A 71,419-nucleotide genomic window follows, 5' to 3' on the forward strand; every position below is an offset into this window, starting at 1 on the left:
AATTCATTCATGATGCTACTGAAAATTACTATGAGAGAGGAACATATGCTTTTACATATTGCAATAATATCAAGTTTCCTCTCTATGTGTTGAAATTTTTGAAGTCATGCTTGTTTTGCCTTCCTATGCTAGTTGATTCTTGTTCCCATAATTTGTTTGTTCACAAAATCCCTATGCATAGGAAGTGGGTTAGACTTAAATGTGCTAGCCATATGCTTCATGATGCTCCCATTATGTTTCAATTCTTATCTTTTATGTGAGCATCATTGAAATCATCATGCCTAGCTAAAAAGGCATTAAAGAAAAGCGCTTATTGGGAGACAACCCAATATTTATACCTACTGTTTTTGTGTGTTAACATGATTAAGCTACTGTAGTAATCATGTTTTATAGCTTTTGTTTCAATGAAGTGCCAAGTAAAGCCTTTGGGATAGTGTGGATGGTAGTTGACTTGATTCTGTGCAAAAACAGAAACATTTGCTTCCAGTAACAGAATTGTTTATAATCATCGAAACGTGATAAAATTTTGAATTTTTTACACATGATTTCTATGCAAATTGACTACATTGTCCTAATTATTCAGAATCTTTGGAGTAGCATAAGTATGGTCAATGTTCAGATTACCACATACTGTTCAGTTTTTGACACATTCTGTTTTCAATGCATAGTTTGCTTGTTTTATGGTTTCTATTGCTTATATTGCTGAATATAAATTGTGGAAATGATAAGGTACAGTAGGAATTGTGTGAGAAAAATTATGAATCTTGTCTTTGAGAGTACCCAAGTGAATGATTTGCTTTATTATACTAACACATCTCACAAAGTTCCGTTAAGTTTTGTGTGATTGAAGTTTTCAAGTTTTGGGTGAGATATCGATATGAGGAGAATAAGGAGTGGAAAGACACTAAGCTTGGGGATGCCCAAGGAACCCCAAGGTAATATTCAAGGAATATCCAAGAAGCTAAGCTTGGGGATGCCCCGGAAGGCATCCCCTCTTTCGTCTTCAACATTATCGGTAACCTCACTTGGAGCTATACTTTTATTCGTCACATGATACGTGTTTTGCTTGGAGCATCATTTTATTTTATTAGGATTTGCTTGCTGTTATTTAGTGTAACATTTTGCATCTTTTATTTCAATAAAAAGGTCAAGTATAGCCTTTACCATGCTTATTTTACAAGTCTATATGTTGTTGTTTTGAAAACAGAAAGTTTTCGATCATTGTCTGAATTCTTCTGGAAAGTCAGAATGTGATAAAATCTTGAAATTTTTACACAATGAGTAAAAACAGATTTTATACAGTATGGTAATTGTTCAGAATATTTGGAGTTAGAAAAGTATGAATATTCTTGCATTCTTTACAGACTGTTCTGTTTAGACAGATTACTGTTATGTTTGCATTGTTTGCACATGTTTGCTTGTTTAATGATTCTATTTGAGGATAAGAGTATTAAATTTGTAGAGTCATTTAGTATGCAATTTCAACTTATAATTTTGGTGATTTTTTACAATAGAGAATGATAAGGTTATTGCATTGATTTGTACTAACTTATCTCACGAGTTCTTGTTGAGTTTTGTGTGGATGAAGTTTTTAAGAATTAGGGAAACTGTGATATGAGAGGAATTAAGGAGACACAAGAGCACAAGCTTGGGGATGCCCAAGGCATCCCAAAATAATATTTTAAGAAGTCTCAAGCATCTAAGCTTGGGGATGCCCCGGTTGGCATCCCGCCTTTCTTCTTCAACAATTATTGGTCAGTTTTGGTTGAGCCTAACTTTTTGCTTCTTCACATGATATGTGCTATCCTTGGAATGTCATTTTATTTTGTTTTGCTTGTTGTTTGAATAAAGTACTTAAGATCTGAAATTCTTAAATGAGATAGAGTCTTCATAGAGCTACTTAATTATTTGACTACTCGTTGATCTTCACTTATATCTTTTTGGAGTAGTTTGTCAGTTGCTCTAGTGCTTCACTTATATCTTTTTAGAGCACGGTGGTGGTTTTATTTTATAGAAAGTGATGAACTCTCATGCGTCACTTATATTATTTTGAGAGTCTTTAAACAACATGGTAATTTGCTTAGGTTATGAATTTAGTCCTAATATGATGGTCATCCAAGAGGGATATAATAAAAACTTTCATATAAAGAGCATTGAATAATATGAGAAGTTTGATTCCTTGCATTTGTTTTGAGATATAAAGATGGTGATATTAGAGTCATGCTAGTGAGAAATTGTGGATTGTTATAAATACTTGTGTTAAAGTTTGTGATTCCCGTAGCATGCACGTATAATGAATCGTTATGTGATGAAGTCGGAGCATGATTTATTTTTTGATTGTCTTCCTTATGAGTGGCGGTCGGGGACGAGCGATGTTCTTTCCTACCAATCTATCCCCCTAGGAGCATGTGTGTTAGTACTTTGCTTTGATGGCTAATAGATTTTTGCAATAAGTATGTGAGTTCTTTATGACTAATGTTGAGTCCATGGATTATACGCACTCTCACCCTTCCACCATTGCTAGCCTCTCTAGTATCGTGCAACTTTCGTTAGTGCATTAAACCCACCATATACCCTTCCTCAAAACAGCCACCATACCTACCTATGGCATTTCCATAGCCATTCCGAGATATATTGACATGCAACTTCCACTGATGACACATACCATCATTGTCATATTGCTTTGCATGATCATGTAGTTGGCATAGTATTTGTGGCTTGGACACCGTTCATATTTTTTATACATGTCACTCTTGATCATTGCACATCCCGGTACACCATCGGAGGCATTCATATAGAGTCATATTTTGTTCTAGTATCGAGTTGTAATTCTTGAGTTGTAAGTAAATAAAAGTGTGATGATCATCATTATTAGAGCATTGTCCCATGTGAGGAAAGGATGATGGAAGCTATGATTCCCTCGCAAGTTGAGATGAGTCCCCGGACTTTATAAAAAATAAAAGAGGCCAAAGAAGCCCGAATAAAAAAGAGAGGCCAAAGAAGCCCAAACAAAAAATGAGATAAAAAGAGTGAAGGGACAATGTTACTATCCTTTTTCCACACTTGTGCTTCAAAGCAGCACCATGTTCTTCATGATAGAGAGTCTCCTATTTTATCACTTTCATATACTAGTGGGAATTTTTCATCATAGAACTTGGCTTGTATATTCCAATGATGGGCTTCCTCAAATTGCCCTAGGTCTTCGTGAGCAAGCAAGTTGGATGCACACCAACTTAGTTTTCTTTTGAGCTTTCATACACTTATAGCTCTAGTGCATCTGTTGCATGGAAATACCTACTCACTTTCTTCGATATCAATTGATGGGCATCTCCATAGCCCATTAATATGCCAAGTTGATGTGAGACTTTCTCCTTCTTTTTGTCTTCTCCACAACCACCATATTCTATTCCGCCCATAGTGCTATATCCATGGCTCACGCTCATGTATTGCGTGAAAGTTGAAAAAGCTTGAGAACATTAAAAGTATGAAACAATTGCTTGGCTTGTCATCGGGGTTGTGCATGATGAAATACTTTGTGTGATGAAGATGGAGCATAGCCAGACTATATGATTTTGTAGGGATAACTTTCTTTGGCCATGTTATTTCGAGAAGACATCATTGCTTTATTAGTATGCTTGAAGTATTATTGTTTTTATGTCAATATTAAACTTTTTTTGAATCTTATGGATCTGAACATTCATGCCACAATAAAGAAGATTACATTGATAAATATGTTAGGTAGCATTCTCACTTCATAAATTCCTTCTTTTATCATTTACCTACTCGAGGACGAGTAGGAATTAAGCTTGGGGATGCTGATACATTGTATCTATAATTTATGAAGTATTCATGCATGTTTCCAAAAAAATTATATGGTTTTGGTATGATTTCATTAGAACTAACCTGGACTGACGATGTTTTCAGCAGAACTACCGTGGTGTCATTTTTGTGCAGAAATAAAAGTTCTCGAAATGGGCTGAAAATTTATGGTGATTCTTTATGGACCAAACGAGACCCCCGAAGCACCGGAGCTGGGCCAGGAAGTGACCGAGGAGGCCACAAGCCTGGGGGGCGCGCCTCTCGAGCTTGTGGGGCCCTCGGGCACCCCCCTGACTTGTTTCAATGCCAAAAATTCTTATAAATACGGAAACTCCCAAAAAGAACCCTAGATCGGAAGTTCCGCCTCCGCAAGCCTCTATAGCCACGAAAAACCAATCAGGAGCCCGTTCCAGCACCCTGCCGGAGTGGGAAACCATCACCGGAGGCCATCTTCATCATCCCGGCGGTCTCCATGATGAGGAGGGAGTAGTTCACCCTCGGGGCTGAGGGTATGTACCAGTAGCTATGTGCTTGATCTCTCTCTCTCTTGTGTTCTTGATTTGGCATGATCTTGATGTACCGCGAGCTTTGTTACTATAGTTGGATCATATGGTGTTTCTCCCTCTCTATCTTCTTGTGATGAATTGAGTTTTACCTTTGAGGTTTCACTATTATCGGATTGAATACTTTTATGGATTTGAGAACACTTGATGTATGTCTTGCGTGGGATACCCGTGGTGAAAATGGGGTGTTCTATTGATTCACTTGATGTATGTTTTGGCACTCAACTCGCGGATTCCCGAGGTGGCATTGGGGTAATCTACGCATAGGGGTTGATGCACATTTTCATCCTTGTTTCTTCGGTAGAGATCTTGGGGCACTCTTTGAGGTTCTTTGTGTTGGATTGAATATTATGAATCTGAATTTGTTTGATGCATATCCTATAATTGACCCACGGATACCTGTGGTGACATTGGAGTATCTAGGTGACATTAGGGTTGATTGATGTGTATCATATGGTGTTATTTTAGTACAAACTCTAGGACTGTTTGTGACACTTATAGGAATAGCTCAAAAGATTGATCAGAAAGAATAACTTTGAGGTGGTTTCGTACCCTACAAGCAATTTCATCTTATGTTCTCCACGATAGGAACTTTGGAGTGACTCTTTGTCGCACGTTGAGGGATTGCCATATGATTTAATTATGTTATCATTGTTGAGATACTTTGCACTAGTGAAAGTATGAACCTTAGGCCTTGTTTTCAAGCATTGCAATACCGTTTTTACTCACTTTTGTTACTAGTTACCTTGCTGTTTTTATATTTTCAGATTACAAAAACCTATATCTACCATCCATATTACACTTGTATCACCGTCTATTCGCTGAACTAGTGCACCTATACAATTTACCATTGTATTGGGTGTATTGGGGACGCAAGAGACTCTTTGTTATTTGGCTGCAGGCTTGTTTGAGAGAGACCATCTTCATCCTACGCCTCCCGCCGATTGATAAACCTTAGGTCATCCACTTGAGGGAAATTTGCCACTGTCCTACAAAACTCTGCGCATGGAGGCCCAACACGAGTCTACAAGAACAAAGTTCGCGTAGTAGACATCAATCCCCAAGCTTATGACTTTGCATATCACTAGCATCATGGATATTCAAAGGATTCATACTAGCAACATTGCAATCCTGCTCATCATTCAAATATATCATGCCAAACATTTTATTGAATTTTTTTCTATCAATTGAGCATAATTTTTCGCTCCATCATTTTCAAGAAAGATATTATAAAGATGAATAATATGAGGCAACCTCAATTCCATTTTTGTTTGTAGTTTTCTTTTATAAACCAAACTAGTGATAAAACAAGAAACTAAAAGATTCAATTGCAAGATCTAAAGATATACCTTCAAGCACTCACCTCCCCGGCCACGGCGCCAAAAAAGAGCTTGATGTCTACTACACAACTTATTCTTGTACACTCGTGTTGGGCCTCCAAGCGTAGAGTTTTGTAGGACAGTAGCAAATTTCCCTCCAGTGGATGACCTAAGGTTTATCAGTCCGTGGGAGGCGTAGGATGAAGATGGTCTCTCTCAAACAACCCTCAACCAAATACAAGAAATCTCTTGTGTTCCCAACACACCCAATACAATGGCAAATTGTATAGGCGCGCTAGTTCTGCGAAGAGATGGTGTTAAAAGTGTTGTCTGGATGGTAGAAATATATTTTTCTAATCTGAATAAATAAAAACAGCAAGGTAACTAGTAACAAAAGTGAGCAAAAATGGTATTGCAATGCTTGAAAACAAGGCCTAGGGTTCATACTTTCACTGGTGCAAAATCTCCCAACAATGATAACATAATTGAATCATATAACAACCCCTCAACGTGCAACAAACAATCACTCCAAAGTTCCTATCGCAGAGAACATAAGATGAAATTGTTTGTAGGGTATGAAACCACTTCAAAGTTATTCCTTTTTATCAATCTTTTGAGCTATTCCTATAAGTGTCACAAACAGCCCTAGAATTCGTACTAAAATAACACCATATGACATGCATCAATCAACCCTAATGTCACCTAGATACTCCTATGTCACCACAAGTATTCGTGGGTTAATTATACGATGTGCATCACACAATTTCAGATTCATAATATTCAATCCAACACAAAGAACTTCAAAGAGTACCCCAAGATTTCTTATCGGAGAAAGGAATATGAAAACACGTATCAACCCCTATGCATAGATTACCCCAATGTCACCACAAGAATCCACAAGTTGATAACTGAAACATACATCAAGTGAATCAATAGAACATACCATTGTCACCATGGATATCCCATCGCAAGACATACATCAAGTGCTCTCACATCCAAAAGATTCAATCCGACATAACAAAACCTCAAAGGAAAAGATTCAATTCATCACAAGAAGGTAGAGAGGGAAGAACACCATAAGATCCAAATATATTAACAAAGCTCGCGGTACATCAAGATCGTGCCAAATCAAGAACATGAGAGAGAGAAAGAGAGATCAAACACATAGCTACTGGTACATACCCTTAGCCCCGATGGTGAACCACTCCCTCCTCATCATGGTGGCCATCCAGATGATGAAGATGGCCTCCGGTGATGATTTCCCCCTCTGGCAGGGTGCCGGAACGGGCTCCCTATTGAGTTTTCATGGATACAGAGGCTTGCGACGGCGAAACTTCTCATCTAGGGTTCTTTCTGGGGCTTTGGGTATTTATAAGAATTTTTGGCGTAGGTTTCACGTCAAGGGGGGCCACAAGGAAGCGACAAGCTCGCTCCAAGCACCCTAGGGGGTAGGACGCACCTAGCGAGCTTGTCATGCCCTCGTGGGTCTTTTGGTCCTCCCACGAAGCTTCGGGGGTCTCTTTTGGTTCACAAAAAATCACCGTAAATTTTCAGCCCATTCCGAGAATTTTTTTTGCACAAAAAACGACACCACGGTAGTTCCGCTGAACACAGCATCAGTCCAGGTTACTTCTAATAAAATCATACCAAAACCATATAAAATTGTTGTAAACGTGGCATGAATACTTCATAAATTATAGATACGTTGGAGACGTATCACTAACTTGAGGATAATAGATGTGGTGGTGATGGTGGTAGCGTCTATGGATATGAGATGGGAACTAGAGGCGACTAGGTTGGAAGATTGGTTCTGGTCCTCTGTTTCATGAATGATGCTCTCCCTGTTTGTATTCTGGCATTGACCCCTTTGTAGAAGTTGGTCAGGTGGACCATCTGATGCTGACGCCAGGTGGTATGAGCGGTCTTGTGAGCGGGCGCTCTTGTACCTTGCACCGTCTTGTGCTTTGTTGAGCCTGGTGAGCCTCCAACTGACTTGCATCTTCCACTACAGGAATGAGGAACTTTGCCGTCAGCCATGGCGGACGGCAAAGGCACACATCACGGACGGCAAAGGTCTTTGCCGTCAGCCAGCTGACGGCAACATGTCCGGCTAAACAGGCTACGGCAAAGGCTTCTTTGCCGTCTGCTGGCGGACGGCAAAGATACAAAGGTCTTTGTCATCCGCTAGCCGACGGCAAAGAGCCTGGACGGCGCACATGTCAGCTTAGGTCCATTAAGGGGTTAATGGCATGCATTGCCGTCGGCTGGCGGACGGCAAAGACCTTTGTATCTTTGACGTCCGCCAGCGGACGGCAAATAGCATTGAATCATTGCCGTCGGCCAGCGGACGGCCAAGCGTGCCACGTGGCAGCACCTGGGGGGTTGCCCTATTTGGTAGTTTTGCCGTCAGCTAGCTGACGGCAAATATTAAACTTTCTTTGTCGTCCGCTGGCTGACGGCAAAGCAACAAAATAGGCAGCCTACTGCCCCAGGTTGCACAGGTAGCTGACACGTGGCATGTTTGCCGTCCGCTAGCCGACGGCAAAGCTCTTTGCCGTCCGCCAGCCGACGGCAAAGCTCTTTGCCGTCCGCCAGCCGACGGCAAAGAGTCTATATAGCCCATGTTTTTTCTTGAAATCATTCAATTTGACAGAATTTCACATATATATACACATATGAAAATACTTTCAACAAGCATACCAACACATATACATACCAAATCATATCCCTGCCATATGGATATGATCATCCAACACATATACATAGCAAATGGTTTCATCCAACACATATACATAGCCAACATATCCAACAACAAGCATACAATGGTTTCATCCATACATACATATATAGGTAGCAAGTTTGACACTGTTCATCATACAAAATCAAAACAAGAAGGAAGCATAAAGAGAAGAGTAGACTCCATCAATGCAAGCTTCCTCATCTAAAGCAAATCTGCAAATTGGGAAAGAAGCAAGTTAGAAGAAGAAGAAGAAGAAGAAGAAGAAGAAGAAGACTATCTAGACAAAGAAGAAGAAGAAGAAGAAGAAGAGGAAGAAGAAAAGGAAGAAAAGGAAGAAGAAGAAGAAGAAGAAGAAGATGATGATGATGATGATTTTTTCTTCTCTTTCTTTTTCTCCTCTCCTCTATTTTATCTTCTTCTTCTAACTAAGGTAGGTAAAAATGCCATTTTATTGCTAAGCTAGGTAAAAATGCTCAGTGTAGGTCATTTTAGAGCTTACCCTTATCACAACAAATGCGATGAAGATCGCAACTAAGGTAACAATTGATCCAACGGCATAATGATACCAAGCCTCATTATCAATGGCATATTTTCTAATCTTCTTAAGCTTCAGGCGCATTGCATCCATCTTCAAGTGCATTGCATTCATCTTCATCTTGTGATCATCGACGACATCGGCAACATACAACTCCAATGTCATCGTCTCTTCTTCAATTCTTTTAATTTTTTCTTTCAAATACTCATTTTCTTTTTCAACTAAATTTAACTTCTTGACAAGAGGGTCGGTTTCAAATTCCGGTTCACATACCTCCTAGATTAAAATATCTCTATGTCAACTTGATGGTCATAATTGTCATAAATGAGAAATGCAACAAATAGTTATGAAAGAGAATTTACCACATCTGAATCATAAAGCGGACGAGGGCCGACGGGGACGGATATCAAGACCGTGGCACTATGTATAAGAAACAATCATACAAAGTAAGAAAAATATACAAGTAACTATATAAATCATACAAGTAACTATATAAATCAAGTACAACATAAAAAATTGAATACCTAGTCATAATCTGGTTCAATAAATGCTTCGGGATCAATAAATGCATCATCATCATCACTATCAGTAATGACGTGCTCATCATCATCATTAATAGATGCATCATCATCATGTTAAAGGCCACGTCTACTTAATCTGTCAAGCATTGACAGGTCATCCGCAGCAGTAACCTCTTCGTTCAGGCTCTTCTTGTTCCGGTTGAGGGGTGAAGTCGGGTTCACTGTCGCTGTCTACTTCAATGTTCTGGGGTGAAGTAGAGCGGTTCTTGAAACTTTTTTGGAAAGACCCGTTTCTTGGAAGAATTCTCCTTCATATGTGTCTGGGTTAATGTGAGGTGCATAATCATCTTCATTGGGGGGAGGTGGTCTAACACGTGGCGGCACTTCATAAATGATATCCCAACCTTTGAGATTAGGATCACTTTGACAGGCCCACGGTAGATAGAAAACTTGGGTTGCCTGTTGAGCCATAATATAGACATCGAGAACATCCAAATGGGTGCTTTGATTGATTTCCACTAGCCCTATATGTTCATGAGTCCTTCTAGTCTCCTTCGGCTGGAACCAATAACATTTGAAGACTACGACGTTTGGTGGGTTTGCACCATAGAATTGAAGTTCATAAATTGATTCAACTCTTCCATAATACTCGGTATCTCCTTCGCCGATAGCAGAGACACAACAATTCGTAGACTTTCGGTCGGCCATAGATAGCTCTTTGCCATAGGTACGAAAGCGATACCCGTTGATGTCGTATTTGTCAAATGAACGGACCTTATAGTCAAAACCATTAGCGACTTGTCTCAATTCGGCGTCCATAAGCTCTGAATTAGCCTACAAGTTTAATACGAAAGGGATTGTTGCATTAGCCACAAATTAGACAAAGAAATGAAATGGTCTAATGGAAATTACCGTTTGTTTGAACCAAGAGATGAAACCGGGATAGCCGCCTCCATGCTTTGCCAGGAGCTCATACTCTTCGACAGAATCCTTTTGGATCACCGCTCCATACGAGAATTTGGCGACGTATCGACTGTATCAAATTTATCCAGGAATAAGAGCAGTTCAAAGGAATTAGAAGTTGCGAAACAATGTACCAAGAACTTACTCGATGTACGGCCGCACTTCTGTTAGGTTGTTGAAGATATACAACGAAATGGTCTGCCATTCTTCGAAATCCAACGTTAAGAAATTAGAAGCACCGGCTGGTGCGAGATCCCCTTTGAATAGGCTGAGGCTGGATCGACCCTTTTTAGGTTTGTCAGCATTGTACCGAGGCTTCGGATTATGCAAATGACGATTTTTGGCTTCATAGTGTGCTGTCACGAAGTTTGCCAACTCCTCAGTAATGAATGCCTCGGCCATCGATGCTTCAATTCTATGTTTATTTTTACATTTTGCTCTAAGTGTCTTCTGCATTCTCTCAATTGCGTAGCACCAACGATTCTGCATAGCCCCCCCCCCAATCTTGCCACGGTTGGGAGATGCAAAATCAAGTGCTGCATTGGATTAAAGAACCCCGGCGGAAATATCATCTCTAACTTGCAGATCAACTCTGGCGCCAAATCTTCCATTTCTTCTACCAAGTCAGGCGATAGTTCTTTAGCACAAAGAACACGGAAGAAATAGCTCAGCTCTGCCAGTACTAGCCATTCATCCTCATGGATGAATCCACGCAACATCACCGGCATTACCCACTCAATCCATATGTGCCAATCATGAATCTTGAGACCAAATATCTTCAATTTATCAAGACTCGCTCCCCTCTTTAGATTCGCTGCATACCCATCAGGGAACATCAACTGCTATTGCACCCACAAGATAATTTCCCTCATAGCTGGCCTTCCAAGATTGAACCATGCCTTTCGCTTTGTCTAGTTCTTCTTTCCTTTCGATGGTTGCATGTTTTGTAACGGTCTATGACATAGCGCCTCCTGGTCGACTCTTGCCTTAGGATTATCCTTTGACTTCCCATCTATGCCAAACAATGTACCAAAAAGTGCCTCAGCGATATTCTTCTCAGTGTGCATCACGTCGATGTTGTGTGGGCAAAGGAGGTCTTTGAAGTAAGGCAGATCCCACAAGCATGTCTTGTGAGTCCAGGCGTGTTGCAAATTACACCCCTTGAAATACCCTGGACGCTCTGGATCTGGCTCGGGAGCGTTTAACTGATCCAGGATCTCTTGGCCTATCAACGGAGGTGGTGCAGAGTCTTTCACAACTCTACCTTTGATGAAGCTCTGCTTGTCTTTCCTGAACTTATGGCAAGGATGAAGGAACGGTCTATGCATGTCGAAGCAAGAAAACTTGCGACCGGCTGCATGTACACATTCATATTCTTCCTCGGATAGTTCGGCCCTGGAATTATCAACGCCAGGAAAATGTTCTTTCTTTGCATAATCTGTTCTGGGGGGAGATTAAGTGGAATGACAAATACAGGCCAACAACTGTATTGGGTTGCCGTCAGACCAAACACACTGAACCCATCCATGCTGATGGCGACTCGAGGATGCCTCGGATCTGCCGCTTTGTCGTCATGTAATGCATCGAAGCGCTTCCACGCTTCACCGTCTGATGTGTGCACCATCATCAGCTTCCCATCTGCATCTAGTTGGGTTCTTTTGCCCATTTTGTGCCATGTCATCTCTCTTGCCGTCTCTTCGACCATGAAAAGACGTTGAAGTCTTGGTAAGATTGGCATATACCGAAGAACATTAACAGGGATTTTGGTCTGCGTCTTCTCACCCATACCGTTGTCTACCACAACATACCTGGATGACTTACAAATGGGACAATAGTTCAAGTCCGCATACTGAAGCCTAAATAAGGCACATCCATTCTCACAGGCATGTATCTTCTCATAGGGCATCTTAAGAGCACGGAGGATTTTGTCTGACTGGTACAGGTTTGTAGGTAGTACGTGGCCTTTGGGTAGAAAACGTCCAAATACTGTTATCATCGCGTTGTAGCATTCTCTGCCCAAGTTGAATTGAGCCTTCAGAGCCATTATTTGTGAGATGGCATCCAGCTAACAAAGCTCAGTGTGCTCGTGGAGAGGACGTTTTGAAGACTCCAACATTTCATTGAAGGCCTTTGCAGATTCCTCCATCCCATCGTCCGAGTCCCGAGCATCATCAAAGTCTTGCACCATGTCTTGCATCCCGGTACCATGCTCGTCGGTGCGACGACGAAGCACCTCGGCTCTGGCACGTTGGGCAGACTCGCCATGAAATGTCCACACCGTATAATCTGGCATAAAACCCCAATTCTGCAGGTGTTTGCCCATTTCATCCTCTGTCCTCTTGTGCCAATTCTTGCACCCGGCACAAGGGCACCATGTTGTCCTCTGGCCATTTGCAAATGCGGCTCTCAGAAACCCCTTGGTTTTAGTTAACCATTCAGAGGTCATGTCTTTCTGACTAGTGTGATCGGTGTACATCCACGCACGATTAGTCATCTTGCCTAGCTACTGGACACATAAGAAACATATATATATATATATATATATATATATATATATATCAACATGTATATATTCATCAGTTAATTGAGTTTGTCACTTTTATTACGTCCATGCAACCTAGACGCTAATAGGTAAAGATAGGTCCTAATCCCACTCGAGTATGTGTAGGTTGGGTTCGTTTTCCCATGCTCTGCTCCGGATCCGACGCAATTCGACAGCACCTCCCTGATGTTCTCCTGATACACGTCTCGGCAATAAGCAGAGAGGATGTGTACCCGGAGAACAACAGGGAGGCACTGACAAAATTCTGCATCGGATCCGGAGCAAAGCATATGGGAAAACGAACCCAATCTACACATACTCGGGCTGTCCATGGATAACGTTGGACAATTCAAAAGAATCACGGTTATAAATATGCAAATGCATGCATATTTATAGATGTAACCCTTTCGAACGGGAGACGCATAGTGGTCACGCATACTGATGATTGAAGACACCTATAGCTAGCAAGTTTCATCGGCACGAAGACCGGAATAGAGAAAATCAAGGGGGGAGGAGATGTCATTTGTGCTAACCCACGAACGCAGGGGCGGAGCTCGTCGAACACTAGACCCTCGCAGTGATGAAAAAACTGCACATTTAAAACGAAAGATGAGTTTCATAGCAATATTGTTTTTTTCGTCAACCTAACTAAATATTTACAACAGGACGAGCGGGTTAGGGGTTCGTCGGCGTCGATGGAACCCTAAATAGCAAGTATCATCGGTGCAAGATACATGAGGCGCTCGGCGTTGAACACTAGATCCACGTCCCACAAGTGACGCTGGCGCCCGGCATCCCGCAACAATAGTTCTGGTGGCCGATGACGGTCGAACACCTTGGCAAATTTGTCTGGCAGCCTCTGCGATGAGGATTAAAGCCAAGTTTTAAAATTTCAAACATCCAAACCGACTTGAGTCAGTTTGGGTGTTTCAAGTTTCAACACTTAGCTTTCAATCGTCATCTCAGAGGTTGACAGACAAATTCATGATGGTGTTCGACCGCCATCGACGCCGAGAACTTTTGCTGCGGGACGCAGGACCCCTGTGTCACTTGTGGGACGTGGATGTTGTGTTCGACACCGACGGCCACATGTATCTCGCACTGACGATACTTGCTATTTAAGGTGCCATCGACACCGAGGAACCCCCTAACCCGCTCGTCCCCGGGTAAACTAAATTAGCATGCATTCAATAAGCAAAACTACATCATCTCTTGCGTCCATACATCGTCGAATATTATCACTAATACATCTCGAATAGTATCATACATATAGCATCGCTAATACAACTAGAACCGTAGCGAACGACGGGTATCGACGCGGGCGGTGGACACCCAAAGAGAAGGAACCATCACAGGATCATAGCTCCAGTGAGATCCCTGAAGAACCTGGCAGGTATTGTCGAACCTGCCCTCCAACACAACCATGTAGCGACGGACGTGCTCGTCCTCCTCGCTGACACAGTGACGTACCACCTCCGCGGTGTCCGAAAGCCTCGGCACCATCACTGGCCCACGCGACCACCACCAAACAAGGTTCGGGTCAACGACGGGCTGGCACCTCACCAACCTGCGCCCCCCGGAAGGTAGAACCTCCCAGTACCAGCCCAGCGGAGCCCAATCTCGAACATGGCCCCTCTGATCAAGCAGGCCTCCTCCGCCGAGTCGACGGCGAGGATGCGGGATAGGCATCGTCGACATCGAAGCGGGAATAAATGCTTGAACTAAAAAGATAACAACAAATTTCACATGTTCAAAATAAACCAAAAACTTAACCTAAAGTAAACTAAACTAAACCTAAACTAAACTAACTAAACTGAACAAAACTAAATCTAAACTAAAATAACTAAACTAAACCAGAAACTTGACCTAAACTAAACTAAACTAAACCTAAAGTAAACTAACTAAACTAAACTAAATTATACTAAACCTAATTAAACTAAATCTAAAAAATAGAAGAAAAAAAGAAAATGTCTCACCTTGGAGCGGCCGGTGCGGCGCGGCGGGGCGGCGAGGCGGCGCATCAGGGCGGGCTGGCGGGGCGGCCGGGGTGGGGCGGGCCGGCGCGGAGGAGCGCGGCGGCCGGGGTGGGGCCGGCGTGGCCTGTCGGGGCGGCCGGGACAGCGAGGAGGCCCGAGCACGGCGGAGCGGGGCGGCCGGGGCGGGGCCGGCGGAGCCGGCGTGGCCTGTCGGGGCGGCCGGGACAGCGAGGAGGCCCGAGCACGGCGGAGCGGGGCGGCCGGGGCGGGGCCGGCATGGCCTGTCGGGGCGGCCGGGGCAGCGAGGAGGCCCGGGCGCGGCGCGGCGGGGCGGGGCTGGGCGGGGCGGCCGGGGCGACGACGCTGCCCGGGGCTGCGCGGCGAGGGGGGCCGGGGCGGCGGCGCGGGGTTGGGACGAGGGGAGGGAGAGAGAGAGGGGCAGGGCGTGGCGTTTTGATACATATAGGGCACAGCTCTTTGTCGTCCGCTAGCTGACGGCAAAGAGCCTAGCTAACGGACGTTAGTTTGGCCACTTTCTTTGCCGTCTGCTAGCGGACGGCAAAGTTTCTTTGCCCTCAGCTAGCTGACGGCAAAGAAAGTGGCCGTTAGCTGCCCCCCAATATCGGCCCACCCTGCCTCTTTACCGTCCGCTAGCTAACGACAAAGGTTCTATGTCGTCAGCTAGCTGACGGCAGAGACGGGGCTGACAGCAAACACTTTCTTTGTCGTCAGCTGCTTCTTTGCCATCAGTTTTCTTCAAGCTGATGGCAAAGGCCCTCTTTGCCATCAGCTAGCTGACGGAAAAGTTCCTGATTCCAGTAGTGTTCTACCAAACTTCGTATTTCCTTGTCTCGGATGATATCCTTCCATGTTTAGGCCCTTTTCCTTGCCATAGGGATACTCAATGATTTAACTAGTGATCTCGGATAACATGATTTATTGTCTGTATTCATTTAGGTCATGTTTGGTAGCCTGCACCTTTTTTGCTTCTTTGCATCTGTGACTGAGTTGGGCCTCACTGAGTGAATACAAGCTAAAAACCATGTTTTGCATATGGTTTGTTTGCCTGCATCCCCCCAACCCAGCTCAGAAGAAACACACGCATGATTGTTTGTTAACAAGCACTTTCTCCTTACATGCAATATGTTGTTGTTCGGTTACATACACATGTATGATTAATATCACCATTTATTCACGTGAACTTACCTCACGTGAAAACGGGTGCTGAAGGAAAGAGAGAAAGATCTACTTAAGGTGGAAGCAGGTGTGGCATCCCTCGGATGCTCATCCAACGCTATGAAATCAACTGGGCATGAATCGTTTTCCTGGCGATTGACGCCCATGTGTGACATATTTGTACATTGAGTAGGGAGACATTGTTCTATTCTTCTACACCACGAAATAGAAAATGTAGAACATGAAAGTCATGTGAAACATTGAGATAAAGCTAGTGGTGAAAGGAAACTTCAAATAGCCAACTGTAGGCAAAGATTTTGCCAAATTTCATTGGTTCATAACATGAACTTATGAATACGTTAGTGTAGTCCATCGGGAGGCATAGTTCTACTCGTCTACGACCATCGAAACATGAAATGTACAACACGGAAATCATGTGAAACAGCGAGATGAAGCTAGTGGTAATAGGAGATTTCAAATGGTTTACTGTGTGCGAAGATTTTGCCAAAAATCATTGGTTCATAACATGTACACATGAACACATTAGTGTAGTCCAGTAATTCTACTCGTCTGTGACCATTGAAACACAACTTACAACACGAAACGTGTGAAAAACAAAATAAAGCTAGTGGTGAAAGGAAACTTCAAATGGTCGGCCATGTGCGAAAATATTGTCAAAGTTCATCGGTCCATAACATGCACACATAAACCCATTGGTGCAGTCTAGTAGGAGATCTACTCGTCTACGACCATCGAAGTAGAAAACGTACAATTTGGAAGTCGTGTGAAACAACGAGATAAGGCTAATGATCAAAGAAAATTTTAAACAGTCAACCATGTGCGAAGAATTCGCCAAAATTCATCTAAAGAAGCATCAAACATGCACACGAAAACGAAGATTTATAGTCCAGGAAATTAGGAACTGATTGCCTGAATGGAACCACCATATCGATGTGCATCTTTTTTGTGTAGAGCTTATTTCGAATTGAAACATCATTTTGTAGATTATAAGAGATTATGTTAAGGGAATTAAAGGAGGTGAGTGGAGTAGAACCCACCGATAGGTTGTACCGAGCTACGCACCCACACACGCTGAATTGCATCGCTCGGACCTAGCTTGATGGAACCAGTATTCAAGCGTTCCTCTAGAGCCAGGCCCAGAGGCACTTTGACATTCATGCAGTCCAAGATTCAGCTGCAACTCAGCCAATCAAATAGGGCAAAATTACATCCAATGGCCCTGGGTGAGCCTAATAAAAATACAAGGTACCAAACACGTTGCAAATAGGAAAAAAATGCTGGTGCCAGGTGTATCCTCTTTGGCGCTTCAGCGCCCGTCTGCAAACGGGCGCCTGAAGTCCCTCTGCACTGGGCCGGCCCAACACCCCTTTTCTTATTTGATTTTCTAAAATGCAAAAAAATGCCCCCGGAGAGAATCGAACCAATGACCTATCATTTCGAGGTTACATCTTTAACCGTCCTTTCTTCTTTCCTTTTTCCTTTTTTTTCTTTTAACTTTCTAAAATTTTCATTTTTTGTTGTTTCTTTTTCTCTTTCTTACTTATTCGATGAAAAACCTTCAAATTTATGAACTCTTTTTCAAATCGATGAACTTCTTTTCAAATTTGATGAACTTTTTTCTTCAAATCGATGAACTTTTTTCAAAATTGATGAATTTTTTTTCTAATTCGATGAACCTTTTTTCAACTCGATGATTTTTTTTTTCAAATTGGATATTTTTTTTTCAAATTCCATGAAAGTTTTTCTAATTCGATTAACTTTTTTCCAATTCAATGAAGTTTTTTTTTCAAATTCAATGAACTTTTTCATAATGTATTGAACTTTAAAAAAAAGAACTTCTTTTGAATTCAAGAACTTTTTGAATACACAACGTTTTTCAATATTGGTGAACATTTTTTTGCATGTTTTGTAAATGTCATTTGAAATCTGTGAACATGCTTTTCAAATAAGTGAAAAATCAAAATGAATAGTACGTCTACTACTTGTGTTCTTAATTGGTCCATACCGAGGCTAGTCACTAGCAGTGAGTTGGTCGACTGGTTCGCCTGACTATACCGAAGAGTAGCAGCGCGAGAACGATTCCTGGTTTAGAGCTTTTTTTCGACAGCATCTAGTTAACGACCGCTCCTTCGGGAGGCTCACAACAATCAGCGTCACTTGGCGCGCTCTCAACCACCCACCACGTGTCGCGCTCTGAGCGCTCCCTCCGGATTTTATTTTTTTATTTTTTCGCACTCGTTTTCGGCTTTTTAAACGGGTTTTTTCTAGGGGTTTTCGACATTTCGGTTTTCCACTGGTTTTTCTTAACTTTTGGAACAAAAAAATTTCGAAAAAAAATTATTTTGCGCAAAAAAAGTGTTTTCTTTTTTTGCGAGAGCCACGGTTTTGCTTTCGCGAGAGTCACGACCGTGACTCTCGGAAACGAAAAAAACGCGTTTTCTGTTTTTTTTCTTCCGCGAGAGGCACGGCCGTGCCTCTTGGAAACGAAAAAACGCATTTTCTGTTTTTTATTTCCGAGAGAGGTACAGTTGTGCTTTCACGAGAGGCACAGCCGTGCCTCTCGGAAACGAAAAAAATGCGTTTTCTGTTTTTTTTCGCGAGAGGCACGGTTTTGCTTCCGCGAGAGGCATGGCTGTGCGTTCACCAGAGGCACGGTCGTGCCTCCTCAGAAACGAAAAAAATACGTTTTCTCTTTTTTCCTTCCGTGAGAGGCACGGTTTTGCTTCCGCGAGAGGCACGGTTGTGATTCCGCGAGAGGCACGGGCGTGCCTCTTTCGGAAAGGGAAAAACCCCGTGCTCCCGGTTCTTTTTTTGTCCAGTTTTTTTCGTGAAAAAAAGTTCGTTAAAACCTATTAACATAGGATCTAGTTTTGAAGATCTCGATGCCAGGAATCCAACGGTGAAAACGGTTCGAGATTTGGATGCACAGTTTAAGAGATAAAATGTTTTGAATAAACAAATCTACGAAAGAAGGAAAAACTCCTAGATTGTGACAAGTGGCACACATGCAGCACGCCATTTGTCGCAACCTGGAAAGGTGGGAGTGATCTTTGCAACGAGTACTCCTTAACTAGTGGTTTCACTTTTTTGCGTTATTTTACGAGCACGTTGCGTGCTCGTGAGCCGGCCCACCCAGATGCTGCTGTGAGCGTCAGTTTCGTTCCGCGGCGCTGAAGGCGCGCAATAGCGAAATCACTAATTGAGGAGTACTTATTGCAAAGATCACTCCCACCTTCCCAGGTTGCGACAAGTGGCGCGTTTGTCACCTGGGAGTTTTTCCTTTTTTCGTAGATCCGTTTATTCAAAACATTTTATCTCTTAAACCGCGCTTCCAAATCTCGAACCATTTTCCGCATTGAATTCCTCGCGTCGAGATCTTCAAAACTAGATCTCATGTTGATTGGTTTCAACAAACTTTTTTTCATGAAAAAAACCAGACGAAAAAACCGACCGGGAGCACGGGTTTTTTCCCTTTCTGAAAGAGGCATGCCCGTGTCTCTCGCGAAATCACAACCGTGCCTCTCGCAGAAGGAAAAAAACAAAAAATGCTTTTTTCCGTTTCCGAGAGGCACGCCTGTGCCTCTCGCGGAAGCAAAACCGTGGCTCTCGTGGAAGGAAAAAACAGAAAACAAGTTTTTTTCATTTCCGCGAGGCATGGCCGTGACTCTCGCGAAAGCACAACCGTGTCTCTCGCAGAAGCAATATCGTGCCTCTCGCAGAAGGAAAAAAAATAGAAAACGCTTTTTTTTGTTTCCGAGAGGCACGGCCGTGACTCTCGCGAAAGCACAACCGTGCCTCTCGCGGAAGCAAAACCGTGCATCTTGTGGAAGGGAAAAAACAGAAAACGCATTTTTTTCCGTTTTCGAGAGGCACGGCCATGACTGACGAAAGCAAAACCGTGCATCTCGCGGAAGCAAACCCGTGACTCTCGTGAAAGAAAAAAATATGTTTTCTCGCGCAAAAGATATTTATTAAAAAAATTGATCCAAAAGCTAAGAAAGACCGGTGGAAAACCAAAACGTCGAGAAAACCCGGAAAAAACCCCGTTTAAAAAGCCAAAAATGTGTAAAAAAATAAAATCCAAAGGGAGCGCAACACGTGGCGGACGGCTGAGAGCGCGTCAAGTGACGCTGATCGTTGTGAGGCTCCCAAAAAAGCGCTCGTCAACTAGTTGCTCCCGTGCAATAGGAGCTCCCATGGGGGCCAACCTAAGAGAGAATCTCCTTTTTTTAGATAGTCTGCGAGGCCTTTTATTAATTGTGATCAATGTTTACATCCACAAAAGAAAGATTATCACGGTTGTCTAACCAAACATGGCGGCCAACCTCCAACTTTAAAACATGCCTCGCTAGCCTGTGAGCTTCGAATTCAAGCTCCTAAATTCATGAACAAAACTACAAACTTCAAAAGAAGAACTATGCTCTATTATTTCATGTAGAATTGCTCCATAACTTGCCGGGTTCCTATGTTTGATGTCATCCACCACTACCTTACAGTCCGATGCCACATGTAGTCTCTGCAAGCTTAAATCCTCAGAAAGGGCAAGAGCTTCACGGATTGATAAACCTAACAGAGAATCTCCTATATGATGTTGTTTGCGTCATATATGCACGCAATGCGCATGAGCGCCCTTAACTAGGCCGACCCATTTTCATAGCGAGTTATTTTTTGTTTTTTCTGTTTCTTTCCTTTTTCCTTTTCAAGTTTATTTACTTCTAGAAAAATGATCTTGTTTCAAATTTGTGTTCATAATTTCAAAAGGTGTTCGCATTTTTCAAAAAAAAACAGAATTTTTAAAAAGTTTATGTTTTTGAAAATTTTCTGAAGAATTGAAAAATCTTCCCTTTTTCAAAAAATGTCTGGGAATTTAATAAAAATGTTCTGTTTTTTAAAAATTGTTTACAGCTTCAAAAATGTTACCATTTTCAAATAAGTTCTCGCAATTTCAAAAAGTTTGAGTTTTCAACAATATCCAGATATTTTCAAAAAAAAATTGACATTTTCAAAAATTATTGGAATTTTGCATTTTGTTTCATTTTTTCAAAAAACAAATCCATGTTTTCCAAAATTTGTAAAAAAAAGGAAAAATCTTCAAGTTCTTCAGAAATTGTACAAAATTATAAAGAAAATGTATGACATTTTTAGTTATTTTTAAAAATTATATGTTTGAAATTGAAAAAATGCTCATAAATTCTAAAATTTGTTCATGTTTTCAGAAAATGTTCAATCTTTTTTAAAGAAATGTTCGTGTTTCAATAATGTTCGTCAAAAAATTGTTCCCAAATATTCAAAAGGGACCGTAGTTTAAAAAAAATCGCCAAGCTATGGAGTGTGTCGGTACCTTCGAAGATAATGGTGTTCGCATGGTGGCTGGCCCGTACATCCCTTCCTACGGGTGTTGTGCGTAAGCATAGAAATATGGCGGAAACCGCGGCCTGCTCCCTATGTCATGCGGACTACGATTCTTGGAGACACTCCCTTTTTGATTGCAAGATGGCTAGATGCGTCTAGGCTCTAGCGGATGGGGAATTGATAGAAGTCATCATCTCGAACCATCGGAGGACGTGAAAACATGGTTATTCTGGTTAGTGGACACGCTCCCCCTGACGGACCTCACTCGTGAAAGCATAGTTATTCTGGTCACGATGTGGGCGATTTGGTGGGCGAGGAGATGGGCCATACATGATGAGCAGTTCCAAAGTCCTATGAGCACACACTGTTTTATAACAAAATCCTTGGCAGACCTGGAGGAAGTCCTTGTTTGTAACACCTTTACTTCTAGGAATCTGCATGTAAGAGCATCTCCAGCCATTCGGCGCCCCCAGCGACTGAAATATCGCCTCTTGGGGGCTAGCCGGCGCAATTTTCACCATGGGGGCAGTCGGGTTCCCAATCGCCGCCCCAAGTTCGCCCCAGACGCCGTTATTTGCAATTAAAATTCGGCTAAATTTTGACGAAAATGACACGAATTAGGACCAAATTCAGGCTGTTTTCATTCATTTGTACAAATTTAAAAGACATAATTTAAAAACTAACAAAAATTACACCGCCGCCACCCCGAGCCTACTGCATGCCGAGGAGGCGGTAGAAGGCGGTGTAGTCGCTGTCGTCGTCGCCGCCGTCACCGTCGCCATCTTGGACGTCGCCGTCCTTGCTGCAGCCCTGTCATGGATCGCCGAGGCGGGCAGGGTTGGACGGCGCCGGCGCCTCCTCGTCGCTGTCGTCGAGGATGACATGCCGTCCTTGTCCCGGCTGCGACGCCATGCAGCTATCTCCTTGAGGGTGCGGCGCTGGTGCTCAATTTCCTCCCGGACGTAGTCGTCTCGTGCCCACTTCAGATCGGTCTCGAGGTCGGCGGCAATGTCGATGTGCTCCTGTTTGACGACGACAGGCGGCGTCGCCGGCTCCTTCTTCGGCCTGACTAGGCGAAGATGGGAGCGGGGAGGAGGAGAAGGTTGGCAGCAGCGACCCTTGTTTATGGCAAGGCTGCCACTGCGCCGGCACTCCGGCGTCTCTTGGGGCTCGGCCTTGACGGCGGCGAGTGGCGTCGGGGTGCTGGAGGAGTGGGAGCCGGAGGAAGACAACGAGGCACCCGCCATGCGCCTCGGCAGCCACGAGCTGCCGCTTCGGTGCAAGAAGGACGGCACCGGTACACCATCTGTGGCGAGTTGCCGCCCTCGATGTACTCGAGGACGGCGTGGAGGGTGCGCCCGGGGACGCCCCACCACTGGCGGCGGCCGTCGGAGTTGCGCCACCCCTATGGTGCCGGAGCACCGTTCGTCGACGCGAGCTGGTCGGCGTGGCGGCGCTCGAAGTACGCCGTCCACAGTTTGGTGCTATTGGGGGCGTACCTCACTTGCTGCCGCGCTTCCTCCGGCAGCGCCGACCAGATCCACGCGATCTCAGCGCGACGGCCAGCGCCGGTGGGCGGTGGGGGCATGGGGAATCCTCCAGCGCTGAGCCTCCACGAGCCCGACACGCGCATGTCGGGCGGCGCCAGGCAGTCCGCCTCATGGAGGAGGCGCGCCTCCCATTCGTGCAGGTGGCGGCGGCTGAAGCCGTTGGCCGCCGCACCATCATCGGGGAAACGCTCGGTCATCGAGACGGGGGGAGAGAGAGGGCGTCGGCGGTGAAGGAGAGAGGGGTTTTGGCGGCGAGAGAGAGGCTGCGGGGAGGCGAGTGTGCGGCCAGCGGCGAGGGAGGGTGGCTTTTATAGCGGCGAGTGGGCGACGAGCCGGCGGCAGCAGTGTGGACGCGTCGCGCGAGGGGGCGGCACTGCGCCGCCCGTGAATCAATAGCAGGCTGACCGGCGGCAGCCTTCGCGTTGATTCCCGCGGGAAACTGAGGCGATGAGGATGAAGGTTCTCGGCGTCGCCGACTGGGCGGGTCCACCGGTTTTCGCGACAAATTCGTTTCCCCCGGCGCGCCGAATTCGGCCTGGGTCTACCGGCGTCAATTTTGACCCTAATCGGCAAAATTTGAGCTCCTGGAGACGTGACTAGGACGATTTTTTCGAGCCGACGATAAAAAAGGGACCTGGGAGGGACTGTTGAGGGCCGAGTGGAAATGCTCTAAGAACTAAGGACATGCATGGAATGGCTAGGTATCGGCATGTAATACTGGAAATACGCATGTGAGAGGGGCACGTGACTCAAGTTCAAAGTGGCTGCCACCAAATAGATCTCTACTTCTAATGTCTTAGTTGGTAGTCTCTGTTTCGGGTTTATTTTCGTCCCACCTATCATAGTTTTTTTAATACCTGCTCCCACCTAACGCTGAGCCGCGTAGAACAAAAAAAAACCTCCTGCCGAGTCCCCCACCCGCCCCCACGCGCCTAACCTCCCGTCGCACCCAAGACAAATGAACAAAAAAATCTACGAAAATAAACCAGCAAAAAAAACCGGCGAAAATTAACCAGCGAAAAAAAACCCTAAACCAATCGCACGCGTCTCTACTCCCAGCGTCAAAGTCATACATGGAACAAACCCAAAGATTCCTAATATTAATATGGAAACAAACCCAAAGGTTCCTAATGTTAATATGGAAACAAACCCAAAAAATCAGCACCCTCGTAGCTTTCGTCCCACCCTCGCACCCTGATTACGTACTAAACATAATTAGCCTTCCTCCCACCCTCGTAAGTGCAAAAGTACTATACATGGAAAAAACCGTAGAATCCTAACAATAATTAGCCTAATTATTACATCCTAAACATCAGGCACAAGATAAGGAAAGCACCGACAAGATTGATAACGCCTTCAAACATCTCCACCATATTTGGTAGGAGTACGTATTTAAACAGCTTCTGTTACAGGATTGGTCATTCACGAACACCCCTGCCTCAAGTACTCACCATCAAGCACAGGCGATACATAGCTGGGAGATCACGCTGGAGATCACACATGGTCACCATGGAGGTCACATGAGTTCATCAACATGTCAACCTCGCTTTCATCACCTGGAGGTGAGTTCACCTTTTGACAAAGCCATCTATTTCTCCGATGTGGTGCCATCTTTCTTGTGAATCTTCATAGTCCTGATATATGCATTATCAATTTATTTAGTTCTCACAAAACGATTTTCATAATTTCTGCAATTCATAGGCCAGATAGGTTGTAATTACACAAGTCACATGCATATCCACCGCTGGTGGGCCGTGCTTCTCTCGTTCTTCCCAAGAACATCGAGGGTCTGTTCTCCAGGAACTTTCAACTTGGGCAATAAGAAATGCAACCTCACCAAGCAAACTTGTAGAAATTCATTAAAATTTAGATGTCCGGAGAAGACAATAATGTGTGCATGGAGGAGAAACTACGTTTTTTTAGCAACTAGAGGAGAAACTACGTATGTAGGTAATTATTATTTATTTTTCTTTGTTTATGAACCATGTTGTTGAAGTTTCAAAGGGACTTAATCACTATCCCTGCACCATTTATTACTACAGTATTGTATTTTGCCCAACCACGGTGCTGAAGGTTCAAAGGTCATTAATCATTATACATGCAACATTTTCTTATAAGATGTCGGAGGATAAGGGAAAAAGAGATGTGTATTTTCTAACAATGTGTAGACATAATGTCTTAATTGATGATTTGAAGGTGACCATCTTGTAATCTTAATTTTTGTTGTGGAACAGTCATATGGAATGTTCATATGTGAATCGTCCACCCAATTAGCTACAATGGTTCCTACAGCCAGTACCATGATAGCATTGGAGCCAGGGGAGCATGTGGGAACTTCAAATGGTATTTACCCTTTCACACGATGTTTTTACCATTGAAGTATGGTCATCTATAGATCTAGATTTATTAAGTCTAACAATGTGCTGGGTATATTGCTTCAAATGTGGGTCATGGATTTACCAAATTACACACTGGGCATGCAGAAAATCCTACAACACCTCAAGGAACACCAGTGGTGCTGAAGATATTGCTTCCAATGCAAGGCGAGATAGCCTAACACCCGAGCAAAGAGAAGAAATGAATGCGCGTCGAAGAGCATCTAGACAAAATAAAACTATTGAAGATAGGAATTCGAGCCAAAGCGCTGCCAGACAAAATCTGACAACAAAGGAGAGGCAAGAGATGAACGCCCATAGAAGGGCAGCGAGTAAAAATATACCAGTTGAGCAGAGGCAAGAGATGAACGCCCGTCGAAGAGCACGCAGGCAGAGCATACCACCAGATGAGAGGAAGGCATTGCGGGCTCAGCGAAACGCAGACCTCGCAGCTAAGCGGAAGACCCCATACGCTGAATGCATCGCAATGCCTTGCCCATATGCATATCTCTAATGAATCACCATGTTCTGTTACTGAAGTTTTCATGTGTCCAGCCTATATTTGCCAGTTACTTAATCATGCTTTGCAGAATTCAGTTGTAGATTGCTATTCTATTAGTCCTCTATGGAGGTGATTATGAAATGAAAGTTATACATATGTACTTGCACATAAAGTTATATAAACATTGAACCATTAATTAATTCCTAGGCATATGCATTTTTAGTTCAATTCGATTTCTGACTCATTAGCCACAAGTTATATTTGTGTACAGTATTGAATAATGACATGCAATTGTGCATGGTAATGATTTTAAAACTGGCACTCTAGAGAATTTTTTGTGCTTCCAAGTTGCAATTAAACCCTTTGGTTGCCAGTATGTCTAGCAGTCTGTCTGAAAGTTCTTGAGCTATGACTTATATGTGTTGCAAGTCAGTGCAGAACCTTAACTGTCGACATAATATTACTTCGTGCAGTTTTAAAGGACATGATAAACATAAACATGTAGAGAAGACATGCAAATTATTATCCTATACCTAAATCAATGGCCCATAGTTCTAAGCTAACTGTTCTGCACCGAATTCCAACTGTACAACTCAGCTCTGCAGCAACTGATCATTGGGAGCTCTAACTCTACTATGATGACCAAGAAAATCAAGTCTTCTCCATGAACCGGAGGCAACTTAATCAATTTGTTATGAATGATTTATAGCTTGGTCCGCTTTTCCTACCCATCATCACCGCACATGCTTACAGCAGATTGAACGACAAAAGGACCGGTCGCCCCAGAACAAGATTCCTCACATTCGCTCGTTAAGATACTCGATTTGTTATATAAAACCAAAGTTCTATCTATTGTACTGAAGCCAATTTAATCAATTCATAGTTGACACTGATTTTCTTGTTATTGGCCATGGATTGAACCGGATATCGATAAAGTTATCACTACGCACTGAATTCAATTTAATAAATTTTATAGTTGACAGACACCTAATTTTTTATTTTTATTATAACTTGTTATTGACCATGGATTGAATATAATAGTTGTCATATTATCTCTACGCCCACAAGCATAGTTCATGCTCCTCCCGAACTTGTTACTCTTCTGACCTTGGGCTCTTCATTGACATGACAACCTATCATGGACTATTTTCATATTTAACTAACATCCTTTAACAATACAAAATCTGAACTCTAAAGAGTCCATTGCAGTAGTTGAACTGCTAAATTTAAGCTTAGCTGATTAGGGACTAACTGATTCAATTTTGATGTAGATTCCAGGCATTAAAGTTTAGCTTCTGGAAATTGATGAAAAAAATGCCTAGCAAATACAAACCCAATTTATATTGATGACACTAATCCCGGTTTAGTTCCAGGAACACTTGAGCAGTCTGTTCTTATCAATTGTATAAGCTATCTTAACCTTCGCATTCCCCAATAGCTTTTAGTTAAATGCATCTGTACTTCCCCAATAGAAAAGAAAAAGAAAAAAGGAGACACAGAACATACAAAACAAAAACAAACGGATGCGAAAAAACACTTAAACAAGACTAACCGTGATGCAGTACGAGCAAAAGTCAAAACACCTCTGGTTTCCTGCCAGGTACTCTGCCAGAAATCACAAACTTGTTGATGCCAGTGAGTATCCAATCATACACAAGCGCACAGAAATCAAAACCACTTGTGCGCTTTGGATTAACAAGCAAGGTCAAAAACTCAATGTGAATCTGATCGCTGGAAGATGGAAAAAGGAAGCACGACATTGCGATCACCATGAAGCATATGAAAGTGCCTTCCTCGCTGTGAAAATCAGAAGATATGAGCATGTCTCCAAAGAAAGTAATGTTTGGCATTTCTCTCAAGCTGAACCGAGACAAAATGAAGTTCCTCCCACTATCCTTGTCTTGTGTCGCTAAATCACCACTGTCTAGCAGGCCCAACACACAAGGAACTGAATCCTTTGAGATAGGAATGATCTTCTCATCAGCAACAATGATTTGAGATGACACTGTGTCTACACATTCGACAATATAGCGGACAAATCGTGATGGGATACCAGTTTTCTCAAATTTCAGAAGAGGCTCAAACCCGTATTTTGAGATGACATCCTTCCGGCCACTGGACATACCCCTCAAGATATCTACGAAGTATTTTGTGGAAAAGACGCTGCACACATGCCTCCCTGCCCCCATAACCTTTTGCCTCTAATTTTGCTGAAAGACAATAATCATGAGTAGAATGTCAGGGGTAACTAACATAAAAAGAATGAAAGTGAAGAGAAAAAGAGGACCAAAAGAAGAATAGAGATAGACAGCTATGAGGACAAAAAAGTGTAATACCTCAGTTTTAAGGTCGACATTCTTCCAGAATTTTGGAAAATCTCGAGTGATTTGATTGCCTGTTAGATGACATGAAAAAGATGTTTATATAATTATATCATATAATTCCGTAGCGGAAAGAAAAAAAGAGAGAAAAGAAAGATGTGCATACCATAGGGCTAGAAAAAAATAGAAAAGAAGAGAAAGTGCATGAGAGAAAGAGATGGATACCTCCTTCCTAAAAAAACGAATAAAGCATCTTCTAATAACTTCTTCCTCCTAGATACAGATTCTTCATCACTATATGCAATGCTCTCATCACAACTCTCAGTGTTTGGGGGACTGTCATTAGGGTCGTAGTTGGGTTCATAGCATCCACTCGATGATCTCTGCCCCCAAGAATCCACAACCCTGTTGTTGAAAAAGTAAAACATGAAAGCAAACTGAAAAACTCCACATAGCTGACAAGAGAAAAGACTGAAAAACTCGGATGGGTGTTTCCCCCATTTTGCAGACACAAAGCTTCAACAGCCGCTGCCTCGGTGCAAAAAAATGTTAGATTGAGAGTGCCATTTTCATCGAGTATGCATGAGCAACTTTCCCCTGGGAAATTGCTTTTAAAAAGTCAGAAAATAAACGCTGGCAGGGTGCGCGCTGATCATTGTTACTCGGGAATTAATGACCTGGTAAAACTAGCTAACTATCCTACCCTATGTGTTAACTGAAGAAAGCGACACCTACTGGAACCTGAAAAAGACAGCTACTGAAGATGTTCCCTAAATCCTGGATTCTCTCTCCTCCCACCCCCACCCCATCACTAAAATGTTGTGTGATAGACACAATCTGCACCTTAATTTCGAAACCATAGTAGGAGAGGAACACTGAATAAACTTACACCTAACACAAACGGCTGAGAGAGAGATGCTTGGCTGTTCAGAAATCACGGAAACACTTGGAACAAAATCCAACACTAGGAACTACTACCAAAGATCTCAACAACTACTTACAAAGAAATAACAAAACTGAATGGCACATCTGCCCAACACACACACCTGCACACAAAAATGCCCATAATCTGAACACACACCCATACCCTAGCCCCAACCCACTTCGTGTGTGGATCCTAAGTACATACAAGTATACTCATATCAATTATTGTCACTAAAACGCCCATGATCTAAAGGACAAAGGGGAAACATGGTGAGGGCAAACCCCCTCCAAATTTTCGTATCCGCGAAATCGAGCTCGACAAAAATATCTGCTGAACTAATAACCCGGACGTTATTATGATTTCTCATCAAATTAGTCTGAAGGGCGATGAAAAAACAACCCCCACACATTAAGGGATCTGAGCGCGCGGTGCGCGGGGATGAACCCAGAGCTGCATGACTGAAATAACTAGAAATCAGAGCTCCAGAGAAGGGAAAGGGATAACTAGCCATACCTCCGGCTCGAACGGCGCCGACGAACGGTTCCGACATCACCGGCGAAACCTTGCTGGTGGCGGGACTGGCAAAATATCTCCGCCGCCCTCTTCTCAATACCTCCCTCTCTCCTCCCCCCTGCTCCTCCACGACAGCTAGGCTCCAACTTCCCAGGGTTGTGCTGCGGCAGCTTCCCGCGCTCCATGACCTCCAGCTAACCCCTTGCTGCTGCTCACCGACGGTGGTGACCCCCCTCCACCGCCTCCGCCTCTCTCTTCTCTTCTGATAGGGGATGGGCTGCCGACCACCATCCAAAAAAACAATTCAGAAAATCATGTGGGTGAAAACGGATCATTCCTAAAAAAAGGAGAAACGGATCCGGGTGTGGAGCAATACAACCCGAAAAGAAAAAAACTCAGACCCGACGCGAGCCAGACAGAGCCAAGGGGGACAGACGGGAGGAGCGAGCGCAATAAACCAAAGAGAAAAGGCTGGAAAAAAACCTTGACTTAGGCGGTATGAATCGAATCCTAAATTCTTTATTCATGAAAAAATTAGCTCTCGTATTTATCAATCCTGATCAATTTCGTCTTTAGACTAGATTGTCATGGTGGGAAAAAGGTTAACCCGGACGGGATCACGTGTCATCTACATCTTCTTCCTCACTCTCTGTATCGCACGCCCGTGCAAACCCAAGAATATGCGGATAACATTACTAACCTGCGCAGATAATAATTGTGTTACTTAGTAGTGGTTACCTCTTTTATGGGCATGGAGGAAGAGATTAGCATGCTTGACGTCGTGGATATTCATGTCGTATGTCTTCTCCCCACTTAAAGAGCACAGACATGTACGACGGTCTCGCTTAATCAGTAAGAGAAGTTATGATCCTACTACTAAGGATTACCTGTTTCTCAGCGCCCCAAACTGGCCTAGATCGGTAGAAGGTTAGGATTGACCGGAATCGATAAGTACGGAGTGCTAATTTCAGGGATTGTTCAGGGTTTAAGTCAAACGGGCTCTACAAGTTTAAGTCGGAACAAAATAGTGCTATGATTTGTACAGATCCGGCGGTCACGGAAAATGGCCTGAAGCGAATTTAAAAACAGGAGACTGAAAATTACAAAAACTGTTCTTTTATACATATGAATTCGACATACAAAATTTATAAGACCCATACTAGTATGATATAAAAATCAACGTCGACGGCGGCATCTCCAGAAGTGCGACCCACTGCTGTTTGCCGGGATAGGCATGGTCTCTTCCCTGGGGCATCTGTGGCTGTCTACAAAGGCCTAGTCGACCCGGTGACACTTGAAGCTCAGGCATGTGGCGAGGCTCTAGCCCTCGCCATGGATCTTCACGTCGACTCCATACGCATTGCGTCTGACTCACTTGAAGTGGTGGCGAACATTCAGACTTTTGCTTTGTGTCAATATGCCGCTATTCTTTGTGAAATAAATCACCGACGGGGATCGTTTCGAGCAACCAAGGTTTTTCACGAAAAACGGCAACACAATGTAGAAGCTCATTCTTTGGCTGAGTCTGCTACTTCACTTTCTTCCGGGCGCTATGTGTGGCTTTCTGTCTTTCCCGATATCAGTTGTATACTTATGAACATTGCTTAATAAAGGTCTACAGTTTTTTCTCAAAAAGAAGGGTACGTGTTGCTACATTATGCCTGAAAAAAACCTGCTACCGTGTACGTGATGTTACAGTACGCGCGAAAAAAAAACAGTACATCCCGTGTCATTACAGTACCGGGAGCAACTAGTTAACGAGCGCTTCTTCGTGAGCCTCGCAACGATCAGCGCCACTTGGCGTGCTCTCAGCCATTCGCCACGTGTCGCGTTTTGGACACTCCCTTCGGATTTTGCTTTTTTTTCGCACGCGTTTTCGGCTTTTTAAACGGGTTTTTTCCGGGTTTTTCGACGTTTTGGTTTTCCCCCGGTCTTTCTTAGCTTTTAGATAAAAAAAAAATTCCGCGAAAAAACGCGTTTCTTTTCCTTTCGCGAAAGTCACGGTTTTTCTTCCGCGAGAGGCACGGTTGTGCTTTAGCGAGAGTCACGGCCGTGCCTTTCGGAAATGAAAAAAAACGCGTTTTCTGGTTTTTTTTTTTCTTTCGCGAGAGTCACGATTTTGCTTCCGCGAGAGGCACGGTTGTGCTTTCGCGAGAGTCACGGACGTGCCTCTCGGAAAGGGAAAAACAAAACGTGTTTTCTATTTTATTTTTCTTTCGTGAGAGTCACGGTTTTGCTTCCGCGAGAGGCACGGTTGTGCTTACGCGAAAGTCACGGCCGTGTCTCTCGGAAAGGGAAAAAATACGCGTTTTCTGTTTTTTTCGCGAGAGTCATGGTTTTGCTTTCGCGAGAGGCACGGTTGTGCTTTCGCGAGAGTCACTACCGTGCCTCTCAGGAAAAAAAAACGCGTTTCTGTTTTTTTTTCTTCCACGAAAGTCATGGTTTTGCTTCCACGAGAGGCACGGTTGTGATTTCGCAAGAGGCACGGGCGTGCCTCTTTCAAAAAGGGAAAAAAACCGTGCTCCCGGTTCGGTTTTTTCGCACGGTTTTTTGTCCGGTTTTTTCGTGAAAAAAAATTCGTCAAACCTATCAACATGGGATCTAGTTTTGAAGATCTCGACGCGAGGAATTCAATGATGAAAACGGTTCGAGATTTGGACGCACGGTTTAAGAGATAAAACGTTTTGAATAAACGGATCTACGAAAAAAAGGAAAAACTTCCAGGTTGCGATAAGTGGCGCGCTGCATGTGCGCCACTTAGTCGCGATCAGGAAAAGTGGGGTGTTCGGTGTAAAGAGTACTCCTTACGATTTCGTACAGTACCACGCGCTGCTTGCTGTCCGCCAATGGGCCGGCCCAGTTGGGTCGCCCTATGCGCGTCCCGCTGCTCCAGGACGCACTGAGCGGGACCCCTCAAAAAAAAGAGCGGCACATAGGCACTGCCGCCTGGTCCAGCTGTGTGATGAACTGATGATCAGATGGCCCTTGGAATGCGTAGGGGGTCACTAGCGCATCGTTTTTCCTTTTTCATTTGACAAACCAACCACGCCTCGCGAGAATTTCCACGCCTCTCCCCAATCGCCGTCGCTTCCACCTTCGGCGCCGCGTATCTCACCCTCACGTGCACACCGCCTGCTCGACGCAATTCCCCACACGCCCGCGAGCACACCAACCTCCCCGATGGCAACCGCCACCGCCACCGCCGGGGCGTCCCCTTCCACCTCCTCGTCGCTCCTCCTCCGTCGACCCCTCCCTCCAAATTCCACGGCCGCGCGCTGCCTCGCGCCACCGCGGTGCCGCGCGCGCCTCCGCACCGCGCGCCAGGTCGCCATCAGCAGCGTGTCCCCATCCCCCGACGTGGCGGACGAGGAGGCCGCGGCGGCGCCCAAGCTCGGCAAGCGCGTGCGCGTCACGGCGCCGGTCCGCGTCTACCACGTCCCCAAGGCGCCGGACCTGAACCTCCGCGGCAGGGAAGGTGTGGTCAAGCAGTATGTCGGTGTCTGGAAGGGCAAGCGCATCACGGCCAATCGCCCTTTCCGGGTGGAGTTCCAGCTGAAGCTCGACGGACAGGACAAGCCTGTCCGGTTCTTCGCTCACCTCCGGGAGGACGAGTTCGAGTTCGTCAGAGACGAATAGGATCCCTCTGTTTGTCTGTAAAATAATGCGGCGGATGCAGCATATGTACATTAGAGAGGAGATTGGAGAGGGGGCGAGGAGATGTCAAGTAAGTTGATGTTTGTTTACTATCATGTCTCCTGTGCTCTTCCTCACTCTCCTGCTCAGTGCTCAACATCAAAATTTTCAGATGTGAGAGTTGTTCGAGATGATGACGATTATGAACGAAAGCAATTATACTGCTGAATCTGTTCTTGTGTTCAATACTTTTCTCTGTTTACTGTTTCAAGAAAAAATGTTGTTGGAGAGCAGTCAGTGTTAATGAGTTAACAATGGATACCATCTGTCTAATGGGTGGTAAGTATGTGCTTAATAGGAACAGAAGGTATCATACACTGGTATATTGAATTCAACATGTACCCCTGCCCTGAATCATCATATAAGGGAGTGCGTAGGCACTATGGAACATTGAGAATCATTCAAAGTATCATGAAAATCACTGAAATTGGATGGGTATGCTGCCAATTGAATATGCTAATTCTACTAAAACTGACCTTTACTTTGGGTTCAAGAGCCTTCACTGTGTTGATATCTTCTGATGAAGTTTAGCTTCTCACTACCCATGGGCAGGAAGAATTTTATGTGATTTGACTGGAAAATATGTCAAAATTTTCGGCATGCTGAACAAAATTAAATGCTTATTTGAATGTGTATTGTAGCTGTTAAAAATAAATAAATAGTGATCCCGGGCATTTTTTAGGTTAGCTTTCGAAACTCAAATTAGAAAAGCTGTCTGAACAGCGTTGGTGAGATATATTCAAATTATTTTCATACGGACCTTCAGGATCGTACCCCGAGCTAGCACAAACACAAAAGTAAAAGAGTTATTTCTTGATATATGTCAATCCTTACGGCAAACGATATTTTTCTTCAGCTTGGTGTTAATAATCTTCTAGAGATTTAAACCTTGTCCAGTTCACACATGAAAAGAATGTACATGCTGTTTTTGTTATGTACCCAGTTCGAATTTAAGGCGTTCATCTTATTTGAGCTTTTGTCCTTCCATCCATGGGTGGTATCTAGTGCAAACTAGTATGTAAATGCCAACTTTGAGTAGGTGATTGTTCAGACTTGGAGCGATGTGGGTTAGGAGTTGTTCGCAAAATGTAGCTTTTCAAATCCATCCACTCAAATCGCATCCGGGAGGGCATATGCAATGATTTAAGTTAACACTCGAGAGATCAGTTTGCAATATATGCACTCTCTAGTCCCTACCTATGCATTTCATCTTGGGTGCTTTATCCTAAGTAATTGTAGTTTTTCAATTGCTTCTCTTAGTATTCTCTTCAGTAAAAAATCATTGCTTCTATTTTACTTGTCTGCAACACTTGGCTCTGGTTCAAGTTAATGTTCTACTTGCTATATTATCTAAACTCAACATACTGGTAACATAAGGGTTCTGATGGTTCCCAGGCCTACCATGAGTGTGTTAATATTGGCCAAGCTCTTGACTAACATAAGGGTGCTGAAGTTTCTGTTCTGTTAAATAAGCCATAATATTTGAGTTTGAGTATCAAATAAGAATTTTGGTCTGGAGCCATCAAAGTTTGTGTATTGTTGCCTGGCTTCTTGTTCATGAACAAACAGTGTGATGTTGGAATCTATGAGTAGAAAATCTTTATTGTAATTTTATCCCGTAAATAGGGCCATGAAGCGACGAGTGCTGATTCTTCACTTTCTGCCTAGGATTTTAGAGTGTGACCAAATACCGATCACTTTTAAGAAAGGGGGACAGGCATACATTATGCCCTTGAACTATTGAAGTTATCTAATATATCCTTAACCCTATGTTGTCTACCTTGCACTGCTCAGCTGCCGATACTGAAACAATAACCCAGAGGCCCGAGTCCAACCTGGTATTGCCGCAAGTGGCAGTGATTTTGAGGCTGAACTTTCGACATGGTGCCTGTTGTACTGATTCCTTGCGATGGAGCGCAGAGCAAACTAAATTTAACTCCTCTTTTTCTCCATCTCTCTGCTGCTATCCCCTTTTCAGGTCAACTCCATCTCTTTGCTACTCAGAGAATTATAGTCTCAGCCGTCGACATATAATGTCTTTAATTGTTGCATCGAGCATTGAGGTTAATCGGGCCTTGTTTAATTGTGACAGATAGTCCTTGAAAGTTTGTCTGGGTTGTGCTTGTGCATTTGTGCTTCAGTTTTCGTTCCATCAGGCAATTAGACTCCCTCCCCCCACAATACACTAAACAAATTAGCATTGTGAAGTGGCACTTTGCTGCAACAATGTTGATAATGTTAATGCAAGAGTTTTTATAATTTCCTAATCCAGGCCAGATAAGTGTTAGCTTTCGATATGTTTCCCGAATGTTGTTCAATACCCATGCGCTCCTCTTTATGGTTTATCAATCGATTGGTTCAGTCAACCTATATTTTTCAATCTGGAAGCTAAATTTTCTTCCTGAAGCCTTGAAGGTACTGTGTTCCTCAAAAATTATGTCCTCTGTTTCGAACTGAAAACTAAATTATCTTCCTTAGGGCTTGTTCGGTTAATCCCCACCACAAGGGGATTGGAGAGGATTGGCAGGTATTGAGGTGGATTTTGACTTGTTGGGGATTTAATCCCTTCCAATCCCTTCCAATCCCTTGAAATCCCTTGGAACCGAATGAGGCGTTAAGTGTTTATGCCTTGAAAATTTGTGTTCAGTTTTATTTGTCCATCTTGACAAATGCTTGAATACTACTTCTACTTCAATGCCTGAGGTGCTAGGGCGTTCAGCAGTTTTGCAATTTTCGCTGGAATGGTACTTGCTCTTTTTGCTGGGGAATATTGTACTCCTGTGCAACGTTGTCTTGATTTGTTTCTTGATGCTTCTGTTGTAATTCCAGCTTGGGTAAAATATCGGAAGAGACTTGGAAAAATGTCTTCCTTTGCTTCATGTTGGGTTGTGTGAGTTGCCGTATGAATTTATAACCATTGTACTACACTCCAATTTTGTACTACCTGTTTAGATGCATATTCTTTCGCGGAGAAAAAAAAATCTACAACAGATCTCAACCGAAGTTATTGCTGTTTGATCCATTGGCCTTGCATTATTCGATTGTTTTTGGATGATTCAGTCTATCTTCTTGAAACTCTATGGACGTGTTTGGTAGTCTGCATTAGGCCCAGTCAGGCCCGCACGGGCAGTTTTTGGTCTGTTTGGTTGTTCGGGTTGCATCAAAAAGTTTGCCCGCACGAAACTTAAAGTCAGACCCGAGCGGTGCAACCCGAGGCGCGTGGGCGTGGGCGGTTGCACGCGTGGATGCGATGTCGAGATGTCGTGTTGTTTCCCGAAGTCGCGTCATAAGTTACCATCATCTTCCTTCCCTTACAGCTCCCTCTCCTCTCTTCCCCACTCACACCGGCGGCGGCGAGCACCGGAGTGACTGATTGCAAGACGATCCTAGGTGGCGGCAAGCACCGGATTGATCAGCGCAACGACATTGGCGGTAAGCCCTTACCCCGCGATTTGCTGCTTTTGAGTCGTGGTAGATTTGATTTGCGGACAGGATTGGAGCGTCTGGGAGGGGATTGAACACATCGGGGTGGGGGCTTGGTCTAGGGGAAACACAACCGATGAACCCTCAAATCCATTGGTTCTGCACCGATGGATTCTGGGGTTCTTACGGTCCTTTTTTTATTACATCGATGGTGGGGATTGGGGTAAAACTAGTTTACAAGCACCTAATCCTAGTCGCGGCGACCTTGGAGGAGCGGCGGTGGCGCGTGGGGGGGGGGGGTAGCCATCTTCTTTTCTTCCTCCACTGCTTTCACCGCACCAGCCGCAATCTCGTCCTAATCGTCTTCGTCAAGAACAATGGGTCTTGCATGATCGCCTGCCACTCACGCCCTAACCACCATCTCCATCGCATCGTGGCCGTCCTCCGGCGCCACTAACGTCCTAGTCCAGAACGCTGCGACACGCTAGTCTTGATGAGCCCTGTTGTCCCATACTTGGCTCATCTTGTCCTTTGTTCAGTATCGCCAGAGTCTGCCTGAGTTTATGGCCCAGTGCAGGATGTCCATTGACATAGCGCCCTTCACCGAGTCAGGAATCAGTGTCTTCAGTTCCTCTGTCGCAGGCTTCTTTACAACAACGTTTGCCTCTTTGTGCATGTCTTCGATGCTGCTGAAGTTGGAGCAAACTTCCATGGTGTTCTCGAACTTCGTGTGGTCAGCGAGTGAGCACCGAGGAAGAAGACCCTCCATCCAATGTCCCAGGGGAAGGGGTTGGGGTTTGGGTTCATGACGATGGAGAGGTGGTGAAACAGAGAGGTGGAAGAGGAGAGAAAGAGAGGCTTTGAGTGCGGTGGTGGGTAAATATATAGGAGCGTTAGGCTGATAGGACTGATGTTTGAACTTCGTGTTGTTCATAATGCAGATCGACAAGGAGGTTGTGCCTCCATTGGACAAGAGCAACGAGGTCGTGCCTCCATTGGAAAGGGCAAGGAGGTCGTGCCGCCATTGGACAAGGGCAAGGACCATTGGTGACACATACATACTCATCATGGGTGACATGGTTGCCAAAGGAACTAGCGAGGTGATCACTTGCTCCCTTTGCTCATCAGAGGGGTTGGGGTTGTCACCCGCGAGCATCGAACGACACATAGATACTATCGAACCTCGGCTAGAGAGTACTAGGTCTTCCACATCGGAACCGAAATCCTCAACTACAAGCTAAACTATTCATTTCTTTAAAAGGGGAATATATTAATATCGTGAATATATCAATTACACCCAGCCTCTGCACCAAAAAGAAGTCACAAAGACATACATGATGCACATAGCTCGAAAAGAAACCAAAAAAGAAAGGGAAAAAATGGCCTCGCCACAATGAACAACTCCTCTCAGCAGCAGCATCACAAACCTCCACCAAAGACAACACCTGAAAACATAAAATGTCTTCAAAAGCGACACCTTCAAGAAGGAAATAGTGCAGGCGGCGTCGCCCGATCTAAGATCATAGGTTTTCACCCTGGAGAAAAACCGAGCTATCAAAACAATACCTTCAACAAGGCAATTGTTCGGCACAACCAATGAAGGCCAAACCTTAGGTTTTCACCCTGAAAGTCACGACTCGGCACTCGAGGAGCACCACCAAAAATGAAATGGTCCTGTGCTGCCGCCCCCACTTGACACTGCTGCTACTGAAAGTTATCAAACACCTGGCGATGGCCCCCTCCGCCTTACTGATCCTCCGATCTTAGCCATCAAGACTTCCTCCGACGTTGTCTGTGCCATGGAAATCGAGATGCCGACATGTCTCATGGTGTCAACAAACAACAGAGCTTCGCGTCGCGCTCTCCTGGAGCCATGCAGGCTGATATGGACGTGCACAACCAAATATTATCCGATCCAGATATCCTTGGGCAAGATCTCCGACAGTAGTTCCAGAACACGTCGACGACCAGATTGAGGAGGACCCTTCATGCAGATCGTTGCCGTGATGCAACAAGAGCACAAGGACCGCCGCCACACCACTGCCTCCACCACGCCGACGCCATCGCCGCCACGGCAGAGGACACCAGCACTCGCTGCACATAGCACGTGACTCCAGGCGCCAGAAGACGGAACCGGCACCAGCCATCACACCACGCCGGCCCGCCCGCCACCTTCTCCACGTAGCCGCCGCCGTGTCCACGCACCGCCACGCCCAAGGCCCGACCATTCGAGACGCCTCCACAATGCCCTGTGGGAGCGCCATGCTCCCCGCCCGCTCGCCACGCCCCACACCGTAGTCACCAGGGGAGGAGGGAGAAGGGGCCCCCCCGCCGCCGCCAGCTGTGCTTAGCCCGGCGGCGCCCTCCGGCTGCGGCGAGGGGAGGGGGAGGCAGGGAGGAGGTGCGAGTGATGGTGGCTAGGGTTTCGCCCAGCCGCCCATGAGGGCGACTTGGGTGATCCGTTTTGATGGTCTATCGGCTAAACTATTCATGGTCTATAGGGCTACATGGTAGTGTCATATCCGCTAGACTTGGGCCTCTACATGGGTTGTGGCTGCTACCGAGTGGTGACCACCGAGGTGGTTGGAGGGAGAGGAGGGGACATACATGGAGGGTCTCACGGGGAGTAGGGAGGTTCTTTTCTTTCCGAAACAAAGTACAAAATGCAGATGCACACATACACTCGTACCCTACCCCTATGAGTCCTTAGAGAGACCAGGCTAGTATATCTTGAGATTGACGAAATCACCGCAAGACTCAGATAGTCGACGGGAACGTCGTCTCGTACTAAACGAACATCACCAAAAAATCTTGAAATAAATCCATGGAAGATAATAAGGAATAACATGAACCCGAATGGGTTGGTTCCACCACAAGGAAGCTAATCATGTGAGAGACACACACAGTTCACGAGACTAAGAAATCTCAGGCAATTCCTTTAGCGGTTGCCTTCTTTTTAAACGGCCTCGCTGACAGTGGAAGTTCTACAAGGAGGCTTCAATAGGCTTAAGCCTACCCTCCAAAATCCTATTTCAGCAAAAGATACCACATGAGAATTATATTGAGGTGCTTTACATCATGCAACAATTGCAATGCATTTGGCAATTAGGCTTAGTAGATTGATGTTTCGAGCCTACCCTCCATTATCATGCTAGATTCGCCACTGCTTGTTGATGTCTGGCGACTGGCGTTTGGAAATTTTCTACCCTTTCACTTGTGTGGCAAGGCAAAGATAAGAGTCGGGCAGGTTGTTGAGATCTTATCTTGGTTATTCATTTGCAGTTTTCCCTATTTTTTATGTATGACTTAACTTGTAAAAAAAATTTGTAAAAATTTATATAGTAGGATAGTTTTCTAGGGTATTTTATTTATATAAGAAGCTCCGGGTTCTCCCTAGAAAAAAGAGGAAAAGTGTCGTAGGGTTCCTCTCCTATTAGACCATTACTATCATTTCTCTGTTAGAAAACCTTTGCATCTCCCAATGTATAGATGCTTAGATAAGGTGTTAAGTGCATGGAAAAGTTCATCAAATAAACTCCTCAATGCATAGGTGCTTACCTTTTTTAGCTAAATTTTGTTTAGCAATCAAACTCTCTCATACATAGTGATTTTGTAGGTCCGCATGCTTGACACCGTTTTTTCTGGGTCACCAAAGTGCTCTCTCTCCTTAATTAATTGCTATATGTCAGGTCAGTTTTTCATCTACGTGTTATTCTTAGCACTTTGTACACCGTGAAGCACTCAAAATGGCTAGTCTCGTTCTTCCCAAGTGTGAATTAAGTGATCTCTTTTTTGACACCTTTTTTTTCAGAACCATAAAGACCAGCTATAGCTGTAACATACAGTCTTAAATGGTTAACACTTAGTAAGCCAACGGCAACGTTGAATTACCAATCGGTTTCACCCATGGTTTTTATGCTCACTAACTTTTATTTTGGTGTTTCTTTTTCAGAGATCGCCTCCATATAAATGCCAGCGGAGCATGCGTGCTGGTGAAATCAGATTTGCAGGAGAAGAACGAGAGCGATGGCCACGATCAAAGTTCCTCAAGTTGTCCCTTCTCCGGTTGAAGATGCTGAGGCGCTCATGAAGGCCTTCCAAGGTTATATTATCCCCGAAATTTACCTCGCTGTGTTGGTCTATCGATTTATTCTAGTGCACAGGTCCTGAATCCTGGTCATAACCTCGCAATATGTGTAGTGATGTTTGCAACATTTTTGTGGGTCAGGATGGGGCACTGACGAGCAGGCAGTGATCTACATACTAGCTCACCGGGACGCGGCGCAGAGGAAGCTGATCCGGCTGGCGTACGAAGAGAAATACGACGAGCGCCTCACCGACCGGCTCGAGTCAGAGCTCTCCGGCGATCTTCAGGTGACATGACATCTCCAGAGAACACTAACGTTCAGAGCTTCCAGTTTTATTTTCTGAATGAACCAGCGAGCGAGCTTGGTGATCGCAGACGGCGATGGGCTACTGGGTACTCGACCCCACGGAGAGGCAGGCCGTGATCGCCAACGCCGCCACGAAATGCATCGACGAGGAGTACCCCGTGATCGTGGAGATCGCCTGCGCCAACTCGCCCGCCGAGCTCCTGGAAGTGAAGCGGGCCTACCACGCCATCTACAAGCGCTCGCTGGAGGAAGACGTCGCCGCTGGCGCCACGGGAAACCTCCGCAATGTATGATGGCTATCGCTAGAGCACGCGCCAAAGGAAACCTCTGTTCTGCAGACTAATGTCGGTCTCTGTCCCTGCTGTGTTCAGCTCTTGGTCGCTCTGGTGAGCGCCTACAGGTACGACGGCGATGAGGTGAACGGCGGGCTAGCGAGGTCGGAGGCGAAGATCATTCAAGCGGACGTGAAAAACGGCGTCACGGCGGATCACGGGGAGCTCATCAGGGTCCTAGGCACCAGGAGCAGAGCCCAGCTCGGCGCCACGTTCAACTGCTTCAGAGATGAGCACGGCACCACCGTCACCAAGGTCCGGTCACCACCCATAACCAAATTTTGCTCAATTTCTCCAGGCTTTGGATCAATTTGTTAGGCGAAGATGCCGTCGATAATGCCATCTGTATCCATCGGCTAGGCCCTGCTGCATGCCCCCGACACGACGGGCTACGCGCGTGCGCTGCGGACCGCGGCGAGGTGCATCGCCGACACAGACAAGTACTTCGCCAAGGTCCTGAGGAACGCGATGCACAAGTCGGGGACCGACGAGGAGAGCCTGCTCCGGGTGGTGGTGATGCGCGCGGAGAAGGACCTCAGGGGCATCAAAGACGAGTTCCACAAGAGGGCGTCGGTTGCCCTGGAGCAAGCCATCGCCAAGGAAGCCTCCGGTGACTTCAAGACCTTCATCACGGCTCTTGTTGGGACTAGCCAATAAACCATATGCATCCAAAAAATAAGATCTCTGCTTTTTACTATCTTCCGTGTTGCAAGACTTAAGTATCTCAATTAATGAATAATGTCTAGGTAACTAGATATAATAGCTCGTGTGTTGCTACGGAAATTGGTTGCAATAAATTTTAATAATATCTGTTCAATTTGTCTAATTCACATCTAGATGTTTTTTAAGGATGTCAAATCTAAGCTCCCACAAATATATAATGCAGGAACAAGAAACAAAAAAAAACTAGGACAAAAAAAATAGACCACAAACAGAGTGGACATCATGTCACATCTAGATGTGTCCTAGACAAACCCATATTTGTTTGTATGGAACAAGAATATTTGGATTAACAACATGGAAAATAAAACTAGTAATACATATGATTATTGAATTTTGTTATCATCGTATATCTGTATTTTCAAAAATATAATCGTATAGTTGAAACAGCTGAGATTTTTTTCAATAAAATTTTGTCACTCATAAGGTGACACCAACCGCACCAGGGTAGCATCCTTCTCACTCACATTTTTTCGATAAAGAGCATTCTTATTGACTCATATCATAGCATCGAGGAATACAATCATAATGAGTGCATACCCGACCAATGCATGCCTAGAATACACACAGCCAACACAAACACAAGATCACACCGGCAAGGAGCAATGCCCATGAATGAAAAAAAAACTACCGAAGCAATGAAAACAGTGATAGCGGTGACCATCGGCACCAACCATATCATGACAACACAAGAACTACAAAAAAAATGTTCTCCAAAAGCGTCACCTCTAGAAAGGGAACGACACGGGTCATCGCTGGATCCAACTATCGAAGGTCAAATCATGGGTTTTCACCCTGAAGATCAAGCCTGAGCAAACTCCCAGAAATGCCTTCGCCAAGGTAATGACGCATAGAACGCCAGCATTGCCAGGTATAACACACTTGAGTCACACATAAGATTTTTCACCCCAAAACTTGAGACCGGGTACTCAGAGAAGCGCCACCCAATCAAAGTCATGTGTTGTCTCCTCCACTTGCCACAATCCCCCCGCAGTTGCACATGTGCAAGAGGTGCTCGCAACTTCACGACGAAGTTTTTGACAGAGAGGATCGACACCACCAAAATCCCGAGTTCGGGACACTCCGAAGGTGTCGCACCATCCACACAAGTGGCATTCTACTTGGAAGGTTGCAATAGCATACGAACGCAGGAAAAAAAATGATATAGTATATGATGTCCCCCAAGATTGTGCTCAATATTACAGTTATGGGGTGCTGGAGCATACATATGCAAAGGAACAATATGATGTTCGAAAATATTATCCCTGGGATAAAGTCCTGGAAAGTTATATTAAAGTAGGTTCTCAAGATTGTGAATCATCAAATTAAGAATAAGAATCTAACCTAACTTTTGGATTGGATAGATTTGAAGCTCTAATTGTAGTGGCATTGTTTTCTCAGTCCAGGCAAGTAGCATAATGTTACCAAGACAAGGAATGTAGTGGTGTCGAAGTCTTATTCCGCTTGCATCCACCGGCGGCACCATGAGCAAAGCTTGTTGCCGCCTTTGGGCCACCTCCTCAGCAGAGTAAACTTGTTGAAAGTCGGGAGCTTGTTGAAGAAACAACCAGGAAGTTGTCAATGTAGACCAAAAGACGCCGACGACCGTGATCTGCTGGCCGCCTCGGAGAGAGCCTATAGAACACCCCATGTCTAATTAGATGAAGTCGAGGAACACAAATGTCACACGCTCCCTGATGAGGCCGATGTTGGAAATATGCCCTAGAGGCAATAATATTTGTCTTATTATGTTTCCATATTCATAATGAAAGAGTTTATATTCTACGCTATAACTGCTATGATCCTGAATATGCGATTCAGTGGAAAACTCATATGCACATGTGGAATGCTAAACAGTTAAATAAAAGGTTCCTAGTCTTGTCTCTAGGACTAGCTCAAGCGTTGTTGGTGATCATGTTTTCTGGATCTTAAGATATCGTTAAGTGTAACGATAGTCCTAAAACAACATTGAGATTATGAAGTTGGAAGAACGATCATATTGAATTGACAAACTTGTTTGTTGTGAATTGGATTAATATCGTCTATATTCAATTGTAATAACACAGAGTGTTAACATGTGATCTTGCTCCTTAGACCATGAGAGTATCGTGGTCACTTCTTACCGTACGATGGGCTTTGGGGTTGCTCAAATGTCACCTGTAACACGGTGATCACAACGACAACTTACGAAATCATCAGAAAGTTTGACAAGTGGCCAGATAGCTCAAGAGTGGGATTTGCTCCTCCAACTATGGAGAGATATTCTTAGGGCCCTCTCGGTTGACGGCATCAACCATAGTCTGGCCAGACACGAGTAACTTTGTCACGGGGATGCTGGAACACAACAACGAGAAAGAAGAACAAAACCGGTAACGAGGATTTCGGTATAATGAGCATAGTGATGACTCGGGAGGATACCGATGCATCCTGGGTTTTGTGAAGTATCGTGAAGCAAAAGGAACATCACATGATAACCAAAGGTTCACTCAGATGTCATTCATGTACTCATAGGGACTAATATGGACGTCCAAGGTACGGTCCCGTTGTCGGTCATTGAACGAACGGTTTCGCCCATGTCTGTGAGTTACTGAACCTACGGGGTCACAAGCTTAAGGCAATCACGATCTTCTGAGTGTTAGTAGGACGGGAGTCATGAGAATATATTTGTGGAATTATTTCATGAATATTCAGAATAGTTCCGAGAGGATCCGAAAGCGTTTCGGGGTCACCGGAAGGGTTTCGATGCATATCGGGTAATACCGGGTATTCCCGATATATTATATATAGATGGAAAATGTTTCCAAAGATTTATATATATATATATATATATATATATATATATATATATATATATGTATAATGGTCTAGAAGTATTTAGAACATTTTATATTATACAGGCCTAAAAAGGCCAAGTGGTGGAAGGAATTATGGGCGACGAAGGCCCATAAGGAAGTGGCGCTCCCCTTGCCATATGGGGGGGTGAATTGGACTTGGAGAGGAGTAGGACTCCCCCCCTTTGGCCAGCGCCCCAAGGAGGGTATTTCCCTCCTTGGTGGCTGGCCCCTCCTCCTCCTCCTCCAACCTATATATACTATGGGTTTTTGCTCTATTTATATACAAGTTTTGGAGCCTCCTCTAGTTCATCTAATTCTAGTTCTAGTTGGTCTTAGTTGAAAAATTAGAGATAGGCTAATCCTCTTGTCTTCATAATTAGAAGTCTTGTGTGGTTCTAATATCCTCCCTCTAATTCTCCAGCAATGATTAGCTCTAGAGGGCCAAGCGCTGTCGGATCGTGAAGGTTGCACGCTTGCAACCAAGTAAAGAGGTCGTGTTTTCGGTCTTCAGTTCGAGGGACTGTTCGTGGGTGGTATGAGGGATCGTTCATCGACAGTTCGAGTGACTCCAAGTAGGATCTACACTGACACGTTCTTCTTCCGCTGCAACTTGGTGACGGTAACGATCGTGATCCCAACCCGTTATGCATCTTCATATTGATATTGGGTGATCGTAGGCGCGATTTTTTTGTTTCCTAGTACGTTTCCCAACAGCCGAGACTGGCCAGCCTTCATCGATCGAAACTAGAGTCAGAGGCCCAAGACCCCCATCCATGTGGTCCGCTTCACATGACAATGTGACCATGACAAATCTACAGAATGAAAACCATGACACGAAGAACCAAATGTGGGAATAAACCACCTTCCACGCACCTCTCAACGATACGATGAAGCATAGTGAGAACAGGGGTGCTACCTCTTGAGCACTGCGTTGGTTTTCCCTTGAAGAGTAAAGGGTGATGCAATAAAGTAGCGTAAGTATTTCCCTCAGTTTTTGAGAACCAAGGTATCAATCCAGTAGGAGACCACGCTCGAGTCCCACGCACCTACACAAACAAATAAGAACCTTGCAACCAACGCGATAAAGGGGTTGTCAATCCCTTTACGGTCACTTGCAAAAGGGAGATCTGATAGAGATGATAAGATAATATTTTTGGTATTTTTATGATAAAGACTAAAAGTAAAGAAAGCAAAATAAACGGCGAAAGAAATAGCTCGTTGACGGAAGATTAATATGATGGAAAATAGACCCGGGGGCCATAGGTTTCACTAGTGGCTTCTCTCAAGATAGCATAAGTATTACGCTGGGTAAATGAATTACTGTCGAGCAATTGATAGAATTGAGCATAGTTATGAGAATATCTAGGTATGATCATGTATATAGGCATCACGTCCGTGACAAGTAGACCGACTCCTGCCTGCATCTACTACTATTACTCCACACATCGACCGCTATCCAGCATGCATCTAGAGTATTAAGTTCATAAGAACAGAGTAATGCCTTAAGCAAGATGATATGATGTAGAGGGATAAACTCATGCAATATGATATAAACCCCATCTTTTTATCCTCGATGGCAACAATATAATACGTGTCGTTTCCCCTATTGTCACTGGGATCGAGCACCGCAAGATTGAACCCAAAGCTAAGCACTTCTCCCATTGCAAGAAAGATCAATCTAGTAAGCCAAACCAAACTGATAATTCGAAGAGACTTGCAAAGATAACCAATCATACATAAAAGAATTCAGAGGAGATTCAAATATTGTTCATAGATAATCTTGATCATAAACCCACAATTCATCGGATCTCGACAAACACACCGCAAAAAGAAGAGTTACATCGAATAGATCTCCAAGAGAATCAAGGAGAACTTTGTATTGAGATCCAAAGAGAGAGAAGAAGCCATCTAGCTAATAACTATGGACCCGAAGGTCTGAGGTAAACTACTCACACATCATCGGAGAGGCTATGGTGTTGATGTAGAAGCCCTCCATGATCCATGCCCCCTCCGGCGGAGCGCCGGAAAAAGGCCCATGATGGGATCTCACGGGTACAGAAGGTTGCGGCGGTGGAAATAGGGTTTTGGCTCCGTATATGATGTTTCCAGGGTATATGAGTATATATAGGCGAAGGAGGTCAGTCAGGAGAGCTACGAGGGGCCCACGAGGGTGGAGGGCACGCCCAGGGGGGTAGGCGCACCCCCCTGCCTCGTGGCTTCCTCGTTGATTGCTTGACGTCCACTGCAAGTCCTCTAGATCACGTTTTTTTTCCAAAAATCACGTTCCCGAAGGTTTCATTCCGTTTGGACTCCGTTTGATATCCTTTTCCTTTGAAACACCGAAATAGGCAAAAAATAGCAATTTGGGCTGGGCCTCCGGTTAATAGGTTAGTCCCAAAAAATAATATAAAAGTGTATAATAAAGCCCATTAAATGTCCAAAACAGAATATATAATAGCATGGAACAATCAAAAATTATAGATACGTTGGAGACGTATCAAGCATCCCCAAGCTTAATTCCTGCTCGTCCTCGAGTAGGTAAATGATAAAAACAGAATTTTTGATGTGGAATGCTACTTGCCATAATTTTCAATGTAATTCTCTTATTCGTGGCATGAATATTCAGATCCGAAAGATTCAAGATAAAAGTTTAATATTGACATAAAAGTAATAATACTTCAAGCATACTAACTAAGCAATTATGTCTTCTCAAAATAACATGGCCAAAGAAAGTTCATCCCTACAAAATCATATAGTTTGGTCATGCTCCATTTTCGTCACACAAGAATGCTCTCATCATGCAGAACCCCGATGACAAGCCAAGCAATTGTTTCATACTTTAGTAATCTCAAACTTTTTCAACTTTCACGCAATATATGAGCGTGAGCCATGGATATAGCACTATGGGTGGAATAGAATATGATGATGGGGGTTATGTGGAGAAGACAAAAAAGGAGAAAGTCTTACATTGACGCGGCTAATCAACGAGCTAGGGAGATGCCCATCGATTGATGTCAATGCAAGGAGTAGGGATTGCCATGCAACGGATGCACTAGAGCTATAAATGCATGAAAGCTCAACAAAAGAAACTAAGTGGGTGTGCATCCAACTTGCTTGCTCACGAAGACCTAGGGCATTTGAGGAAGCCCATTGTTGGAATATACAAGCCAAGTTCTATAATGAAAAATTCTCACTAGTATATGAAAGTGACAAAACAAGAGACTCTCTATCATAAAGATCATGGTGCTACTTTGAAGCACAAGTGTGGAAAAAAAGGATAGTAACATTGTCCCCTTTTTTATTTTTTTTTATTTTTTGGGCCTTTTTTATTTGGCCTTTCTCTCTCTTTTTTTTATTTGGGACAATGCTCTATGAATGATGATCATCACACTTATATTTATTTACAACTCAATGATTACAACTCGATACTAGAACAAAGTATGACTCTATATGAATGCCTCCGGCGGTGTACCGGGATGGGCAATGAATCAGGAGTGACATGTATGAAATAATATGCATGGTGGTTTTGCCACAAATACGATGTCAACTACATGATCATGCAAGGCAATATGACAATGATGAAACGTGTCATGATAAACGAAACGGTGGAAAGTTGCATGGCAATATATCTCGGAATGACTATGGAAATGCCATAATAGATAGGTATGGTGGCTATTTTGAGGAAGATATAAGGAGGTTTATGTGTGATAGAGCGTATCGTATCACGGGGTTTGGATGCACCGGCGAAGTTTGCACCAACTCTCAAGGTGAGAAAGGGCAATGCACGGTACCGAAGAGACTAGCAATGATGGAAGGGTGAGAGTGCGTATAATCCATGGACTCAACATTAGTCATAAAGAACTCACATACTTATTGCAAAAATCTACAAGTCATCAAAAACCAAGCACTACGCGCATGCTCCTAGGGGGATAGATTGGTAGGAAAAGACCACCGCTCGTCCCCGACCGCCGCTCATAAGGAGGACAATCAAAGAACACCTCATGTTTCAAATTTGTTACACAACATTTACCATACGTGCATGCTACGGGACTTGCAAGCTTCAACGCAAGTATTTCTCAAATTCACAACTACTAAACTAGCACAACTTTAATATTACTACCTCCATATCTCAAAACAATCATCAAGCATCAAACTTTTCTTAGTATTCAACGCACTTATAAGAAAGTTTTTACTAATCTTGGATGCCTATCATATTAGGACTAATTTCACAATTTAAGCAAATTACCATGCTGTTTTGTAGGACTCTCAAAATGATATAAGTGAAGCATGAGAGAACAATAGTTTCTATAAAACAAAACTACCACCGTGCTCTAAAAGATATAAGTGAAGCATGAGAGAACAATAGTTTCTATAAAACAAAACTACCACCGTGCTCTAAAAGATATAAGTGAAGCACTAGAGCAAAAACTATATAGCTCAAAAGATATAAGTGAAGCACATAGAGTATTCTAATAAATTCCGAATCATGTGCGTCTCTCTCAAAAGGTGTGTACAGCAAGGATGATTGTGGTAAACTAAAAGCAAAGACTCAAATCATACAAGACGCTCCAAGCAAAACACATATCATGTGGTGAATAAAAATATAGCTCCAAGTAAAGTTACCGATGGATGAAGACGAAAGAGGGGATGCCTTCCGGGGCATCCCCAAGCTTTGGCTTTTTGGTGTCCTTGTATTTACCTTGGGGTGCCTTGGGCATCCCCAAGCTTAGGCTCTTGCCACTCCTTGTTCCATAATCCATCAAATCCTTACCCAAAACTTGAAAACTTCACAACACAAAACTCAACAAAAAATCTCATGAGCTCCGTTAGCGAAAGAAAACAAAACACCACTTCAAGGTACTGTAATAAACTCATTCTTTATTTGTATTGGTGTTAAACCTACTGTATTCCAACTTCTCTATGGTTTATAAACTATTTTACTAACCATAGACTCATCAAAATAAGCAAACAACACACGAAAAACAGAATCTGTCAAAAACAGAACAGTCTGTAGTAATCTGTAACTAACGCAAACTTTTGGAACTCTAAAACTTCTACCAAAATAGGACGACCTAAATAATTTGTTTATTGATCTGCTGCAATTGGAATCAGTATTTTATCACGTTCTGGTGATTTTTAACAATTGTTTTCGTGAACAGAAAGTTTCTGGAATTTTCAGCAAGATCAAATAACTATCATCCAAGAAGATCCTATAGGTTTCACTTGGCACAAACACTAATTAAACATAAAAACACATCTGACAAGAGGTTAGATCAAAGATTTATTACTAAACAGGAGCAAAAGCAAAAAAAAACTAGAATAAAATTGGGTTGCCTCCCAACAAGCGCTATGGTTTAACGCCCCTAGCTAGGCATTGAGATTTCAATGACGCTCACATGAAAGACACGAATTGAAGCATAAATAGAGCATCATAAAACATGTGACAAACACATTTAAGTCTAACATACTTCCTATGCATAGGTTTTTTATAAGCAAAAAAATTATCAAGGCAAGCAAAAACTAGTATATGCAAGGAAGAAGACGATAGCAATCTCAACATGAAGAGAGGCAATTTATTAACATGAAAATTTATACAACCATATTTTCCTCTCTCATAATAATTACATGTGGGATCATAAGAAAATTCAACAAAATAGCTATCACATAAAATATTTTCAAGAGGATCCACATGCATGTGAAGTTGACACTCTTCCAAATTAGTGGGATTATCATTAACTAAAGTCATGACCTCTCCAAACCCACTTTTATCAAAAATACCATAAGATTGAAAATTCTCCAAATATGTGGGATCTAAAGTTGGCACTCTTCAAAACCCACTTTCAATATTATTGCAAACACTATTATCAATCTCATATTCATCATGGGCTTAAATAAATTTTCAAGATCATAAGAAGAATCACCCCAATCATGATCATTGCAACAAGTAGTAGACATAGAAAAACTAGCATCCCCAAGCTTAGGGTTTTGCATATTATTAGCACAATTGACATCAAGAGAATTTATAGTAAAATCATTGCAATCATGCTTTTCATCGAAGGAATCATCAAGTATGGGGGCAATAGCAACGATCTCATGTTTAACATAAGGAATATAGCAAATTCATCGTTATAAATATTGGCATCATGGCCACAAGAATAGCAAGCATCATGTTCATAAAGGGATATTTCAGTCAAATCATCGAAATCATAATTATCTATAGATTCATGCATATCATTATTTTCTTCCTCCATAGACTCCTGCAAAATACTAGCCTCTTCTTGGACAGCGGAGGAGTCCTCAATATATGGTTTAACATAGGCATTGGAAGCATAATTATCATAACAATATTTAAGTACGGCAAAATTTTCGGATTTGTAAAGAGTAGCATCATACGTTTCAATCAAAGAAGCAATTTCATAAGCACCCTTAAAAGCAACAAATTCTTCAATTTGTTGAACATCATAGTAATTATAAGCACCCTTAGCATACGAAGATACGATTCCATTATCACTAAACTCACATTGATAGGGAAGGTGTTTCTTAAGGTTTTCAGAGCAACAAGTAAAATCATAAATTTCACAAAGATTCCAAGCATAACACATCAATCTGTTTATTTGATCCCATAAGAGTCTCCCCCTTTCAGACAAACGGTGACGCATAAAATGAGCATGCTCATCTAAAGATTTCCCATCAACTAGACTAGTTGGGGTTTCAGCACGAGCGCATAAGGATCGAAGATGATCCAAGTAGAATACTTTAAGTGGATCCATATCAATAGATTTCTAGCAAGCAAAGATGCAAGCAAATAGAAGGCGCATGGAAACACAAACAAAGATACATACGGGAAGAAGGCGAACGAAAAAGGGCGAATAAAACGGCACGGGTGAAGTGGGGGAGAGGAAAACGAGAGGCAAATGGCAAATAATGTAATGCGAGGGATAAGAGTTTGTGATGGGTACTTGGTATGTCTTGACTTGTGCGTAGACTCCCCGGCAACGGTGCCAGAAATGGCTAGTTGTTGGGAGAACAAATCTTGACTTGACTTGGCGTAAGCCTCCCCGGCAACGGCGCCAGAAATCCTTCTTGCTATCTCTTAAGCATTGCGTTGGTTTTTCCTTGAAGAGGAAAGGGTGATGCAGTAAAGTAGCGTAAGTATTTCCCTCAGTTTTTGAGAACCAAGGTATCAATCCAGTAGGAGACCACGCTCGAGTCCCACACACCTACACAAACAAATAAGAACCTTGCAACCAACGCGATAAAGGGGTTGTCAATCCCTTCACGGCCACTTGCAAAAGTGAGATCTGATAGAGATGATAAGATAATATTTTTGGTATTTTTATGATAAAGACTAAAAGTAAAGAAAGCAAAATAAACGGCGAAAGAAATAGCTTGTTGATGGAAGATTAATGATGGAAAATAGACCCGGGGGCCATAGGTTTCACTAATGGCTTCTCTCAAGATAGCATAAGTATTACGGTGGGTAAACGAATTACTGTCGAGCAATTGATAGAATTGAGCATAGTTATGAGAATATCTAGGTATGATCATGTATATAGGCATCACGTTCGTGACAAGAAGACCGACTCCTGCCTGCATCTACTACTATTACTCCACACATCGACCGCTATCCAGCATGCATCTAGAGTATTAAGTTCATAAGAACAGAGTAATGCCTTAAGCAAGATGACATGATGTAGAGGGATAAACTCATGCAATATGATATAAACCCCATCTTTTTATCCTCGATGGCAACAATACAATACGTGTCGTTTCCCCTACTGTCACTGGGATCGAGCACCGCAAGATTGAACCCAAAGCTAAGCACTTCTCCCATTGCAAGAAAGATCAATCTAGTAGGCCAAATGAAACTGATAATTCGAAGAGACTTGCAAAGATAACCAATCATACATAAAACAATCCAGAGGAGATTCAAATATTGTTCATAGATAATCTTGATCATAAACCCACAATTCATCGGATCTCGACAAACACACCGCAAAAAAAGAGTTACATCGAATAGATCTCCAAGAGAATCGAGGAGAACTTTGTATTGAGATCCAACGAGAGAGAAGAAGCCAGCTAGCTAATAACTATGGACCCGAAGGTCTGAGGTAAACTACTCACACATCATCGGACGTAGAAGCCCTCCGTGATCAATGCCCCCTCCGGCGGAGCGCCGGAAAAAGGCCCCAAGATGGGATCTCACGGGTACAGAAGGTTGCGGCGGTGGAAATAGGGTTTTGGCTCCGTATATGATGTTTCTAGGGTATATGAGTATATATAGGCGAAGGAGGTCGGTTAGGAGAGCTACGAGGGGCCCACAAGGGTGGAGGGCGCGCCCAGGGGGTAGGCGCGCCCCCTGCCTCGTGGCTTCCTCGTTGATTGCTTGACGTCCACTCGAAGTCCTCTGGATCACGTTTGTTCCGAAGATCACGTTCCCGAAGGTTTCATTCCGTTTGGACTCCGTTTGATATCCTTTTCCTTCGAAACACTGAAATAGGCAAAAAACAGCAATTTGGGCTGGGCCTCCGGTTAATAGGTTAGTCCCAAAAATAATATAAAAGTGTATAATAAAGCCCATTAAACGTCCAAAACAGAATATATAATAGCATGGAACAATAAAAAATTATAGATACGTTGGAGACGTATCAAGGGGCGAGGCAGGGAGACATTATCCCATGTTGACATCGATTCCATTGTCTTGCCACTGCTCTCTTGGTGATGAGCTCTAGAATTTATTCCGAACCCTACCTCCACCAGACCGAAGTCTTGAGACGACCCCTCCCGTCACTGGAGCGACACGCGGAGGGAGAAGGGACTCTCAGTCTCGCGGGGAGCAGGGAGATAGGTCAACGCTTGTTCGCTAGGTCAAAAAGAGTGAAGGAAGAACACTTGATGGAGATGTGATCTGATCTATCTAGTGTATATGGTGCTTTTGTTGCATATATGAAAGTACCATAGAACGATTGCAATATTGTTCTTGCGGAAATAAGTGTATGGTGCTAGGTAAAATGAGAGATTGTGTTCCCACTTAATATGGGTGGGTTGGGGATCCTTTACCCTGGACAAGTTTTCTCGTCTTCTGAGATTGTGATGGTCGTAGTTAAAGTGGACGGTGCAGGAAAAAACTTGGGTGGGCTTTGAAACTGATGCAATAGTGAGGACATGCTTCTTTTCCGCTCCCCGGCCAAGGTCACCATTGGAAATAGGGAGAAGGCAAAATTTTGGGACTTCCCATGGCTTGGCGGTCAATGCACGGGGAATTCCCGCTCCGTTAGTCATGAGGCTTCCAAGAAAAAAATGGAATGACACAATCCTTGGGTAGACCAAATTGACAATACAATGACATGACGACCAAGCACATCAGCAAATTCTTCAATCTATGGACACTTCTTCAATATTTCAAGCTTCAAGAAGGGGTCGAGGACTCCATTCTTGGAAACTCATTACTGGTTGTGCTATTATGCTAAGTCGGCCTACAACACTCAATTCACAGGTATCACACCGAATATTCAAACCTAACATTTAGAAGGCTTGGGACCCCTGAAATGCAAGTTGCCGCTTGGCTAATCATCCAAAACCGGGTCTGAACAGCCAGCAGGGTTGACAAGATTGTGGGGTCTGTCAAACTTCGCAAGCGCGATCTAGAGACGACGGTCCACCTTCTTTTTTAAAAGCCGCTTCTCCATGCAGATTTAGAATATGATCAAACTTTGGCTTAACTAGCACGACCTCGACCCCGCTTCCTAGCAACGCTTTGACTCTGTCATTGAGTGGTGGGAGGCGGTCCGCAATGGCAACTTTTCAAAATCCACCGCTTCAATCCTCGTGCTTGTCTCTTAAGAAATTTGAAATGAACGCAATGCTATACTCTTGCAGAACACCTCCACGATGCCTAGCACTGTCTTCTCCAACATCAAGATTGAAGGAGGGGCACATCACCTTAGAATCATAATCCTGGAGAGTAATTCTTTTGTATTGGCTACAGCCGGTGTTTGTCTTTACTTAAACATGTTCTCCATAATCAATGAAATGTGGCAAAACTACCATTTTTTCAAAAAATAATAATTAACAACACCGGCCTAAAGGGTCCCAGCCATACATACTTGTCACTATTTTGGCAATTACCGATCTTGTTAACATGAAAATCAAGGTTAGAGATGCAAAAGGATGGGACGCGTGACAGCTGTGCCGACTGCTGAGGCCATTTCGTTGGTCCAGCTTTCCAGCTTTGGTTGTTCCGTGACAGTGCGGTAGGCCCCACGCTGCAGCAGCACTGATCAAATCCCTCATACTTTTGTCTATGCTGCGTGCTCTGAACTTTGGATTTCGTTGGTCGAAAATACGGCGTATTTTGAATCTCAAGCCGCCCTGCTCGCCAGTAGTACTACGAAGCTTTACCGTTGTGTACGAGATGGAGGTGACGTTTGCGTTGCGACGGTGGCATGCGCGGTCAAATGCTGAGCCAGGGTCAACGGATCAAGGGTGACGGACGCATATGGTCCATCCTATCCAGATGTGATTCGAAAACGAATGACGAGATTCAAATCGTACTCACCAGCTGCAGTTCAATTCTCCATGACACGTGAAGATGAGATTCTCTCCCCGTCGAGGCCAAAGAAGAATGACGACGCTGCAGCCGCTGCTGCAGCCAAACTCGAATCAGCATGACACATAGCTTTGGACGTGCTCCCAACACAACGGTCGATTCTTTGCGTTCAAAAAATACTCCACATATACAAATGTCCGGTCTCAATTTGAATCGAGACGCCTACAACCAGGGGGAGTGGGCGGAACCATTGGCCGTGCCCACAACGGCTTTCTCCTGTGCGCACCGTGCGCCGCTCGGGCCGCGCACAGTCCCCGACGCACGGAACGGCCCCAAAATTTTGAAATCCCCTCGAGCTCTCTCTCGCTCACAGACCCCACTGCCAGCAGCCACTAGTACAAAACACACTCTCCGAGGCGCACTTTACTGTAATCCACTCGCCCCAAAGCCGTGTCCTGTGTGCGCTCAAACGCCGGACACCACCTCAGCTCAACTCCGGCTCACCCCTACCCTCACCACCGCTCCACCCCCAAGCCCCAGGTGACCAAGTCCCGGATCCGTCACTGAGCCAATGGGTCTCTGCCTCAGCAAGAAGCAGCGGCGGCGGCAAGAGGAGCAGCCGCGCAATGCGGCCAAGAAGAGCGGCACCGGGAAGGAAGCCGCCCCGCTAGCCCCGGAGACGAAGAGGGCGCCGACGACGGCCAAGCCGGCGCCGTCCAGGAAGGCAACTGCGCCCAGGGCGGAGGAGCCGGCGGCGGACAAGCGGACGGTGTTCGTGGTCAAGGCTGCCGCCGCCGCCGCGGCTGCCGAGGTGGCGAGCGGCGGGGATAGCGACGGGGTGAAGAGGGCGCCCCCCGCTCCGGCCGCGCCGGTCGAGGAGGCAGCGAAGCCGGCGGTTGTTAGCAGGGTGCCCGTGCGGACCTCCAGCTGCACCAAGGAGGAGGTGGACGCGATTCTGATCCAGTGCGGCAGGCTCAGCCGGAGCTCCTCGGCGTCGGGGAAGGCGGCTGCGTCGGGCGAGAGCGGCGCGGGGCACCGGAGGTATTCTGGATCTAAGAGGAGCTACGACTTCGACCGGGAGAGGAGGGCTGGGGGCGTCGACGACGAGTGCGACTGGGACAGGCTGGGCGGCGGCGGCGCCGCGTCGAGGCCCTCGCCGCGCCGGAGGACGCCGGACCGTAAGCGGTCGGCGAGCCACGAGAGCCGAAGCGGTGCCGGGAGCGGGAGCAGGAGGGTGAGCCGCTCGCCCGGACGGCGCGGCGAGGGCGCACCCGCGGCGGCGAGCTCCGTGGGCGTCGAGCGGTTCGCGCGGCAGCCCGGGAAGTTGGTGTCGGTCCCGGCCCGAGAGAAAGGGCGCGCGCCGTCACCGGTGAAGGCTGCGCCGGCTGGGAAGAGGTATGCGTCGCCAACCCTGAGGTCCAACTCTCCCGCAAGGGCGGCGGCCGTCGCGAATGAGAACGCCGGGGTGCAGCCGACGCACGGGCCGTCGCTGAGCAGAAGCTCGTCGAGGAAGGCCGATCACTCGCCGTACCGTCGCAATCCCATGTCGGAGCTCGACGAGAACGCTCTGGCCAACATCCACCACACCACCAACACCGGCAAGCCCCAAAACCAAAAGGTACGGCAGTATTTGGAGAATTTTAGCCATCAATTTTGTCCACCAAATTGCTCAAATCCTCCAAATGACTTTCGTGCAGAAACCCATCGAGAGTGTCGCCGCCGTTTCACAGAGGTTGGGTGAGCGCTCCCAGATCACGAAGGACAAGCAGGAGACAGCGGAGGAGGCAGTGGCGTCGGACACCAAGGCACCGTCCGCGAGGATGAACGCGACGCACACGGTGAGCATTGTGGCCGACAGCGTCGTCAACAACACGAGGGCGGGGCCTGGGTGCCGGTCGTCGCGGCGGTCCTCGCGGGACTTCGACCACAGCGGCAGTTCTTTCGCCTTCATGGAGGATGCCGTTGCGCCAGACACCAGAGCCCCGTCTTCCAAGATCAACGCGACGCACTCGGTGAACATTGTGGCCGAGAGCGTCGCGAGCACAAAGGCGGGGCCGGTGGGCCGGTCGTCGAGGAGGTCGTCCCGAGACTTCGACCACGCCTTCCTGAATGAGGCCATGGCGTCGGAGACAAAAGCACCGTCGTCCAGGATGAACGCGACGCACACGGTGAGCATCGTGTCGGAGAGCGTTGCCAGCCAGAAGGCCGGGCCGGCAGGCCGGTCGTCGAGGCGGTCATCCCGCGACTTCGACCACAACGGCAACTCCTATGCCTCCCTGCTCCTCGAAGACATCCAGAGCTACCACCAGCAGAACGCCAGCGACACGGCCGCGGCGGCGCCGGCGTTCTCGCTCCCGGCGTGCGTGTCCAAAGCCTGCTCCATCCTTGAAGCGGTCGCGGACCTCAACTCCTCTCCATCGGAGAACAGGAGCTTCGACCTGGACCGGTCGGCCGACGACAAGGGCTCGGCCAACATGAGCTGTTACAGCGCCGGGAAGGCGGCGGGAGCGGGCACGCACGTCGTCGAGTCCGAGCTCGTTGTCAAGGACGACCTCATGGAGCCGAGCCTGCACAAGTACGTGTCCGTGCGGGACATCCGCGGCGAGGCCGAGCCGCAGGAGTCCGCCGGGAGCAACAGCTTCGCCGGCAACCCGTGGACGTGCTCGTGGGAGCCCAATTCCGTCGACTCCACCGAGCGGACGTGGACGGCCTCGCAGTCCAACAGCGACGATGCCGAGCAGCGCAGCGGCGGCACGGTCGGCACACCTGAACAGTCTTGGCAGAGCAAGCAGGAGTCCGGTGGCCGTCCGCGGTTGGGCTCTGCCGGCAGCGCTCAGCTCGGGCACGGTGGTGCTCATCGGGGCGGCGGCAGCGTCGCGCGATCCGATGCTCGGACTGCCTCGGCGAACTCTTCTAGCGCTTAGCAAAAATAACAATGCTGCTGTCATTTTTATGCGTTCTGGTTTTATAAACTTGTAATGGCAAGACGGGTTGCTGTTCTTTGATTCATTTGATCTTGGCGATGTACTTATCCTTGGTAATCTAATAACGAGCGCTTGAACTATGAATATGAAAAACTTGTGAAATGGATTACGCACCTTCTTGTTTCCTAGTTTTTTTTTTCATTTTTCTATGTTCAAAACCTCTTATATAATTGTTCGTCGTGTGATTGAACACTTCTAATTTGTTGAAACGAGTTATGGGGCCCATCAATTTAGATAGACCGACCATTACGAGATGAAACTCCAGTCAACCAAGAACAATTAGTTGATCCAGTAATTAATGTATAGCTGGTTTTTTAAAATGCATGCGTAGCGCTTTCATAGCTCAGTTGGTTAGAGCACCCGTTTAGTAAGCGGGAGGTCTTGAGTTCAACTCTCAATGAAAGCATTCATTTGTTTCAAATGTTTTTTACTAAAGTTAGCACAGATTTTGGCTTCCTAGACTTACTCAGAAATATTTTCCTATTTTTATTACTGTATCGTTTCTATTCTATAAAGACAACGCCTCTCACTTTTTTCATGAACTTCTAGGGTCCGTTTTGATTCACGTGAACGCACGAATAGCAAAACACTAACATTAGAGTGTCATCTTCCGTCAAATCCTACATGAATTTGCATTTAAGAGTGTTTAATAGCACGAGAAAAACAAAAGAATTTTAACAAGATGTCTTGAGTTCAACTCTCAATGAAAGCATTCATTTGTTTCAAATGTTTTTTACTAAAGTTAGCACAGATTTTGGCTTCCTAGACTTACTCAGAAATATTTTCCTATTTTTATTACTGTATCGTTTCTATTCTATAAAGACAACGCCTCTCACTTTTTTCATGAACTTCTAGGGTCCGTTTTGATTCACGTGAACGCACGAATAGCAAAACACTAACATTAGAGTGTCATCTTCCGTCAAATCCTACATGAATTTGCATTTAAGAGTGTTTAATAGCACGAGAAAAACAAAAGAATTTTAACAAGATGTCTTGAGTTCAACTCTCAATGAAAGCATTCATTTGTTTCAAATGTTTTTTACTAAAGTTAGCACAGATTTTGGCTTCCTAGACGTACTCAGAAATATTTTCCTATTTTTATTACTGTATCGTTTCTATTCTATAAAGACAACGCCTCTCACTTTTTTCATGAACTTCTAGGGTCCGTTTTGATTCACGTGAACGCACGAATAGCAAAACACTAACATTAGAGTGTCATCTTCCGTCAAATCCTACATGAATTTGCATTTAAGAGTGTTTAATAGCACGGGAAAAACAAAAGAATTTTAACAAGATGTCTTGAGTTCAACTCTCAATGAAAGCATTCATTTGTTTCAAATGTTTTTTACTAAAGTTAGCACAGATTTTGGCTTCCTAGACGTACTCAGAAATATTTTCCTATTTTTATTACTGTATCGTTTCTATTCTATAAAGACAACGCCTCTCACTTTTTTCATGAACTTCTAGGGTCCGTTTTGATTCACGTGAACGCACGAATAGCAAAACACTAACATTAGAGTGTCATCTTCCGTCAAATCCTACATGAATTTGCATTTAAGAGTGTTTAATAGCACGAGAAAAACAAAAGAATTTTAACAAGATGTCTGAGTGGATGGAAATTTTCCTCGAAAACAGAATGCAATGCCTTCCTAGACTTACTCAGAAATATTTTCCTATTTTTATTACTGTATCGTTTCTATTCTATAAAGACAACGCCTCTCACTTTTTTCATGAACTTCTAGGGTCCGTTTTGATTCACGTGAACGCACGAATAGCAAAACACTAACATTAGAGTGTCATCTTCCGTCAAATCCTACATGAATTTGCATTTAAGAGTGTTTAATAGCACGAGAAAAACAAAAGAATTTTAACAAGATGTCTGAGTGGATGGAAATTTTCCTCGAAAATAGAATGCAATGCCTTCCTTAGGGAAAAAACTTCTCTATTTTTATCGCTGCATTGTTTCTATTCTAGAAAGACAACGTCTCTCATCTTTTTCATGAACGTCCAGGGTCTCTTTGATTCACGTGACCTGCAGAACATATGAAGAGCAAACCCCAAGATTAGAGTGTCATCACGTGTCGAATCCTTCATGAATTTGCATTAAAGAGTGTTTAATATCACAACAAAAACAAAAGAATTGTAACGAAATTTTCCTCGAAAACATAATGCAATGCCTCACTGAGAATAAAAAACTCATAAATATTTCATCACGCGAATCAAATTATGTGCATATGAAGAAAAAAAAATGAAAGATTCAAATCCTCCAAAATTTTCCTTATTTTTTTTCTTTGAATCAAAGAAGCCCTAACTATGTTGAGCTCATATTTGTAACATGATGCTTTCTCGATGTTGCAATCTCGCTTTTTTCGAGATAACAACATGAATTATTGATCAGTTACAAAATGAGGAATACAAAGATTGTTTAGAGGGTTTATGAACCAAACATAGTGTCAAACCTTGAAAGAGTTTGCCACTCCAGCCAACCGATGGGCTTCTTCGTTCGCTTTTTGTCATCCATGCAGGAACCTAGGCATTGTGAATTGTCATCATTGAACTTCAATCTTTTTCATGATCATGCAATTAATAAGTCAGTCTGATGAGAATGGTTTAACTTTCAACGAGAGCATTTTAATTTCGTCAATCTCTTTTTGGACAAGGTTAGCACATATTTTGGCTTTGTAAACGTAGCAATACCGAGCAATATTTTCCTACTTTTCACTACATCATTTTTATTATATAAAGACATGATCTCTTCCTTTTTAGTGAACATCAGTTTGTTTGAGCGTTAATGAACTTCTAGAGCCTCTGTTGGTTCGAGTGTTCCTCAAAACACAAGAATGAAAAACAAAACAAGATTAGAGTCTCGTATCACATTGAATCCTATAATAATTTGCATAAAAAAGTGTTCGATATGGAAGGTAAAGAAAAAGAATTGCTACCAGAGGTTTGAGTGGATGAAAAAAATCCTCCAAAATATCGGTTGCATGTACTGTTGGGAAACGTAGTAGAACAAAAAAATCGCCCTACGATCAACCAGGAACACTATGAAGATGTGGTTTGGATCGGATCGTTACCAACTCCGAGTTGCAGCGGAAGAAGAGTCGGTGTAGATCGTACTTAAGTCCCTCAAACCGTATATGAACGATTCCTCGAACAGTCCCTCGAACGGAAGACCGAAAACACGACCTCTCCATAGATTGCAAGCGTACGGTCTTCACGATCCGTCATCGCTTCGCTGTCCAGAGCTAATCGTCGCCGGAGATTTACAGGGAAGATATTAGAACCACATTGGGCTTCTAGTTATGAGGATTATAGAAGATCTAGATCTATCTCTAACTGAAACAACTAGAACTAGAACTAGAGAACAAGAGGAGGCTCCAAAAATTGTGTGTCCAAAAGTGCCAAAACCTCTAGTATATATAGGTTGGAGAGAGAGGAGGGGGCGCCACAAGGGAAAAGGATCTCCTCTTGCGCCGTCCATGAGGAGGGGGAGTCCCCCTCCAATTTGGCATCCCCCTTCCTTCCCCATGAGGAAAAGGGGGCGCCACCCCTACTGGGCCCAAGTGGCCCAATATGCTTTCCACCACTTGGCCTTTTAAGGCCCGTTGATATTAAATTAAATATAAAATCCTCCTAACTATTACTAGAACCTTTTAATATTAATTTAACATCACTAGAAACATTTCCCACCTATATATTATTTATCATAATATCCGGTATTGCCCGATAAACCTCGAAACCCTTTCGGTGACCCCAAAACGCTTCCGGTTCCTCTCGAAACTATTTCAAATATTAATGAAACTATTTCACAAATATTTTCTCATTACTCCTGTCCTACTAACACTCAGCAGATCGTGATTACGTGAAAAAGTGACCATGTAAGTTTGGTAAAACATAGACATGAACAAAACCCCTTTTGTTCAATGACCGATAGCGGAACCGTGGACATCCATATTGATCCTATGAGTACACGAATGACATTTGAGTGAACCTTTGATTATCATGTGTTATTCCCTTTGCCTCGTGATACTTCACCAAACTCGAGGTGAGATATATTGGTATCCTATTTAGTCATGTGCATGCTCACTACACCGATCTCCTCATTACCGGTTTCTCGTTGACATGTTTCGGCATCCCTGTGAGCTAGTCACCTGTGTCTGGCCAGACGATAATGGATGCCGTCACACCGAGAGGGCCCCAAGAATATCTCTTCATCGTCGAAGAAGCACATTCCACTCTTGAGCTATCTAGTCCCTTGTCAAACTTTCCACTGAACGTGTAACTTGTTGTTATGATCACCGTGTTATAGATGATATTTTAGCAACCCCAGAGTTCATCGTACAGTAAGAAACGACTACAATACTCTCATGGAGGACCTACATCACACATTAACACTCCATGTTATAACAAATTGACTTCTGACGATTGTATCTCAAAGTATAACAAACAAGTTTGGATCGATTCAATACAATCGTTCTTCTAACGTCATATTCTCAAAGTTTTTTAGGACTATCGTTACACTTAATGATATCCTAAGATCCGGAAAACATGGTCACCAACAACATTTGAACTAGTCTTAGAGGCGAGACTAGGAATCTTATTATATCATTTAGCATTCCACACGTGCATACGAGTTTTCCACTAAATCGCACATTCCAGGATCATATCAGTTATAGCATAGAATATAAACTCTTAATTATGCATATGGAAATATAATAATACAATATTATTGCCTCTAGAGCATACTTCCAACAGACTCCCACTTGCACTAGAGTCAGTAATCTAGTCACATAGTTTCTTTAACACCTATATCTATCCGGTGTGGCTCATGCTTTGCTTGTGGTAGAGCCTTCATCATCGGGTCTGACACATTCAAATCCGTGTGATACTTGTGCTTGCTATGTCTGGTCTTCATGTGTGATTTTGGATCCTTTGCTTGATCAATGGTACCACTATATCACAATATAGTGCCATTTGAGTTCATTGCACTTGGGGTCACACTATCTTTACCAAGAAACTTCTTGATCCAGACTTGCTCCTTCGAAGCTTCTGAAGCCTCAATATATTCAGCTTCCGCTGTAGAATCCACAATAGTGTTCTTGCTTGAAACTATTCCAAACTATTATCCTAACATAGCCTGATAGTCATCTATATCAGTCATGAAGTTAGTGTTTGTGTAACCATTTACAACGAGCTCTTCATATCCTCCATAGACGAGGTGCAGATCCTTTGTCCATTTGAGGAACTTAAGAATATTTTTAATAGTTGTGCAGTGAACCACTCCGGAATCACTTTGGTACCTGCTGCTTGTCGGGAAACGTAGCAAAAAACAAAAAATCGCACCTACGCATGCCCAAGATCAATATAAAGATGCATAATGAGTTGGGATCACGATCGTTATCGTCACCGAGTTGCAGCGGAAGAAGAACATGTCGATGTAGATCGTACTTGGAGTCCCTCAAACCGTTGATGAACGATCCTGCGATCCGCCCACGAACAGTCCCTCAAACCGAAGTCCAAAAGCACAGCCTCTCTACTTGGTTGCAATCATGCAACCTTCACGATCCGATAGCGCTTCGCCGTCCAGAGCTAATCATCGTTCGAGATTTAAAGGGAGGGGATTAGAACTGCACCGGGCTTCTAATTATGAGGATTAGAGGAACTATACCTTGCTCTAATTAGTCAACTAGGACCAACTAGAACTAAAACTAAAAGAACTAGAGGAGGCTCCAAAGTTTGTATCTCTCATAGAGCAAACCCCCCTTGGGGAGGGAGAGGAGAGCCAACAAGGAGGGAAAGTCCCTCCTTGGGGCGTCGGCCTTGGGAGGAGGAGTTGGACTCCTCCCCCACTCCAATTCGCCCCGCCCCCCACACACACAAAAGGAAGGGGGCACTTCCTATTGGCCCAAGTTGGCCCAAGTTGGCCCAAAGCTCCTTCCCCGGTTTGGCCTTTTAAGGCCCGCTAGTATTAAATTTAATATAAAAACCTTCTAATAAATATTAGACCCTTTTATATATAATGTAATAGCCCCGGAAACATTTTCACCTATATATTATTTGTTGGTAATATCCGGTATTACCCGATACTCTCTGAAACCCTTCCAGTGACCCCGAAACGCTTCCGGATCCTCTCGAAACTATTTTCAATCTTTATGAAACAATTCCACAAATATATTCTTATCACTCCCGTCCTACTAACACTCAACAAATCATGATTGCCTTAAGCTTGTGACCCCGTAGTTTTGGTAACTCATAGACATGAATGGAACCCCTTCGTTCTATGATCGATAGCGGAACCGCGGACGTCCATATCGATCCCTATGAGCAAACCAATGATATTCAAGTGAACCTTTGGTTATCATGTAATGTTCCCTTTGCTTCGTGATACTTCACAAAACCCGGTATGTTTCGGTATCCTCCCGAGTCATCACATGCTCACTATACCGTTATCCTCGTTAGCGGTTTTGTTTTTCTTTCTCGTTGTCGTGTTTCGGCATCCCTGTGATGTAGTCACCTGTGTCTGGCCAGACGATGATGGATGTCGGCACATCGAGAGGGCCCTAAGAATATATCTCCATCGTCGGAGGAGCAAATCCCGCTTTCGAGCTATCTAGTCCCTTGTCAAACTTTTCGATGAGTCTGTAAGTTGTCGTTATGATCACTATGTTACAGATGATGTTTGAGCAACCCCAAAGTCCACCATACGGTAAGAAGTGACTACGATACTCTCATGGTCTAAGGAGCAAAATCATATGTTAACACTCCATGTTATTACAATTGATTACTGACGATATAAACTCAATTCATAACATACTAGTTTGGGTCGATTCAATATGATTGTTCTTCCAACACTATAATCTCAATGTTGTTTTAGGACTTCATGATATTCTAAGATCCGAAAAATGTGATCGCCGACAACACTTGAGCTAGTCCTAGAGGCAAGACTATGAACCTTTTATCTAACCGTTTACTATTCCACACGTGCATATGAGTTTTCCACTGAATCGTGGATTCTAGGATCGTAACAGTTATAGCATAGAACATAAACTCTTTAATTATGAACACATAAATATAATAATATAAATATTATTGCCTCTAAGGCATATTTCCAACACTGCTAAAACTTAGCGCATAAGAAACATCTCGTCTTGTACATATCATAGCTTACATGTTGGATCCAATTGCTGGGGCATATCGAACTTCACTCATCTACACACGCTCATCAACTGTCTTGGGGCATTGATTTCTACTAAGTGTCATGCCATGTGACATTGGGAGAAAACCTTTCTTTGCGTTCTCCATTTTAAACCTCTTTAAAACCTTGTCAATGTACGTGCTTTGGCTTAGCACAATTAGATTTCTTGATCTATCTCTATATATCTTAATGCCCAATATATAAGTTGCTTTGCCTAAGTCTTCCTACCGAGTGGTGAGCAACCCTCCCACTCGGGGGCTTAGCTGCAGTCCAGTACTCGCCTAAGTTTGAAAAATCCTACCGAGTGGTGAGCAACCCTCCCACTCGGGGGCTTAGCTGTGGTCCAATGCTCGCCTAAGTTTGAAAAATCCTACCGAGTGGTGAGCAACCCTCCCACTCGGGGGCTTAGCTGCAGTCTAGTACTCGCTTAAGTTCGAAGTCCATCCCTATCCGCAAGGACGACGAGGTGCGGGTCGACTGCAACTTTCTCCTTCGGAGCTGCGCCACAAGTACAACATGTGCTCCACCCTTACCCGCAAGGACGACGAGGTGCGGGTCGACTGGAGCATCAACCTCAGAGCTACATCTCAAGCACAAAGATTATTCCGTGTGAAGAACAAATTCCACTCGAAGACAAATACAAGCATATTCAGAGATAAATCAAGTTCAGATAAATCCTAAAGTCCAAGACCACGGATCAAAGTACTTGGGCATTCAGCCCGAAGGAGTTTAACGGTTACAAAATCACTCGGCATTCCGAGGCAAATTTAAGGCAGAGCATAAAAGTTTGTTCACTCCGCAGGAGGAGGGCTGGCAGGCTCGACGAATTCGTCCAGGTCGATCCCGTCAGCAATCCGAGTGGCGGCAACAATGAAAGTCTCCATGAAGGACTGGAAGTCGTGCCTCTTGGTGTTAGCAACTTTAATCGCCGCCAGCTTCTCTTCCCGAGCTTCTCGACAGTGGACGCGAACCAAAGATAGAGCCACATCAGCGCCGCACCGGGCAGAAGACTTCTTCCATTCTTGAATTCGACTGGGAGCTTCATTGAGCCGAGCCATCATAGACTCGAGGTCATTCTGAAGTGTTGCCATGGGTCAGAGAGTTGTGTCAATCCGCGACATCACGACTTTCAGTCGGGCGAGATAATCGACAACACCAGTGATGTAGGATTCCAGTCGGAGCACGTTCATGGTAGCTTCATCCTTCACTGGAGAGTTGATGGGGTCCAAGCTTGGTTCAATTCGCCCGGTCTCTTCCTCGAAGTCCCGGCAAAACTCTGCATACACAATTCAAGGGTAAGCCAATGATCATATGTCGAGTCAACAAGAACAAACCAGTCGGATCAAAGGAAACACCTTAAAGCATGACGAACAACTTCTTAGCAAGGCTTCCCAGATAATTCTCCATATCGTTCCTCCTGCGGGCAATACCTTCCATCTTCTCGTTCAGATTTTCCTTGTCCTTCTTCAGGCGAGTCGCTTCCTTATTGGCTTCGTCAAGGGCAGTTTTCAGCCTGGAGTTTTCTTCCTCCAATTTGCCGACTGAAGCCAACTTCTGTTCAGCGAGTGCGGTTTTCTCATCAGCTTTTTTCTGCGCGGCCGCCAGATCTTGATCCTTTTTCGCCAGAGCTTGGTTCAGTTTCTCTGAAAGAAATAATCTTGGATTCAGAAAAAGCAGAATGAAATCCGGTTTAGGGAAAACTCAGTCGACAGGTCTTCCTTACCAGCAGCGTCATCCTTGGCTTTCTGCAGTTCTGTCTTGGCCAGCTCCAGATCGAGGTTGAGCTGAATCTGCTGCTTCTCCAGGTCAGCAAAACGAGCTCCAAGATCACAAGATTTCTGCAACCAAAGAACAGGTCAGTCGACTGGTGAAAAGATTGGTTATTTCGGAGAGGTAAAAGGATAAACCCAACAAATTCTAAGACTACTGCCGAATCAAACATCCAACAGTAGTCTCGGGGACTACACCCAGTGGGTGCACTTAGCGTGCCCCCACTGGTTCAGTTTACACTCGACAAGGCCTGTCCAGCACGAGTGCAAAAAAAACAGAGTCTTCAGACCATCGTCGACTGCCAGCAGTCGACCACGGTCTCGAGGACTACACCCACTGGGTGCACTCAGCATGCCACCACTGGTTCAAACTTCCACTCGACATGGCCCGACCAGACCGAGTGAAGAAATTCAAATTCTGATGCTCAGACCATAGTCGACTGCCCGCAGTCAATTATGGTCTCGAGGACTACACCCAGTGGGTGCACTCAGCGTGCCCCCACTGGTCAAAAGATTCAATCAACAACAACATTATCAGATCAAAGTGCGAATCTGTTCAGTGACAAATCAAAACACCCAGTGGGTGTACAGATGCAAGGCGCAGACAGATGCAAAGATTCTTGGAAAGAAAGTTTTCAGGTTCCATATCCTAACAGAACAAGCCAGAGGAGTCAGTCGATGATCTACTAACCTGGACGTTGCTCTGGAGAGCGGAGCTGGCATCATAAGCAGCTTGGCTGGCTTCCCGCACCATCTTCATCTTCTCCATCATAATGCCCGCCTGGCGTATAGCCTCTTTTGCAGCACCCACTTGGTCCTCTGGGACGTGATGTGTAGCAAAAAGTGAAGGTGGATCGGTCGGAGTCTGTGCAGCTGACGAGGAAGGCCGAGCACTCGACAGCGGTATGGCGAAGGAGACGGAAGTCCGATTGGCATCGCCGGCGTCCTGAATTACCGGTTCCGCCACCGATGTCGATTGAAGCGTCTTGCCAGCGGACGTTTTCCTGTTTCTTCTCCCCAAGGGCCTCTGTGGCTCGTCCTCGTCGTCGTCGGGGAGGTCAATGATGTTGAGGGCTATAAAAAGATCAGTCGCCAAAGTTTCATCACCCGATTGGATATATCGCAGTTCAATCGACAAATCGAAGATAAAATCACGAGGATTGTACCCGGATTGGAGGTCACCGCATCTTCCATTTCCTCATCCTCGTTCTTATAAGCAGAGGTCCCAGAGGTAGCGGCACTGCCAGTTTCAAGATTCATTCGGTCAAACCAAGGGAAAAATAAACAGCACAGAACGTCGAGTAAAAGCGAAAGAAGAACACTCACGCAGAAGCAACGGGAACGTCAATCTTGATTCTCGGCAGTGCCTTCCGAGTCTTCTGCACTACAACCTTGGACTGCTTTGGAGCTTTTTCAGTTGGTGCCGGAGAGGACGTCCGAGGACGCTTTGACGACTGCCCGGTCTGAACGGTCGCCTTGTCACGGGCGCTCGCCGGGTCGTGAGTAAGTTTGGATCGCCTTTCCCTGCGGGGAGGAGAGTCGACCTCTTCTTCGTCACTCGGGTTGTCGCTCTCCTCGTCCCCCTCTCCGTCGGAATGCCACTCGTCGCTTTCACCTCCGCTTGCCTCCCCCTCCGGGTCCTGCTCCTGCTCTCCGTTGGGCATCAAATACATTTCAGTAAGGGCCTAGAAGAAAACAAGCAAGACAAAGTCAGTCGGTGAAGCATAAACAGTTGCATGTTAAATCAAGATGACACTCGGTAATTCGGAATCGGACCTTGTCTGGTTCGTAGGATTGGTCAAGTGGAGGGATTCTCCTGGCTCCTCTGGGGTTGTCCTTGTTGCCAGTGATACTCCTCAACCACTTCTCCACCGTATCCTCGTCGACTTCTTCTGGGTGCACCCGAGTGGAATCTTCAATGCCCGAATACATCCACATCAGATGGTCGCGGGCTTGAAGTGGCTGAATGCGTCGTTTGAGGAAGACTTCCAGCAGATCCATTCCAGTTACACCCTCACGGATGAGATAGACCACTCGCTCAACCAGCACTTTCACCTCTGCTTTCTCCCCTAAAGTCACTTTCAAGGCGGATGGCTTCTCTACGCGAGCCATAGAAAAAGGAGGAAGTCCAATCGACTGACCTGGAGTCGGCTGGTCTTTGCAGTAAAACCAGGTCGACTGCCACCCTCGTACTGACTCGGGAAGAATTATGGCTAGGAAAGAGCTCTTACCCCTCATCTGAATCCCAAGACCCCCACACATCTGGATCACTTGAGTCCTCTCGTCACTCGGGTTGGCCTTTTTGACCGACTGGGAGCGACACGTGAAAATGTGCTTGAAGAGACCCCAGTGTGGTCGACAACCCAAGACGTTTTCGCACAGAGACACGAAAGCAGCAAGATATATGATGGTGTTGGGGGAAAAGTGATGAAGTTGTGCTCCAAAGAAATTCAAGAAAGCCCGAAAAAAGGATGCGGAGGCAGAGAAAATCCACGGTCGACGTGAGTGGCGAGGAGGACGCACTCACCCTCCCGCGGTCGAGGTTCGGTCTCATCCTCCGGGAGCCGCGCCGATCCGTGAGGAATCAGCCCCTCCTCCGCCAGATCGTCGAGGTCATCCTGACTGATCGTCGACCGGATCCAGTCGCCCTGGATCCAGCCGCGCGGCAAACCGGACCGCGACGAGGATCCGCCCCGGCTGGACTTTTTCCCCTTCGCCTTCGCCGTCGCCTTCTTCGCGCGCTCCAGAGCCACTGTCTTTTCTTTTCCCATCACCGCGGACGGAGCTCGAGCGGAGTGGCGGCGCTGGAGGAGGAGCAGGCGCAGTGGGGAAAACTGAGAAGAGAGAAGAAGAATGAGGACGCACTGTTCAACAACCCCGGTCCGGCGCCTTATATGGGGTTGCTTCCGAGTGACTGACCTGTAGGCCCGGGCAATCTTATCAAATCCCGCAACAGTTGCGCGCGTGATATGTGGCAAAAAAGGCGGCGCGGGAATCGAGGCGGCCTTGCCTTATCTAGCCCGATTACTGCGGCCTCCTCCGCCCCGCGCGCTTCCCGAAATTCGAATCCCGCGAGATCCGCGGGCAGCAGAACAACTTGTCAGACGGAAGATCTCCACCACATTAGCACTCGGACCTCTTCCAGCGAAAGTTCACTCAACAAAACCAGGAATGGATAGAGGCGACTGAAAAAGAAGTTGGTGTCACCACCTCGGTTCGTTGATCCAAAACAAGACACACCCGAAGCGCGAAAAATGAGTCGGAAGTATTTTCAACTCCTTCTCCACTCAAACCCTGATCCATTCGGGGGCTAATGACGAGGACATGTACCTAGGGTAGGGTCGCAGGCCTGACCTAAATACCCTCCCCAAGGACATCACTCTAAAGCCAGAAGCATTCAAGGGGTACCATCACCCACTCGACCAGAAACATTTCCACTCGGAGGAATCAAGATCACTCGACCGTAACAAGAAACACTCGACGGACAGAAGACCTAAAGTCACTCTACACAGCAACGGTCGAGCATTAACTCCTAGACTTAATAGCCATTTATAACACTTTATTACGGACGTTACCAGTAACGCCCCCCTCTTGATGCACCTTAAATCCCTTGTAACGTGGGTTGGCCGGGGTCCTGGCGCACTCTATATAAGCCACCCCCTCCACATGCACAAGCGTTCGCACCCCCTGTAACACACACGCATATAATCCAGTCGACCGCCTCCGGGCTCCGAGACGTAGGGCTGTTACTTCCTCCGAGAAGGGCATGAACTCATAAAACTCGTGCGTACAACTTCTCCATAGCTAGGA

The 71,419-nt window shown here is 44.8% G+C and overlaps 3 protein-coding genes, 1 long non-coding RNA gene and 1 other non-coding gene across 9 annotated transcripts; 4 read left to right on the forward strand and 1 right to left on the reverse strand.

The window, feature by feature from the left end:
- Positions 1 to 24,336: 24,336 nt before the first annotated feature.
- LOC123053933 (uncharacterized) lies at positions 24,337 to 30,104 on the reverse strand. Of its 5 annotated transcripts, XR_006425974.1 has the most exons (6): positions 29,714 to 30,045; positions 28,501 to 28,680; positions 28,291 to 28,349; positions 27,507 to 28,164; positions 24,799 to 24,922; positions 24,337 to 24,711 (listed from the first exon to the last, which is right to left on the reverse strand). It is a non-coding gene; the product is annotated as an uncharacterized lncRNA (long non-coding RNA). The 5 variants fall into 5 exon arrangements; XR_006425972.1 differs by having other exon boundaries at positions 24,799 to 28,164; positions 29,714 to 30,104; XR_006425970.1 differs by lacking the exon at positions 24,799 to 24,922 and having other exon boundaries at positions 29,714 to 30,038.
- A 2,583-nt stretch (positions 30,105 to 32,687) lies between these two features.
- On the forward strand, positions 32,688 to 33,575 carry LOC123049619 (ferredoxin-thioredoxin reductase, variable chain-like). Its single transcript, XM_044472517.1, has one exon. The coding sequence runs from the start codon at positions 32,894 to 32,896 to the stop codon at positions 33,347 to 33,349; it is 456 nt and encodes a 151-aa protein (XP_044328452.1). The 5' UTR covers positions 32,688 to 32,893; the 3' UTR covers positions 33,350 to 33,575.
- Positions 33,576 to 40,855: 7,280 nt separating this feature from the next.
- LOC123049620 (annexin-like protein RJ4) lies at positions 40,856 to 42,446 on the forward strand. Its single transcript, XM_044472518.1, has 5 exons — positions 40,856 to 40,931; positions 41,058 to 41,203; positions 41,292 to 41,510; positions 41,595 to 41,810; positions 41,916 to 42,446. The coding sequence occupies exons 1-5, from the start codon at positions 40,856 to 40,858 to the stop codon at positions 42,210 to 42,212; spliced, it is 954 nt and encodes a 317-aa protein (XP_044328453.1). The 3' UTR covers positions 42,213 to 42,446.
- A 13,496-nt stretch (positions 42,447 to 55,942) lies between these two features.
- On the forward strand, positions 55,943 to 58,722 carry LOC123053934 (uncharacterized protein At1g65710). Its single transcript, XM_044477561.1, has 2 exons — positions 55,943 to 57,276; positions 57,356 to 58,722. Exons 1-2 carry the CDS (start codon positions 56,230 to 56,232, stop codon positions 58,580 to 58,582), a joined length of 2,274 nt encoding a protein of 757 aa, XP_044333496.1. The 5' UTR covers positions 55,943 to 56,229; the 3' UTR covers positions 58,583 to 58,722.
- Positions 58,723 to 58,974: 252 nt separating this feature from the next.
- Positions 58,975 to 59,048, forward strand: TRNAT-AGU (transfer RNA threonine (anticodon AGU)). Its single transcript has one exon. It is a non-coding gene; the product is annotated as a tRNA-Thr (tRNA).
- Positions 59,049 to 71,419: the final 12,371 nt, after the last annotated feature.

Source organism: Triticum aestivum, chromosome 2D (genome assembly GCF_018294505.1).
Source record: "Triticum aestivum cultivar Chinese Spring chromosome 2D, IWGSC CS RefSeq v2.1, whole genome shotgun sequence".
In the NCBI taxonomy this organism is placed as follows: domain Eukaryota; kingdom Viridiplantae; phylum Streptophyta; class Magnoliopsida; order Poales; family Poaceae; genus Triticum; species Triticum aestivum.

Bases quoted from the DNA above. Each gene is read 5' to 3' on its own strand.
- LOC123049619 (XM_044472517.1), top strand. From the start codon at position 32,894: ATGGCAACCGCCACCGCCACCGCCGGGGCGTCCCCTTCCACCTCCTCG.
- LOC123053934 (XM_044477561.1), top strand. From the start codon at position 56,230: ATGGGTCTCTGCCTCAGCAAGAAGCAGCGGCGGCGGCAAGAGGAGCAG. The intron at 57,277-57,355 runs GTACGGCAGTAT...ACTTTCGTGCAG, and splicing joins GCAAGCCCCAAAACCAAAAG to AAACCCATCGAGAGTGTCGC.
- LOC123049620 (XM_044472518.1), top strand. From the start codon at position 40,856: ATGGCCACGATCAAAGTTCCTCAAGTTGTCCCTTCTCCGGTTGAAGAT. The intron at 41,204-41,291 runs GTGACATGACAT...TGGTGATCGCAG, and splicing joins AGCTCTCCGGCGATCTTCAG to ACGGCGATGGGCTACTGGGT. The intron at 41,511-41,594 runs GTATGATGGCTA...TGCTGTGTTCAG, and splicing joins CCACGGGAAACCTCCGCAAT to CTCTTGGTCGCTCTGGTGAG.